Source organism: Augochlora pura, chromosome 10 (assembly GCF_028453695.1).
Source record: "Augochlora pura isolate Apur16 chromosome 10, APUR_v2.2.1, whole genome shotgun sequence".
Lineage (NCBI taxonomy): Eukaryota > Metazoa > Arthropoda > Insecta > Hymenoptera > Halictidae > Augochlora > Augochlora pura.
In genome coordinates, this window is record NC_135781.1 from 19,389,371 (window position 1) to 19,461,459 (window position 72,089).

Here is a 72,089-nt window from a genome sequence, read left to right on the forward strand (position 1 = left end):
AGTAATTCTTGTAATTAAGTCTGAATAACTTCGTTCAAATAAAACAGCAGGAAACCTGTACAGTTCCTTACGCTTGACTGTTTCTTGCCTTATTTGAACAATTTAATTACCTCAAGTAAGAATTCATACGAAATTGACTTACGCAAACTTCATGGGAAGCGAGTTATTTTATCCGTGCTATTTCTGAAACAGAAACACTCAATTAGTCTTTGGACTAACTATTTAAATAATTCCTTATCAATTATTTTATTTCAAATAGAATACGCACAAACCTAGTTTATGGATACGATAGTGCTGTGCATAATTTAAGATGCTTTTACTGAGGTGTCTCATAATTTCTACTTCCGGGAACTATTTGTTTATGTTGAACATCTTCAATCAATGACGTCGACGGTGCAGGCACATCCCTTCGCCAATGTGTACCGGAAATAGACATAGTTTGTTGTTAGACAAGTAGGCGCGCCAAATACTTAATCTATGGTTTGGTTATTTTTATTTTAACGTTTCAATTACAATATTCTTTGTAAATATTCTAGTATTCTGAACTCGAACGAGGTCAAACTGATCACTTAGAATTTCAAATATAGCGACTGCCGCTACGATAGTCGAAATATATAGAAAGTGATAAAAATGGTTGTTTCTCCAATGTCGGTCGTGCTCTGATGACCCAGGTGTTCAATACTTGTATATCCAAGCAATCGGATAAGCTGATATTAACTTATGAATTACGAGAATGCATTTATTAAGATCTTAATCAACTCTTATCGCGATGTGCAGATAAATCAGTATATTGTATAAATTGCTGCAAAATCATTTTTATAGATTATAAAACGGCTGAAATTTACATTTTGTTCAGGTCTTCTTGGTTCTACTAACAGTAATTTGTTCAACACAGATGATACCAAGAATTACAAGCTAATTATCTTGTGTAGAAGTAAAAAATATCAGGTTTACCAAGCACACCCCGATCAAATTTAATATCGCCAACATAAATCACTTGTTGTCATCATCCCAGGAAATTTCCACTCCCTAAGCTCGAATGTCAGCTGAAAAAAAACCTACTCGTTAGCCTAAGCTAAGTCTCCCAGAGACGGAAATTATCAATTGATTGATACCAGTCCCTACCCGTAGCTTGAGTCAGCAGGGGAAACTGCGAAGACTTGATACGTAGAGAGGTCTGATACCATTTTACGTCTCCCACTTTATGAATAAGAAAGAACTCTACGTTACGGTGTAGAGTGCTTTCGACAGGATATGATATGTCATAATCGTTTTAACCGAGGACCGACAAAATTTTTTTATAGGCTCCATTTAAAGGGTGTGCATTATTTTTTGAAAACATTTTCACGTTACAAGGTTGAGAACAGATGAAGAAAAATTCTTCAAAATGTATCGACTTTCTTCAGTCTTCCCCTGTCAGCGGAACCTATTTAAGAGGGGAGCTATGTATCTACGCCATCAACACCTTCTACACATCTAATACTATCGACTCCAACCACGGCTCGGTTTAGAAAATTTGCATACTTTTATTCCAAGATTGTGAAACGTCCGTTTTTTAAATTTTTAGAATGATTTACATTCAAGGTATAACTAGCCTTTTTCGTTAAAAAATATTTCATGAAAATAAATGATGTACATGTAAATATTTATAAAGTGCCTCATAATAGAAGCTGTACATCGGTTATGATTCTGCAATTTTTCATTTTTATCAGAAATAAAAAAAGGAATATTATTTTACGATTTTATAAAAAAATAATAATACAGAATTTTGGTCAGTCATTTCACTGTTGTTTTTGTAACAAAAATTGTTCGATTTACCTTTGCTATATGGATGTAGATTCATTGATGACGGCTAGTCGCCTATTATCGAGCTGCATTCATCGGGGCATTTCAATTGATCGGACGGTTTTTCTCCTATCGTCATCGCCAATTACAAATAAGTGGTTTCGAGAAGAACGGATATCAAATTTTCAGCGGGTATATTCCTCGAACCGCCCTAATATTGTTTTATAAATGATGTAATTCCTACGAATTTCTGCGCGACACGTCAAGAATATAATATCTATGTATGTTATTATTTATTAAAGCTCGATCTGTTGAAAACAGAAAAATGGATTTTAAAAGAAAATTTCTTCGAAGTTTGATTGTCATTGATACGGTCAGACGAATTTATAATCGTACATATTTTACGATTAATTGTCGACGCAGCCATGGTTAATTTAAAGAAATGAAATTGTGAGAATGCTGAAAATTGTAGAAGTTATGGAACGATAAAAATAATCCTGCGGAACGCGCAGCTACAGTCGGTATGCATAGTTCCAGGGGGGCAATTGTCTGAAAGTAAAATGCTTTCGGGGTGAGTAATCTCTATGTATATTCAAAGCTGGAGAGCGGAACTCGGTTGGTAAATTCAGACAAACATTGTCGGAATTTTAGGAAAAATATTTTTCTTGAATTTTGTAATGTTTGTTTCATAATAAATTATTTTGTAATGATTCGAAGTTAATGCCAGAGTTCCACTCCGCGGAGAAAATATGAATTGTCTGTTCGAGAGTCTGCGATGCATTCCGCGCTTAACAGTGGAGTTTCGAGATAAACTACTTTAAAATTCGAAGCGATGTTTCAACCGAAGTATGAATTAAAAAACAACCTACCAAACCGTTTTTGTTTTTCTTCTTTTTCATCTGACTTATTAACGTAACAATCATGGCACGTATTGTACTGTCGTAGTATTGAACTGTCTATTTTTTTATTTTAGTTTTTCTAGTAGGATATTAAAACATTTGAATCTTTATACACTGCACTATATAAATACAACTATACTCTCTTCGTCTGCGCGTGTTGGTTTCATTGAAAAACCCAAAGTCCAACGGTGGAAAGAGCCGTAAAAACATTCAAAATGTTTCACTAGATTGCAATTTCCAATTAACCAACAATAAACTGTAGCGATAGCTTTAGACTTCTTAAGGAGTGTGCGATTATATCTGTTTTTATGTGTACGGAGTTAACGTGATTAAACATTTTATTTATACAATTTTGGGATCCACATGTTGTGCGATAATCTACGGAATAAAATTTGAAACGAAGTACAAGTTCGTTTATTTCACTATGAAGTTAGCAGTGCGGTTTTCATTCCAAGCCCAATGAAATTACCAAAAAACATCATATACAACGTTTCAGGAAATCCTCCAATAAGGGAAACTCTGGTCTTCAAACCCACGGTAGATTCGTTTATGAACAAAATTTTCCAATGTTTCCGACGATGTTTCAATTTGTAGCATTTCCGAATAAACTTGAATCTTTTATAATGAATTATGAAGTTAGAGGCTTCAAGTTTTAACACTAATCTATTGTTATAGGAAAAATTATCACAAAGACATTTTTGTAAAAAATGAATGAATTCAAACGTGCATCACAATGAAAATGGCGAAAAGTTTTAAAATTGTGTTCTACCGTTCTAATAAAATAACACAGATTAATCATTTTAGTGATCGATAGGTTTAGAGTCCAAAATGTTTTCACATCACTGCAATTTCTGATTAAAGTAATTAGGAGAAAAAGTATTTAATTCTGTATTCCACTTGTAATAAAAGTCTTATCATTCTTATATAGTAACACAGATTAATCACTCTTACTGCCTGGTAAGTTTAGTATTGATCAAATTATTAATAAAATAAATAAATGTAAAATAAAACATGACGCAAAAATATTGTTTTTCGCTTACAACAAAACTGGCGCAATATCTAACTAAATACATAGAGCCCTGTTATTCTCGTAAAGCAACACACAGTAGACAAAAATAATTGGCAAGTTTAGTGTTAAATTGCGCGTTAACGTATGATCCCAGTATCAACGATTTTTCAGAAATACGAAATTGATCGAAGGAATCACTTTCTTGTGATGCGTGCCAAAGTCGAGGACAATAATTTGGCGATCGCTGAATTAAAAGGACGATTACCGGCGCCGAAAAGAAAATGCAAAATGCTCGATTAATTGGTCGCAGGTTGTATCGAGGAGGGTTGTAGGGTAGTTCGAAGGAAAGCCCGAAAAGACAAGGGGGTGAGCGTGGTTGCGCATGTGCGTGCTCGTCCTGAGCACTTGTTACGGGTGCCTCAGTCTCGGCTTGTCTGGGCTGAGGGCAACACGGCCGCGCGTACCACCCTCGCGAACAATCCAGATCCCCGGGAGACGTTCTAAAGATAGAAAACACACAGAGAGAGAGACAGGGTCCCGAGTCGATCGCGTCCGAAAATCCTGGCTGGTCCACGGGAACGGTCGTGGCCGCGGATGAACGGTCTGTACGAAGCGGATCGTGGCGAATCGCGGGGCAGCAGTTACGTGAAAACACGCGGAGGATCGTCGTCGAGCGAGCGGATGTGCCTGTCCGAGGATATGTGCGCGCCAACGACGGTGTCCTCGGCCGTTTTCCTTGGTCCGAGATGATGAGCGAGGACCACGGTGCTACTAGCTCCTCGATAGCTGGGATCTGGGAACAGGGAAACGTGGCCGGAGTTTGTTAATCGTGTGCGGATCGATTTATTAGGCGATTCCGCGACCAGACAACAGAAATCGCGGCTTGATGCACCAGGTGATTTTCCCAGCTTTATTCCTCTTCTCTCGTTTCCCCATCTGTGTCTCTCTCTTTTTCTGTTGACCCCCCCCCCCCCCCCACTCCTCCCCTTAAAGAAAACAGATGGAACGGTGAACAGCGTCGTCCGAAAACTACCCTCATTATTCCCCACATGCTCTCACCGTATTCTGATACTCGCATTTTCTATGCTCGGTTCTCCCATTCCTTTCGTCAATTTTTCATCGTACACCGATCAATGATTGTGTAGTAATACCTACTATTTATACCGAGCACACCGATATCGATGTCGAATATATTATGTAGCAGTGTTATGTTATACATTATATTCTCTTAAAATATACATGTTCTTTCACCTTCGTAATGCGTTCCATCCTTTAACCTGTGTCGTTCGTTTTTTGTTGTCGCCAATCTAAAAACAGTATGTTTCAGCTATTGATTCGGTTATTTCCACGCGTTTATTGGTTATTGAGGCTCTAGTTCTTATTCTTATTTCCGAACGCATTCGATGGACGATGGAATAGCGTGCAGAGAGCTGGATCTAATGGTGTGTCGAGTTTCCTTGCCGTTAATGGGCTTAAACGGATTTTCAATACTGCGAACGAGGCTCTCTTTGTTCATTACGGTTCTCCCGCATTTATCAAAACCGTAGGAAGTTTCTATCGTAAAATCGGACATTATCTTCATGCCTTCAACTTCGAACAATTTTCAGAGCCCGTAATCTCCTTCCCCGATCTACTTTCTGTAATTAATTGTGCCCTTAAATCTGTAGGCATAATTACACTGTTCCCAGAATCGGGGACACTTTCGCAGCACCGTGTGCGGCGATCTAAATAATTTTTTTGAATATCCGTCACCCGGCTTGTAAAAAGCATGCTCCTGAGAAGATCAAATGGTTCTTCAAATTGTTAGTGTTCAAGCGATGTAGGTCACTGGCTGCACGTGTTCACAAAGCTCTGACAGCAGGAACGTCTTCTGCACTGTTACGAAAAATTAAAGAACCATTAAATTGTGACCGAATGATTGTCATTCTTTGAACTGCTCTAATTATCTGAAATACCGTCCTATCACGTTTTACATAAGGTCGTTATAAAAGGTAGACTTCTCTCTAGAAACCGTCTCAAGCCGAACTCTGAGAAAAAATTTCGCAAAACTCTATAGACTTGTTTAAATTTCTAATATTCGTTATGGAACCGAAATTTGAAACTGCATCAACTTCTTGGAGGAGAATCGTATGAGAGAATCCCTAGGGTCGTCGAAAGGGAAGACTTGGCTCTACAAGTCCATCTCAAGATGAATCGGGAGAAAAATTTACCGAACCCAACAAAACTACTCCAATTCACAAAATATTCTACCAGTCGCTACCAGTTCTAAATTTTCCTCGGTTTTTTAATATGAAGAAATCTTCGACAAAATTGAATCCATAAATGTTAAATTAAAGGACATCGCCTTTTAAAATGAGTCCAACCAGGCTATCATACGATTGTTCTTCAGGAAGTTACAGCTGTTCAAATATTAACAATTTTCCGGTCAAAATTTACTGATCCTTTAATTTGGTGGAGTGGATATCTGTTCCGGACGTTCGAGACGTCGGATAATACACCACGAGCGAGTTAAGCACGTCTTTCAAACGTTTGATGTAGGAAAATTGGAAAATCCTTGAGGCATCTCATTTTGGTCGGAAAACGGACATTTAGGAGACATTCAGCTGTTTTACAAGAGAATCGCTGTTGGAACCTACGCAAAAATTAATGCGTGTTTAAAAATTGTAACACATATTGAAATGAAGTGCACTCAAAACACCAAAACGGTCTCAAATTGGTTAAATTACACCGAAAGCAAATCAATTTTGCAAGAGGATAACGACCCGAAACATCGAAGCCACGTTTGCACAGATTGATTGGATTGACATCCCAGTCACCCGATGCAAATCTCATAGGAAATGTTTGATGTAGTATGAAGCACACATTTCGAATAAACTGCGTGTTACAGTTACTATTTTTATCTGATTCTACTCCGAACACATACAAATCACCAGATGCTTCGTTTAAAGGAAAATGTGTGTTCAATTTAACAATTCTATTCGCCCGTATTCGAAGAATATAGAGGTCAGAACATGCCTCGGTAGAAAGCATGCTGAACCGTTGCCAAACTATAATTGATAATTAAGCTGGTTAAACTTACCGTTACGTAGGAGTGTGTTAATGTGTTAGATGTACTTTCGATGCATACTAAATTTCCACAAATATGGTAATGTTTGCAGACATAGCATCAGCACGTTCTCGTGGGACACACTGTAAGACGTCTTGCAGACGTCTTATTTAGATTGTGTTTTAATCTACAGGGTGGTATCTTCGTATCGCTTCGAGGAATAGCTGGCTTTTTGGTAGATAAAACATAACTGACAGTCATAATAGCTGTCAACCCCACCGTAGCACCCCAGACTGATGGTGTTTGGGTGCTCGAAATGGGGTGGACAGCTACGATGGCTGTCGATGCATCCACGCTATCTTCTTCAAATACCCAACTTGATTTAATATATCATAGTCATATCTAGATAAATTGACTTGCGGTACTATCACTCGATGTTCTATTTTATTTGATCGGGTTCGAAAATTCATTTTTATTGTGACACATATCGAAGAAAACTTTATTTTGATTTTGTTTAACATTCGCTACTACCGTGACACGCATGCGATTTAATAGTTTTTTTTTACGATTAGAATAGTTAATTTTACGATTTCATAGTGTTCATAAACATTATTAACTTCATTTTACGTACGTTGTTATGTAAGATCACTTCGTACAGCGTTATATTCAGGAAATCCATTATTTTTCTTTTTTAAATTGTTCTAATATTTCGTAAACGAAGAGAGCGGCATTTAATAAAATATTTAAATAATAAAGAAAGCATCAAAAAGGTAACGATAATAACTATACTATCTGCTTTTGTTTACTTGAGAAATTAATTATTAAACTAATAATTATATTTATCCGTAGCTTATAAAATTATACATTACTATTAGGAACTAGTGAAATTATACTTATTTGTATTATAAATAGACGTAGCATAAGTCAATGATATATTTTCAAATGATTTAAAATTAGCATTCTGACTTAAATGTTTATTCAGTGTAAATCGTTGTACATTCTAGTCAAAAATGCAATACGTATTCATCATAAATTAAAAAATGTACTTACAGAAAATGCTCTGGAACGTATTTAAATTTTTGGCTTTTAATTCCGTAACTTAAAATTCGAAGCCATCGATCATCTATCAGTATTTTCACTATCAAAAATTAATACAATGCAATTCACTATTAAAATTAGATCGATACAATTCACTATAAAAATCTTTCCATTTTGAGGTTTACAGCGAATCGTTTTGATTCCTTTTACACATTTGTACCGTTCACGTTCTTCCATTCTTTTCTGTCAGTCACGTTAACCAAGTATTCCGGTGACTCAGTACTTTAAAAGCTACTTTGTAGATTTCACTTTACTTTCAGCTTTTCGTGTCCATGCCGTTTTTTAACATTCGTTTATTTCACCGAGTTGAATTAATGTCGTCATACTCTGGTTATGTATCTTAGGCTTCCCTCTAATTAGTTCACCTATTTATTCCTTTACCGGCAATTCCAGTATCGCAATAGGAACTGAACATAATAATTCTATCAGAATTTTCTTTTTCCTCTCGTTTTTAATGCTTCATATTTTCTTAACGATCCGTTTCAGTTATTCTGTATATTTTTGTTAATTTATTTGGGTATTTTAATCGTTGGATTCGTAAATCTCTCGCGTTTCTCTTCAATAAAATGACGTAACTGTGCCCATTATTATTTCCCGGAGAGATCCGTTCACGTGTCAATTTTACATAAATGATCCTGGTTTGTTCATAACCGTATGATTGAATCATTCTATTCCAGTAATCCTTTACTCCGTCCATTAATTCAACATTGTATTGTTTATGAAATTTCTGGTATTATATTCCTTGTTACTGTCGCTATATGGTTACCTGCCATTTGCGCGCATATACTTTTATGGCGTCTGTGACTTTATTCTTGCTGGAGAGAAATCAAAAGGCGTCGGAAAATACGTGCTTTGTTACATGTGACATGTCCCAGAGGTAAACATAAATTTGTTGGGTAAATTCAAGCAAAGATTATTTATTCGCTGGTTACCTCAACATGGTCCATAAATTGTGAATTTATAATTTATTGAAGAATTGCTGAAGTGAAAAAGAGATCGTGGAATATTTTATTACGAATCATTGTACACGTTAGGGTCTATTGTGTTACAATGTCAGTGTGTCAAGTTTGGAATTGAATCATTGACAAAGCGTAAAATCGTAACATACACTTTTCTTGTTGCGGTTCTATGTAGTTCACCAGTTGACCGTTGCAGTTAGGTAGAGTACGCTATTGTAATAAGACGTTTCCAACGCTGTCGGTAATTCAGGATCGTGGGCAAATAATTACGTGGCACGGGAGCCTTAATTTCGCACTAGCGATAGCACTAATCAGTACGAAAAATAGATAAAAACATTAAACAGGTGGAATAGAAAATTGAAATAGACCAACCGGAATCTTCTCTCCATTTGTGGTAAATACAATAAACATTAAAAAATCAAGCTCATGAAATCGAAATTACACTAATTTTAAAATAATAAACGCGACAATGTGTAAAATATCTTTTCGAAGTAATGTTTTACTGGAACTTTAAGGTTATCTCGCGCGATTTTTCACGAACGAAATGCATAGTTTTAATTGCATCAAACGCTGCACTTCGATGCAATTTCTCACTAAAAATAATATGGGAGAGGGAAAAGCCCGGGCAGCTTTTTAATTTGAATATTGTAATTCAATAACAGCAGTGCAACGCTCACCTTTTTAAAGTTGATATTCAAAAGTACGTCCTTCATGCTGAATGCAGCGAATCAATCGATATCAGAATTAAAATATCTTCTAGATTAATTACTTCTTGGCATAGATAGCTTAATACTTTTTTATAGGGAATGACGAGCTGCATCGATTAATGTCTTAAAATATATCGTTAGCTCCAGAATACGTCGCTCGGAGCTACGGTTATACAGGGTGAGGCACTTAAAACAGGCCACTTGAATAACTGGGCTGCTGTCGGCAATAGAAAAAGTGCGTCAGACCAAACTTGCTTCATGTTAAGTGGAGCATGATCTGCAGTTTAGAGTTTTTCGTGGCCGAATATGTGAAAAATTGTCCAATACGTCTTTTCCATAGTTCTTTTTCATCGAAGCACATATTTTCTCCAATCATTTTCTAATAAAGCGCTTCGAGACGCGTACATTGACCCATGATTAAAGGTCATTCGAGGTTGTTAAAGGTCAACCATGATGGAAAACAATTTACCCCAAGGATTTAAACGAATTTATGTGATCGATTTATTGCTCCCATATATTTTCCAACGAGGCGCTAGAACATTAGCAAAATTCTCTGTACACTGATTTTAGTTATTAAATTTGCAAATATGAGACATGATTAGATTTTTTTGTGAAGATGAACTCTGCAAATATCATTCTAAGAACGCATCGAATTTCTGGGGCTGTAAACAAATGCTTTAATTATCCGTACAAGTTTATAGTTTTCTTTTTCCTTAACATATGTGACTTTGGTATTTAGCATTTAGGACTTTGATTAACAATTTTGTTCTTCATATTTTAAAATCGTCGGCCTGGAAAACTGAAATCACATATCTGAGAAGCCTTTCAAAAAATTTGTTCATAATTTCTGCGGCATTGTAGGATTCGTATCGTATCGAAATCTTCAGGAGCATCGATGCATGATTGCTTATTTGGATCAATCTCTTCTCGTCCATTTCTTCTTTCAACTCATGCAAGTGGTATTATTGGTATTCCTGTATATTTACGAAGCACACAAAAATATTGAGATACGTGCACTAAAATAGGATACTCTTCGTGTGTGCACAAACGCATTTCGTGCTATAGATAGCGCCATTGTGTGGATACAAATGTTTGCAAATCCTTGATCACAGCTTTTTACATTGCCGCAACGTTCGATCCAAGAAAGTCACTACGCCCGAGAATGTCTTATACGAGCGAAAATACGGAAACTTAGCACCATAAATATCTTTTATGGCTTCGGCAAACTTGAAACTGCGTCGCAAAGCAATTGAAACTTAAGCATTCTATTAGGAGAAAACAAAATTAAAGACGTTCGTTATTGTTTGCGTGAATTGAGTAAAAACAGTTTCCGTGGTTAAATTATTAAGTAGACTGAAAACCCGAAGAGAAACATATTTTTTAAAACGCTAGAAATATTTTCTTCGGAAACTGGATATATGGAAGCATTAAGTAGTAAAAAAGGTACAAAAATTGAAAGTCGTCGAGTCTTAGAAAGTTATTTGCATTTATTTTTCGTAATTAACGCGTCGAGTGTCGAAAATCAACTCCTAAAATTTCCAGAAAATCAAAGTAATTTAAACCTTCGCGGTCATATGTCTACTCTTAACCACCAAAGCTATTTATTTAATATATTACTGTGTTATATATATTTAAATTTTAAAAAAGAATTAATAAATTTCATATTTCCTTCTTAATCTTGCATATCATATACAACTATACGTTAAACGGAAATTAATTCCGACCAGCACGACACCTATGTATAAACTTAATACGACTACAAAGGGTTGAAAATAAAAAATTGAAACTTATCGCAGGAAACATAAATTTGACTCCTTAGTATTCTAAAAGTCAAAGTAAAATTCATTTTGTGCGAATGTATTACGAGAAAACTGAATTTCGAAAGCCCATCAAAAAGTTAAGTGTCACTCATATGCGACCGACGTGGCTCTCGCGATGCGTTAATTCACATATTTCAAATACTACAACATCCAATTTCCTAGAATTTTACATCATCTGTTACGATCAAAGACAATTCACCCCCACCCTGTCTACCGTTCCCATCTCCGCGAAAAGCGCACCGTTCTAACCAGAGATCTTCTGCGTTTTTTCCAGTAGGAAACACCGGCATCGCTTCTCCTTGGAAAAGTCGAGTCCAGGAAGCGCAGGAAGACGTCGATGGACCTGCGATACGACTGATCATCAAACCGAAACCCGGTTTTGGACATGGCTCGCAGAACTTTGCCGTATCTCGAATCCTCCGAAATAAAGTAAATGATTAAGGAACAAGGGAACACCGGAGAATGGGCGAGCCGGAAGTTTTTGTGTGAACGCGGAAACTTCGACGACCACAGGACTAAACTACCAACGATTTAACGCTACCGGACAACGTAATGGCAGCCGTGACTTTTGCAGATTAGCGATTAAAGACGCTGTTCCGAAAGAACGATTACCATTCCGAGAGAAAGCTGCGAAGGAAAATTTCGAAGGAACGTTTCGCGAGAGGCTTGAATATTAGTGACCCGGTTGTTCCGTTGCTTCGGCAGTGATCGTGCGCAGCCATTGCTTGATTAAACTCGGCCGGGCGTTTTTCGATCGAATTGGTCCCCGTCAGGTGACGATTTATCTTTGATGCGCGTCGGAGATTAATGAGGCTCAATTGGGGAGACCGGGTTTGGATTAGGTCCGGAAAGCGTGGTAATTGCTCGGTTCCACGGGGTGCCGTGGCGAGTGTGTCGGCGGTTCTTTATTTTCGCGAACGAAGGGATCGAGCTGCTGCAACATGGGCTGCGAGCTTAGCAAATTGGCGACCGCGAAGTCGCAGAACCAAACTCCCACGGATCCACGGCTTCCGCTCACGGCGAAACAGAAATTTACGGTTATGGCCAGCTGGAAAGCTGTATCCAGGGCACTGGAGCAGACTGGTGTCTACATGCTCATAAGGTTCGTAACGGCGATAAGCTCCTCTGCGGAGACACAGTTTTCAAAAGTTTGTGCGTCTTGCACTCAGTCCCGGCAACCAAGTTTCACGGAACTTGTGTCCTCGGATTTTAATTATTGTCGGTTTTCTAGCTATGTTTACTTCGTCGCTTGAGGGGGTCTTCTGGTCGACGCGGTCATTTCGTTTGCTTTCTTAGCGAATATTCTTCGTTAAATCACTCGATCGTATGATTCGATGGTTTTGTACATATGCTTGACAATGTTCCAAGAATAGACGATCATTTTTTCACGCAAAAATGAATTTAAAGCTACTTCACAAATATCTTCCATTAGTAGGTTAAATATAAACTGAAACCATGAACATGAATATATAATAGCTTCTTTCCTTGACCATTTATTTTTTTTTATAACATTGAAATAGGAAATCAAATTTCAAATGATATTAGAAATATGGTAAACAAAATATCATTGGCAACCAATAAACATGAAAATGTAACTAATACGATAATATTAATAATATCAATCAAAAATAATATTATTTCCACCGTTCAATTTGTATGATATCAGAGCAGAATTTTAGTAGCATTGTCAATCGTGCACAATTTTATTTCCTCATATACTTTATGTATGTCATATGTCCTATAAAATACCTGAATATCTCACAAATTACCCGGGTACCCGAGTATCTCATAAGTAAGAACTCAAATGGTTACTATTACTTTCCATACTTAAAGTACGAAAAGAAATTTAGAAACTTGTAAACGTAGAGTGCCAATTTTTTTGTTTATCAAAATTTTTGCTTTTACTTAGTAGCATTTGTTTTCAGTTGAAATCGTAGATCACACATTGACGCACATGTTTCCTGCTACCTTTCATTGTTTAAACAAGTGTTTCTCTAGGTTATGTTGATCTAAAGACGATCATTATAAGAACGTAGAAGTCTCATAACGATATTCCAATTGCAAATATCTTTTATCAACATTAAAAAGAAAACATTAAAACTTCTACACCTGATATATGTATGTACGGAACCATGGAACTATACAATCCACTAAATTAATGAAAAAAAGGATTGGCTAATAAAGTAAGGAAAATAACCCTCAGGGCTAGAAGTCTCTCTGAAGAAACTACATTTTTGTGGTACCGGTCACAAGATTGGGCTCTTTCGATTTGCTGACCTTCTCGTGTTTATTCGCTGTCTAATGATTTCAAACGATTGTTTCTGGCATATCTTCTTAAGTAGAATTTTCGTTTGACATGTTCAAGGTAACTTGGAGGTAGCTTGACAGTTTTTAAATGCGATTTTTACTTGCATATTATGACCGGGAAATGCGAACTTCGAAAGCTTCTTTCAAGAACTCTTGAATCAGTGCGAGGTCACGACAGAGAAAAGATCGTGGGACGGAAAATTATTTCACGTGTGTAAAATCTTCTGAACAGTTCGTTCTTTCGCTTAAAATAAATGGTTTTTCATGTGAAGAACTATGTGCATATAGTTTTTTATTGCAAGGTTTAATTGATCCAAAGTCACCAGTAAATAGGATCTTAAATCTGTATTTTTTCGCTCAAATAACCTACAAAATTTTCAATGAACGATTTTTATTAGCACCCCTATAATCTATTTTTATCATTATTCACATCTTTTACCATTTGGATATTATTCAAAAAAGGGATGAAAATCTGTGAACACTCTGTATATTGTAAATTGCTTTTATTATATGCTTATCATTTTAAAAAGGCATATACAGGGTGTTTGGAAACTCGTAAAAAAAGCGTTGAGGGAGTAATTTATCACATAAAATTTAGTCGAAAATGTAGAATAATATTTTCTCATACTGTTTCGTTCTCGAGAAAATCTGGTTTGAAAATTCGTTACATATTCCTGCACATGGACACAGTTTGGTTCATCTTTCCAGTCCGCCAGACCCCATCGTAATTAAGCGCACGCGTATCTAACCAATTTTCAAACTCGATTTTCTCGAAAATATATGAACAAATTATATTTTACATTTTCTGCTCAGTTTCATCTGGGGAATTCCTCCCTTGCCGATTTTACTGCGATTTTCCGAACACCTCGTATAAAGTAACGAAAGATTAGACCTAAACTAATATGCTATAACTGCATTTGACTCGTAATTGTTCCACACATACATAGGCTGCAGGCATTAATACATCCAACGTATTTGCAGTTCTATCACTCACTAAGAAACGTGTCCAATGTTTTCATTTTGTTCTAACCGTTAGAAATTGTTCAGTTAATAAAATTAAATATTTCATTGCTCCGCCAGTTATTAAACACTCTACGGAAATGAGAAACTGTAGTATGCTAATTGTATAGCTATATTATTTTCACTGATTATCGGCTAACGTTTTACATGTTATTGATATGAAAAGTAATCAAACGTTAATCTTTTAACATAATATATGCAGGATATGGATACAAATGTACTCAGGACTCGATAATTACTAGATAACCAACTGCTTCAGATTTAAAGATCCCTATGCTCAGCTTATCTTGCGAGGAAGAGTATTTTTCTTCCATTCGTTCTTGATTAGTGCAGTTCCTTACGTGTTGGTTACTTTCATCGTATGACATGCGATCAGGTTTTCGTTCAGAATCTGCAAGGACATCATCAACGTCCGGAACAGAAGCAGTCTTACATCCGTCGATTTTGCCTTCATTGCTATGTGTTACGTCTGTGCAGTTTATATCGAAACTTGAAAATTTAGGAGATCGATATTCCTTCGTATCTGTAATACTCTGTTTTTCGAATTTTTCATCTACAGTAAATTCTTTTCAATTGTCCCACAGTTTGTAAACAAAAGTGACTCCTTTTTATGGTCGTTGATTGCAAAAAAATATAAAAATGTGTGGTAAGGCTCGAACAATCCTATCTCTTCTCCCTCAAATTATCTATTTTTGTTTACAAGCTGAGGAACAATTGAAGAGAATTTATTGTACTTACTTAACTCCTTGTCCTACTAATTTTTTAGAGGAAATAGGAGTTTTGTATTTTCTGTTGAAATATTAGTGACAAAAGAATCAAATTTAATTCCTACTTAAAGGAAAGGATAAACAATCATATTTAGCAGCTTATTAAGTACGGCAAGGGGTTAATACCGATTAGAAAGATGCTTTTTTCCCCATGCCTGTAACAATATAATTTATAAAATATATAATGTCTGCAATCGCCAGTATTTTTGGTGAAGAATTATTGGGAATGATTGTAAAGGCTATCTCTCTTATTTTATGATATTTTATTCTAAATATTTTTATTCACGGTTCGATGCGCGATAATATTATCGATAAACTTTACGACGCAGACCAGCGTGACGATAATTAACCTGGACTGTCACTTTCAGTGCCTACTCCTTTTTTTTATCTGTTGGCAGATACTAGAGAATCTATCCCCAATTTTTGTCTGTCAGATACACGCCGTTCCTCTTTATCTGTCGGCTCTCCTTTGTTCATAGTAGAACAATAGGTTTCTTGATATTGGCGTATAATAACCGAGCGTAATTGACGTACTTATGTAAGTTCGCTAAAAACCATGTTTTAAGTATTTTAATTCGGGAAGCCGATTATTAGGACGTCTCGAGAATGTCTGACAATCGAAGAGATGGATTGTGTAGACTGGTTGCGACGTTTTAATTAGATAATTACGGATTGAAATTATTTGCCGAAAGCAATTGCTGACGTATTTATACCTTTCAGGTATTTTTTGACTGAAATAAAAATTGGTACAACTTGCAGACAGTGTTCATATAAAGCATATGCAATCGAAAAGAAGAAAACTTCAAGCGCAAATATTTTGGAAGGAGAATGAAAGAATGTCAATCAATTTAATGAAATGAGATAGTTTTCGCTAACAGTGAAAAACAGTTTGTTGGAACCTTTTAGTGCCAAAACGGATAAAAAAATCTGTAGAAGCTGTTCAGCAACAGGTGGCTGAAAGTTAGAGCGATTTTCCAAGGCAAATAAAGATCACTATCTAATCACTTATGTTGGTTTAACTATTAATTTAAAATCATCTGGACGCATAGAATTACATTAATTTCGATGAAATTAAATTTCAATGAAACAGATATAGAAAACACAAAATTTATTACAACAATTACTTTCATAACTTTCTTACACTTCACAGATCAGAATAAAATTTGGCTTACGTAATAGATTGTAGTAAAAATCAACTTTCTAGTTCGGCAAAAAATTGTTTCAATAATGTATGAATTATGTGACATTCGAAGTGTTGAATGAACTATCACTGAAAGCGTAGTTCTCTTCTAATACCGCTCTTCCGGGATAATTTCATGATCATTAAAAATTCAAATCACGATGTAACAAACTTGCTAACAGTATAGGCTATGGCGGAGCTGGCAATAGACGTCAGCCAACTCGTATGCATCACTTGTTACAGAACTTTGCACCTAAGTGGAGCATCGAAAAATATTCGACATGTATTTTTTTATAGCCGCCTGTGTTCACATTTATGGGGTGAAACTAGCTGGCGCAAACACGAGTCGAGAGAAGATTCTATCATCCATAGCGTAAACTATCGAAACCCATGTTGTACACAACATTTTCGATGATCCAAACGTGACAGTCCAGTGATCTTCGAATTTTGTCATTTTCCAAATGACACGTTTGTAATTTTCAACAAATGATTTCCAAGTTGTAATTATCGAGGGTCAAGCGACCGATCCCGAAACTTTTGCTTGATTCGAAACATTCCATTCATACGTCCCACCCCGTATATTTGTGGCAACGTTGTTTCACCTGGCCATTGTGCACTCATGCATTCGTCTATAAAATCAATAATAATATAGTAAGGGTTAGACCCAAATATCCATCAACATTTCATCTAATATTAGACTCCACGTACACTCGGTTTTCTACGGTGTCGTTCAATCAATGTGGCGCTCTGTAGAAAGTTTTCAAGCTTGCATGAAATAACGTGCAGTGACAGAACTTGCCTTGCAGTGCTCACAATGCAGCCTGGTTCTACCAGAATGGGTCAGCCGGGCGTCTGTTCCAACAATAACCAGGAGTTCTTCTACGACCGATTTTTCCCCGCAAATGAATTCCGTCTGAAATCAATTTTTGGAAGCATACTCCCCTCTACAACTGTTATCTTCGTTCTATATTCTGGCAGGTTGTAGATGAATCCGAACAGATCCATTGCAACAACAACATCGTTTTTTTCTTGATAGATTGCAACGAAATATCATAACAACATGATAACCTTTAGATGAGTAAAAAAAAAGTAACGCAAAAGGCTAATATGCGTGCTGAACAGCGTTTTAGTTGTAATAATGGAGCATAGTCGATATCGTAGGTCATCGAAAGGTCATGCGAAGGTCAACGTGTAACACATCGATGAATTTGTCGATGCAGTTACAGTGGTAACGCAGTACAGTAACGAAAATATGGGAATCGTTAATTCTCGTTGATAGGAGTTTGAAAATGGTCTTTTGAAGCAATAAATTGCGGTAAAAGCGCGCCACTATCGCGTTTTTCAACCACGTAGAACAATGATAGCTACCTTAAAATCGATAAAGAGTCAAACGAATGACAAGGGAATTTATTCAAGTTATACAACAGAATGAAAATGCGAGAGATAGTTCTTTGAAATGGTTTAGAAGGCATCAGATGTGTATCCTTTTTCTTGGCTACCGTCCACACTGCATTGATAATAACGACCCTCAAAGTCGTTAGGTCAGGGTTAGGTTCCTTCATAAAGGCGTAGGAAATAAATTTTGTCCTTGATTGCGTGTTTTTTAGTAATATTTTTTTAATTCTTACACAATTTCTCTTATTAATTGTATATCTATTTGTATGAAATCTTACGTCTGTCTGTGATTTATGCATCGATCTATATATACTGTTAAATCTACCTTCATTATTTCATTCAGAAAAGCCCACAAACTAACACGAAAGTTAAACATGCGTGTACTCATTTTCCCAAATTATTTTTCTTGAAAATTGTACACGAGAATTAAAAAAAATTTATAGATTTCTACTTAGATCATACAAATCTATCGAAGACGTTTATGAGTCCCAGAAAGTGTTGCGAAAATGTTATTAATTCATTACTAGGTGCTACTGATTGTTTATCATATAAAGTAGCTTAAAAGAGTATACTTTGTTATATCGATGTTCTTTATCTAGATAGTTGGAATTTCTGAAACTAGTTTCGTGTATTAAAATCGACAGACCTATACGCAACATGGATAGATCAAATTTCGGACTTTTTATTAATTTCCATGTGACATGACGTATTGAATTATAGAAATCAGCGATAGACAAGTTCATTTTTATGCGGAATCCCCACTTCTTATGTAATTTTCGAAATTGGCTAAATACGCTGCATTAATTAAAACCCAATGAAATAAATTATACGTCAGACATTAAGCAAACAGGTTGCGTACGCAAATCGTTCGAATTCGAGGTTGGTTCGCAATCAGTTGCACAGAGATTCCATTATCCAGTGCCGGTTCAGACCACGCTTCCCTTCTTCTATATGCGTTGAGGTCGCTCTCCCTTTATTTTCTATCTTTATCTATCCACTTGTTACTGAATCATTGGATTCCTGTATTGATGCACTCTGAACGTAACTAGAGCGTATAGGATAAGTTAACAAAGGGATGCCCTGAAATAATTTACTGTGGTCAGAAAACTGCTCTCACTCGACCCTATCCAAGCCAACAACTAACTATAGAAAGATCTCCGAGTTGCGCTAACACGAATGAGAAAGAATTTAGGGAAACCCGTCCATATTATTTCATCGACTTTTGTCGATAAACCAAAACGCTTAGAAAAAGAAGTGAATACCATTCTTTTTGCATAGATAATATTAAAATTTCTTGCCAAGGTTGATGATTTTCATTCAAAATCTTAGCAACTTGTTAATTTTGTTCTTTACAATGGAAGAATTTTAGAATTAAGAATATTACTGGCTTTCTTGTTTCTCGCAACAATTAAGAACTAAAAAATACTCGTCAGTTTGCACTTTCAACGACGAGATGTATGTAAATGTTTATACGTATATTTTTCAACGCGAAGAGGTTGGTACACATTTCTGTGTATGAATTGAAAATGAGACGGATTACCGCAAAGGTTTCAAAAAGACCGGCATCGCAGGCTCCTCAAAAAGGAATCGCAAAAATCTTCTTTCGCGTTCTAAGCTTGGATCCTCCTTTAATAATTTAAAAAAAAATTATGCAGGTCTTAGTTGGACACCCTGTGCAGCAAACTGGCAGCATATGTTTCTGTGACCGCGAAGAACTTTTCACATCTTGCGCCGACCCACTTCACAGTTTCAGATGAGGAGGACTCGAGCTCACTTAGGGCTATAAGCAAACGCCACCACCAGTATGCGATCCTCGTTAGGGTCGTTGCGTTTTCTGTTCTTTCGCACTGGACCATAAAATAGCATGTGTGCGGGCCTGGTCCAGGCTCTGTTACATCATCGATGGTGTCCGTGGGGGCTTGATCTCAATTTAGTTCCATCCAAGGATTACGTTTCTGTGAAAATTGCAAAGTGATATTAACATTTTGCACTGCCATTGCTTCGCCAAGTTACTCTGCATTAGAATTAGTTTCTTTTAGAGTTTCATACAAGAATGTAATATTGTCACATTATAGAAGTGAGTTTTCAAGATGAATTCTATCCTATTCCAAAGTGTAATTTTTTTCACTCGCTTTTAAGGTTGTTATAAAGAAATCAAAAAACGTTTGCAAACGTATATATAGTTAATAAAAGTACACAATGCGTTATTTTTAACCGAAAGTACAGAACATTGTATAAACTATACTTTCTTAAATAAGGCCTCTAAAAAAGAGTAATCACATTGCCACGTTTTTGGTAATTTATAACTTAGATATAAACAATTTTTTTCATTAATAAAAACAAATAAAAAATACCTCAGCATTTAAAAGTAGAAGATCGAATTTTGAAATTTTAACTTAAATTTGTTAGGCTCTTTTGTAAGCAAAAATTCACAAAATGTTGTTTGAATATTTTGATTTGTGCTATCGAAGGTATGAAAATAATTGTACAGCTTCCTTTTTTGTACGAACTACAAAGGCATGTAATTGAAAAGTCGGCTTTGACCAAATTCTAAATCAGAACACTGTCACGAATAATGAAATCCGTTTGTATCAATGGAATTTTCTTTTCCAACGTGAACGAGTCGATTATACTTTTATGCTGGCTTGATTGAAGCGTCATAGCGAAACGTTTAATACCTGAAACACCGTATATTTATTCATCGTTCACGAACGTTCGAGCTTCGAAAGTTAAGCGTGTAACACACGCGCTCCTTGTTTTTCATTTTCGCTTCCACCCATTGCTGAACAATGGGCTTCCTCGTATTGGCATTTTCAGACTATTCGCGTGACCGAACGCAGAAATAGTACGCTCAGGGTTGTTCCTGGACGAGTCGACGTGCACATCAGTCTATCATCTCGCTTCTTCATGTCCCCTATCTATGCCCTGCTATTTTTTTCCTCATGATTTTGCGAATCGGACCTCTGCGCGTTAAATTTCGAGGCTGAAAGCTCCGATCCGCAGTAATCTCGTCTTTAGAGTTTTCGAAACTGTTCAACGCATTGGCGACCGACTTGGCAACCATGAAAATTAGATGAGACCAAAGCAATTTAATCAATATTGCATACACACGTTTTCCATATCCTTTGGTAAACGCATTTTCTGCCTGAACGAAAATTCGAGGCGGACCGAATTTTACGATTGGCGTTGTTCGCACCGAATTACAGATATTTATGTCAGTTCTGGTATTAATATTTAAATTGATGAAATATTCTTGTAATTGATTCAAACATGCCTTTTGTAAAATATGTTATAAACTGAAAATATTCTTCATTTTCATTTCCTTTGCCATTCCAAGTAATAGGATAATTCGAACAGAAACATTTTACTGATTGTACAACAAACTAGTCCTTCTAACATCACCAAACAAACTCAAGTCATTTAATTCAGTTTTTCCATGGATTGTGTATTTGATCAAATATTATATGGAGATTCAAGTATAAATGCAAGAAATAGGTGTAACACGACTTTATGGATATGATACTAAGAGAACTAACTATATGCTTTTAAATGTATCTAGTGCCTTGCATGGATCTAAGTAAATCATTTCAAACTAAATCACTCAATTCATGATATTCATTTCTAAATCTGATCAAATAATTCCGTCACTCAAATGCGAGCAGTCAAAACGTTGTTACATTTAAAATAATTGTATTGTCAGTGGCCTTTTGTGACAGCGTCTGCATTTGAATCCACACTTTTGAAGATTCGTTTGACCTTTCATGTGCGAACGATTGTTGATAGAAATGTGGGTCAAATACTTGCTACCAGGTGGTGGTGCACCGTTCTGCCCTATGCACGTATTCTCCACTTGCCATTCGGTAAAGAGACCAAGAAGGCCATGGGTAGGTGGCTCTCACAGGCTTTTTGGGTCTCCTTGCGACGTCGTTGTACCGGTATTCCACATAGGGTGGGTAAATTAAATTGCGTTATATTTTTCGAAATATTGAGTAGAAGCAAAGTAATTTAATTAAAATACGATGTAGTTTTATCTGTGTTCGTGAACTAGCACCGATTTTTATAATCAAACTTGGAATTGATAAGTGGTTAAACTATGAAAATATAACAAAAATATCCTGGATGTTTGTTAACGTGGACATTTTCTCACATTTTTCAAATCTATAAAGATAATCACTATTTTATGTACTTTGGTTTTGAAAGTTTTGCCAGGTTATGCGAATAACGTGAATAAAAATATGTTCTGTCTTCAATGTTTGCTAATAAAAAGCTTTTCTAGTATTTATCGCATCTGAAAATACAATAACAATTTAGATTTGCAATAGCAATGAACAAATCTTATTTTATTCAATTAACTAATAGAACGCAAAATTAAAATAAAAATGTTCTAATATCTGTAAATTGCAAATCCCAATCCCATTGTTTAAATTTCTTAGCTAATTCTGAATCGCGTAATCAAACTTAGTTTGATGAATTAATGGATAGAATATAACAATAACATAAAAATATTTCTGATATCTTCAGGGTGTGTCGTCTGACTAAGTACAATAAAATATCTGTATAATTGGTTCAAGCTAAAAAAACAATGTTTTTGCAAAAGCTGTTCAGTATAAAAAGATTCCTTACGTAGCATTAACAATTTTTCGTTCATGTAATAGTGGAGAATATTTCAAGGTCAACTTGATTTTTTCAAATCAGATCATATATTTTGTTATTCGTATTACGACTATACACGGTTGAACAAAACGCCCTGTATAATCTGACGAATTTTCTATTCACATAAATGCGTTTGTGTATACAGAAAGCTTTAATTCGTAACTGAAACAAATACTGTTTGAATACTAATTTTTTCTTTCATGACGTTATTAGATATCGCAAACGATAAATCCGTGATTTGGAGCGCAAAATCAATCGTTACATGGTTGACTGCACGAGTCGCTAACCACGTTCACGACGTGCTAACCACGAAGGTCTCGTAAATTTGAAACTTTGATTCTAACCCTTTAAAATGTACGAGTAAGAATTTTTAGGCTTCGTACATTCGAAAAATTACGAAAAATAAAGACGTTCTTGTTTCTATTCCGAAAAAATTCTTGACTAATAATCGTTTCGTGAAACTGTTACGCGATTTCAAGTCTGTTAGTAAATAACACCTAAACGAGGAATGAGATCACGCTACAAACTGCTGGCGAATTACGGCAAGATTGAAATCCCGATTAGGGTTAGAGTAGATTCCATCTACTCTCGGAAAAATCTGTTTAAAATTAACATTTCAATTTTCGTGCTCACCGATCGAGCGTGTCTGAAACTTTCGACAAATTGATGTTCTTAATTGCACGCGATGATTGATTTACCTAGCTGTGTGTTTACAAATAGGGACACGCGAGTACGAAGACGTGTAGCAAGCGTTTTGTTCCGCTAGATAATCTTTGAATACTAAATGCAATCAAGCGAAAGATAATTGAGCAGATATCTACAAGGCCGGCACACTTCTTCCTCGCCACATTAAAGTAGGCGCCTAATTAGTTGGCCGCTTGGAGCCACTTCCCCAACTGTGAGTGACGTCACAAATTACTTCCCCTTCTGCAATATAGCTGCGATCATCATACTTCTACAACCCCTCGCACTCGATGCCGTTTTAGCACCGAAATTACGGGAACTTTGTCCCAAAGATAGAACGAACAATCGAACGGAAAAATTGTTTTTGCAAGGAAGTCGATTAAAAAACGATATTATGATTAAAAAGCCCTTAAAACCTGACTAATTGTTTCGGGGCATTTATAATCTATGTTTTACTCAGCAGATATAAATGCAATGATAAATGAGCAGTTTGAAACGATAATGGTGCAAGTCAATTTTTTGCTACGTTGATTTAATATTACTAAATCTTATTTAATTTAATATTTGATTTGATTTTTTTTATTATTTTAAGTTGAAGTTTGAAAGGGATTTCATTTATCGCAGCTATTCTAATATATTATAATACTTTTAATTTACCTTTCATTATCTACAAATTAAACTTTTCGACTTGCACTCCCTCCGCTTTAAACGGTTTAAATAAACTTTTTTGATATTTTCATTAGAAGCATCAATTATTTCTTATTTGAAGGATAGATTTAATCATTCTGGTACATTTTTTACAAGTGGATCATATTGAAAGGCATAAATAAACTGAACTGAAATTAGTGAAGCATTTTTAGACCACAAATTAATGAAAACTGTTTAATGTCATAAGAGCCATACTATGGACATACCATAATATTTTGAAATCTATTTCTATTATGCGAAGGGAATAATAATGATCAAATGTTTTACTAGAAAACAATTTCTCTAGTAAATCCTATTATTGCTCTGTCGAGCATTATTTTTGTACGAATTCATTATCACACGTCGGACACTTACTCTTCCGCTAACTGATTCTGGACGTCCATTGAATTAGTCTGTCTTTTGAAGCACTCGGTATGTCCGGTATCCATGACACATTTTCCCATTTTCATCTTCCACGATAGCAAAAGTGAACACAAGAGTAGAATGCGGGAAGAAGTCCCGATCCACAGAGTGTCTCCTTCAAAGGAACCCTCAGCCTTATGTCTCTGTTTCTTTTTTTACTCGTTTTAAAGCAAACAATAAGGTCGAGCGGAGGCGAGTAGAAGCAAAGCGCAAAGGTGAGAGATAGTATGATGGAATTTATCCCTCAGAGTCCTTGACCGGCCAACTAATTTGGTACCTACTTTGCCAAGTAGTTGCACGCGACCAGCGAGACTGATAGAGACAAATACTGCACGCCAGTATCTCTCATTTTTCTCCTAACTCTGTCAGGAAGTGGGAGGGGGCATGCCGCGAATCTAACGAATAAACATCATTAGCCGACTCTCAGCTACCTCATTCTGTACACGTTATAAATGTATATGTAGTTATTGCATATGGTTGTTCGTCTTCTTAATTTATTTTCTAAATGCAATTTTGTAAACACAGAAACTTAACAGATATATAGAATGAAATATTTTTTATTTGTTATAAATATAGTTATTGTATATGGGACTGTGCGTTTTCTTAATTTATTTTCTAAATGCAATTTTATAAATACAGAACCTTAATCAATACAAAGAATGAAACCATTTATTCTTTATTGTAAATGGATATATAAATATTGCAAATAATTGTTCGTCTTTTTAATTTCTTTTCTAACTGCAATTCTATAACCACAGAGTCTTATTCAATATAAAGAATGGAACTTTTTCTTATTTGTTGTAAATAAGTATACAATTATTACAAGTGTCTGTTTTTCTTCTTAATTTCTTTTCTAAATGCAATTTTATAATCACAGAATTTTAATCAATATAAAGAATGCAGTGTTCAGTATATGATTGAGTAATCATAAGAACTGTTTATTTATTAAAATTTATTTGAGACAATGCCATTAAAAAACATAATACTATTATTACACAATTAATATTAATTAATATTAAAACGCAATACTATTATATAACTAAAACATCTTATGCCACGGCGAAAAAACCTATTTCATCCCGGGAAAATCTTAGGGGATGAAATTGACTTTTGAAAAGAATGCAAGATCTTCTGTTTGCATCCTCAAAGGAGAGTTGCACAAGAACTTGTATAAGAAAACATTCGGTGCTTTAAATCGCCGACACGATCAGAATGATCTTTATGAGATGCTACACATTAGATTTCGAGCTAAAACTCCTGTTTTTAAAGAAGGGAACGATTATCATTGCTTCGCAAAACATGGTCGAGTCCTCTTATCCCACTCAACTCTCGAAAGAAGCTCAATCAGCTCCTCAACCAGTGTAATCTTCTCTTGAGTTTTCTTCACGGAGCTTAATTAATTCGTCAACCCTTCGCCGTTTGATATAACATATTTAATAGTCTACATCATTCACATTACATTTCCAATCGTTAGTAAACGGGAATTATCATTGATACATATGTCAGTAGACTGTAGATTTTTGTATTTACAGTAAAATCAAGTACGTCGAATGTAAAGCTGTACAAACATTTCAAGAATATTAAAATATCATTGTATCGTTCTTAATCCGACGAAATTATTAAAAGGAAAAGTAGACTTGTACATACGTTTTGTATCTTGCAAATTTCTTATGCCAAATATGAAATAAACATATCATTTTCGTTAATACGTACACATGTTATTATATACATTGTACACATTATTAACGTTCGTTTGAAAAACAATTTTCTCCAAATTTCATGGACTCGAGGAAGCCTAAGCTATTATGTAAGCAATATCGACGTAACTGCGCTACTTTTAAAAAATTAGGGTTTTCGTGACAATAGCATGTAATCTGCTGAAATCACTCTAATAGCATACAGTGCGAATAACAAGAAAAAAGGTGCGGTATTTTATTTAAGCATCGTAGATATCGTTTTAATATTCTCTAAACCCCCATGCGTTCCTCACAAATACTTCCACGCAAGATCTCAAGTTAATAATTCACCAAATCGTACTTTGTGCATTAAATTAGCATATTATAGTTTATTTGTGACTCCACAGGTTGAACGAATGAATTTTATAAGACAAACAGGATGAAATCAATGTGCGGTATCTAAAAACAGAAAACGTGCGAGTTCTCAACCCGAGGAACGTATGGGGGCTAAAGTAACGCGGTTGAGAGAAAAGCAAACTTACTTTGAACGATTTCGCCCATTTGTAGGTTGTTCGAGGAGAACGAGGAGTTGTTAAATATGTTCACGCAATTTCGCGAATTGAAGACGAAAGAGCAGCAAACTAACAGCATGGAATTGGCGCAGCACGCGGAGAAAGTGATGTCGGCCCTCGACGAAGGTATCAAAGGGCTCGACGACATGGACACTTTCTTGACCTGTCTCCAGCAAGTTGGAGCCACGCACACGAAGATTCCTGGCTTCAATCCGCAATATTTTTGGGTAAGCGTCCACCGACGGGCAAACATATTATTTATTAATCCTGTTATATTTTACTGGCCGCCTGTCCGCGTTCAGAAACGCGAATTACTTCGCCCTTTAGAAAGTTGCCTCACAATCGGTGCTCAAGAAACAATTTACTCTTTGTTACCAAACTAAAGTACCATAGCTCCAAGCACTACGGCTCAGAGACGTTCTGGATAAAATTCCCCCTCTTCCTTGACTTCCACGTAAACGCTTTTTTGTCCGCGCCGGCACAAAAGATCCGTTCATTTTTGTCACTCGCATTTTCGCCTTTTAAATGTCATCTTTAGAACCCTTTTGTGACCCGCTGTAGACGATTGCAGACGGAGGAATAATAACACATTCTGCCGTTAGTGGAACTGGACTGTCCTTAAACTTCAAAGGGAGAGATCGAAAACCCTTGTCTCCCCCCCCCCCCCCCTCCCCTCTCACTCCCTCTCTCGCTCTCTCTTTTCATGCAGAAAATAAAACATTCCTGCTTTTTGTTGTAGATTGAGACAATTCACTATGAAACACTAGGAAAACGTTCCAAGTTACTATTTTTTACGTTCGATTAGCGAGACTATTCGTTGAGCACACCTTACGAATTACAATCTATTCCAATAAACCGAATTTTAAAGCATTTTGTAGGACGATGAAATGTTAATACAGCTATCGTTAAAATTTATGGGCCTTTTAGAGATTATAAAAACATTTTTTTATTCATTTTTGACAATAATATTTAATTTTACGTAGTAAAAAATGTGTATTGATCTTTTCATTTTGTTAATTGAACTGTTCACTAATTGAATACGTTTCTCGGTGTCGCAGTTATATAAAATTACAAAATCGAACAGTACCTTTATTAACGCACTGATAAGTACGGTCAGAAATACAACACTCCCAAGCAAAAAAATTCCTCTCCATTCAAATTGCAGGAGAATTTTCAATTTACCATACTGTAATAATTCGTTGTATGCGTTGTAAAATGCTGCGAGATTGGAAATGATTTTGAACAGCCGACTTTTACATTTCCTTCGTAGGTTCTCGTTAATTTGATAGTTTCTTCCGGAAAAGAAAGCTGAAAGTAAAACAATTCCATTGTAAAGAATTCTTTGACATTTAGGCGTGACAAGTACGCACTTAAAGGCTTTATTGCGTCGTCGATAAAACACTTTCGAATTGGAAAGGATTCAGAAACATTGACTTTTAGATTTTACTAACTACAATTCAGTAACTGAAGACCTCAGTAATCTGAAACTGTAAAATCGATACGCGAGAATGGGTCGGTCATTCTTACGTAAAAAATTCCTTTCCATTTAAATTGGAAAACCATTTCCAATTTCACGTACTGAACTAATTCATTATACGAACTACGAAAAAGCGTTAAAATGAGAAGCCATCAACATACTGTTCCTCGTATTTCATTTAGCTACTGTCCAATTTTTAACATTTAACTTAATGGAAGTCTACTACCCGATATTTAATTGTTTCGCTCTATCAAAAATGTAATTTATGTAATTTACTTTAAAATAATGTATCTAGAAGAATCTAAAAATCATACTATTAAAAGTATTAAAAGTATCTTGTTGATTTTCGGTAGTAAATCTCTGGTTTCTATGATACTATTAACCCTTTTGCACTCAAAGCTATTTGAACACCTTGCCATACTTTAACGAGTCACACTCGGAATGGAGATTTCTAGTAATAAGCTGTTAGGTATGGACGTTCATCTGTTCTTTTCAGTAGACATTAAATTTTATTCTCTTGTCTCCAATATTTAAACATTCGAGTAGATGTAAGCCTACAATAAATATAAAATTACTTTTCCTTCTAAGAAATTAGTGCGATCATAAGGATTCTAATCATAGTAATTGTAAAGAAAATGGTACGACAAGGGTTTAATTCCGAAACATGTTTTCTGCCTTACAATATTTCCATTTTACATAATTTTTTACAAACTATAAATAGACTGCGGATTTTTATGCAAAATACATAGAGATTTCTTTCTTTTATCGATTATTTTATTCGCTTGAAAGTAATGCAACAATATTTTTAAATTCCTTAACTGTTTCCACTGATTTGTATTTGATCCATTCATTTCCGTCAGAAATGCGTAAAGTTTGTGTTCTAGTTATAAATATAAAATTGAAGCTTCAAATACAATGCTTGCGCCCTCAACAGTTTTTTAAATATTAAATTATTTCATAACGTGGATTGGCAAATTTTTAATGATGCCTCGGAGCCGCCATTCCCGTGCAAAAAGTGAACCGATCAATTATAGATGAGGTCAACATTTCTTGTGGCCCTCCGCTAGTCTAAAGTTCCAAGAGTTTTAACTATCCCCGTTATTCCTCGAAATTCCGTTATTAATCTTTCGTAGCGTGAAATCGTAAGCCACATATTTACACGAGCTTGGTTTCCAGAAAATCGAGAATCCGTTCCTGGAGGCCGTGGAGCGGACGCTGGAGGATCGATACTCAGAGAACGTGGAGAACATCTACAAACTAACAATCAAATTCATAATCGAGACTCTGATCGACGGTTTTAACAAGGCCCAGAAGGACAAAGCACAAACCGACAGCACGAAATCCTAGTCATCTCGGTCATAAGGAACCAAATACCACAAACTTTTAACGCTCGATCGAGACAGTTCCTGATCGCCAATTCGTTCAGGGGTTCGTTCTCGAGTGGGAGGCAATCGATCCCACGGGAACGACTCGATCGCTCGATCGCGCGAGATTGTTCATTCATTGAAAAGAAAATGGAAAACGTATCCTCGTTATCGTGAAAATGGAACGACTTAACAGATCAAGAGAAAGACGAATTATATAATGTATTCACGTCGAATAACGTTCTTTTTTACAGAAGTTCGGAACGATGCTTCGTCGGTGGTTAGATTTGAAATGATTTCCCCTTCGAGCGGGTCTCGGTTGCGTGAAATCATGCAGGAGAAATAACGATGACGAGGCGAGTCGTGAAACTCTGTTGACGGTCAAAGACGATTGATAGCGCGACCATCCGAGTACAGTATTCCTTCGAAAAATCTCTAATCATTCCGTCCGGATCTGTCGACGATTTTGGGGACGGGCAACAATTTCAGATCAAAAGAGAACTTTTTTATAGCGATCCTGGCCCCATTACGATAGGATACCAAGAGACGACGGACACGTCGGTCAGTTCCTGAAACTTCAAAGCGACGCGAATCGACGTATCCGGCTGCTTTCGATCGTTCGCGATTATATTTCGCTAGGTGTCACGCCCCCGAATAAACTAAACTTTTCCTGGTGAAAACGATGCTGTAATGCATACTTTGTTGATAATCCTCTACAAGACGGTATAACTTTAACGTCACGCGTTTGTTATTCGAATCTTTCGAGTCTTGTTATAGTTTATCGTTAGGATTTAAGATAATATTTTATTGTTCCGCTACCTCTTTGTAACCAAATAATTTCTAAATTGCGACAGTTTTATGAATTATAGTCGCATTGTATATTTTTCTAATCTTTGTTTCATTTAGATTTGAACGCGAGGGTTTGTTGCGGGTTAAGGTCGTAGTTTTTAAACCAGTGTCTTCAGTGTAATATTTGCTAATTAATTTTAAACAAACGAGAACATATAGTATGGTAAAAGTTTTCATGTGGATTTGTATATGTTTTAAGTAATAACGAAAATTTTTATAAGCTGTTTTACTAAGTACTGTGTGGGTTATTACACGATTTCAACGGACGGAATCATACCAATTGAAAGTTCTCTTGCACTTGTTAATAACTTTCACAGTTTTTAATGAAATATCTTGTAAAAATTTGAACTGTTATTTCGATTTTTTGAATTTGAGCATAAAAACACATGATAAATTTCAGCTTATTAAGCGTTGTTATTCTGCTAGCATAGTGGCTACTATGTATAAAGTTAGATAGACCTTAATTTGATGAAATTTTTAAAAAATCATTTAAATATAATAATTTACTATTAATTTATACACACATCTATTATTAATAGAATACATGTGATAATTTAACTGTTATTATAGGATTATGTTAGGTTGATCATACAATCGTAAAAACTGTTACTTCTCTTTAATCTCTCTGTTCCGTTTGCATGTCGGTATTACTAATTTTCATAAAACTCATCGAGAATACTTTCTTTGCGACTCAAATGCTTGAAAATATGGTATTTTTATTTGATTTCGAAATCTCCAAAACTGTATGCAAGGATAGCGAAAAACGAGAGTGGAGGTAAGATGATAATATAAATTTGAGATTTTCGAAGGCAGAAAGTTAGAGATTTTTTAGAGAATACTGTATGTTCATCGATGAACTTCTTTGTAAACTAACGTCTATCGATCACCATGATCTTGCATAACGTTCTAAATATTTTTCTCCGAACGAGAAATGTTTATCACAGATATAGAGTGGCGATTTGACACTTAATTTGCTGTTTCCTTTATCATAATACCGACCGTGATGTCCAAACAATATAATCGCAATGTGTGGATACTGTGAATTGTTTCAAACAACTGCCAATAATTATTTACTATAATTATTACGATACTTTTCTTCGAACGTTGTTTATATTTCACGTTGATCATTCGCACCGTGACCGCTGTCAAATGTGTAAGATAAGTAAGAGAAAATTAACCAAAGTTTTCGTTAGCTTTAGTCGTAAACGTAAGCTATGTGAACCTAGTTTGTAACGAGAGAAAAACACGGAAATTACAGGCTTTTGTTACTTTACGATAACAAAGTACACTTGGAAATCAGGGATGTAACGATTGACAGAATTTTGCTAAGTTTCTCTAATAAAAACTGTACACAAATAGCCTTTCAAGAACTACTTGCTGTTTCTTCAGTTTACCATTCTCAACAAACAAAAAAAAACAACTATCTGAATCACTTGCACACATTAACGTAATTTCAACCGTTCGAATACACCACGACAAATTGCACTATCCAGTAAAACCCATGGAGCTAATCTTTCTCACTGCACATTTAGACAGATCGAAAGTTCCTACACCGTACGATACGTTGATAAAAAGTGTTGTTCACACCACGTAAATGTTCCCCTCCATGCCAAACTACTTTCATACTAACTCTGTACGTTTCACGGTTTACGAGACATTCCAGGGTTTCCAGCTGGCGAATTTTCGCCTCAGAAAAATCTGCGGCACAAGTGTAGCAGTATCTGCCACGACCATACTCACACTCGACGTTAATTCGTGTGTCACGGGGTGTTTTAAAGTCGCTCCTTCGTTGCAAGGGTGCGATATTGGAAAGTGCCGCGGCGACCGACAAAGAAATCGATAACCTGTATTCTCACAAAGTACAGAACCCATTAGGCCGGCTACAAGCGCGGCAGGATGCAACGGCATGCGAAGAAGATTATTAATAAGGAACACCTTGTTGTCTCCGGCGAACGATCGTCGTGTCGCTGGAAGCGAATTTTAGTCGAAAACCGACCAATTAAGAATGACGAAGAGTACCATGGAGAAGGTCTAAAAATGAATCACCATGATTCGAAATACTGTTTTACGTACACAAAATATGCTTGGATTATTCTCGGAAATATAGAGGGACGATCTCTTTCGAACCCGTTCCTTTCATCGTTGTTTTGGATGTGTTAAGTTTTCGCATCGAACCAAAAGATGTATCAAAGCGCTCAAAAGACAGTATGAAATACATGAAATAATAATCAACTGATAAGGGCTTCATGGCATTGTTGTGGAGGAAGAATGGAGCATGGAATAGGAACGATGTTAAACAAGAGAGAAGCGACAGAAGTAATCTAAATGGAAGAATATGGCGGTAAAGAAGAAGGTCGGTTACATACAGCGGAGCAGAAAAGAAAGAGGTAAAGGAGAAATAGTTATATAAACAAAGCAGAACAATATATTAAAGATACAAATAGTTCTGCGTGCAGAATAACTGTTGCATCTTTCAAGTAAACAATCATGTTTAGAGTGTCTATCGAAGAGATGGGAATGATGGAAAATAAAAAGTAGAAGAAGAAAAATGGAGGAAGTGAGGAGATAGCTTAAGTTTAGAAATAAGTAGGCTAACATGAAGTAAAGAACAATTGTATATACTATACCATTCGGTGCTGTAAATAGAAATGTATGCGAGCGGTATGCAAGAAATGAGTGAAGTGCAATATAGTTAAAAAGAATTATTGTAACCCAGTAAAAAATAATAAAGTGTCGTTGCTTTCGTTTTATTATTGCTATTATTAAGAAATATTGTCGTGTGGATTTCGGCAAGTGAATAATGTCGCGAACTTGCGAGCGAATTCTTTGATTATCAATCATTTCCTCAGTGAATTTCTCTTTTGGTTGCACTGTAACAATTCAGAGTAAGGTTTTGTGAAGAAAACTGTCAGATTTTGTCGAAATATTATTTTTGCGAGATCTCCGAGTACCAAGTGATAAACGCATCGCGTTCGCAGGGATCATTAAGCGATATACTTTTCGATCGACATTTGTATAGTGTATAATCAAAATGATGTTAGGAATGCACGTCGTCTTTGACCGTCAGGAGATGATAATATAGATTTTTACTCGTAACTAAGAAAGAAAATATGCGATCGTTAGGGTGTATCCCCTTGCGCAATGTCAATTTCCTAGGCGGTTCTTACAATGTAGAACCCCTTTGTTTCTGTATCTTCCTCGACGTATGTATCTACCTTCGTTTCTCCCTGAGGTAATCTTAATTAGTTCGCTCGTCGACGAGGATATCGAATCGCTGTCGTACGAAGACGAAAACTGCAAGCGCCGCCTGCAAACGATCACAATGGACTTGTTAGGATCACGTGTTCACCCCTGCAAAATGCAAATTGAACAACTGTCCTTACGTATCATTTCGTACGCGTTACTGCAGATTACAACGGACGTACGTTACAATACTGTTTCTTAAACTATTGTTTGAAGTGTCTCTAATTGATGTAAATCGAAAACTTTCATCTTCTTACACGAAACGGAAGATAGATGAAAATTTATTTTTTCCTTGGATAATTTCAGTAAGCTGGAAATGACAAATTCTTGTAATATCTTTATAATCATCTATTTCAATTGCTTATTTTTTCTCATAAACGCATAAAATTCACAGTCTAATTATAACTATTCGAAATTCGAACGCATTGCGTTCATTTTCTTTATTAACACGAGTGTTTCGTAATTTTTATCTAGTTTCCAGGACTGACATTTGTTACTCAGAAAGAAGTTAGAATACCATCGACTGCGATACCTATTAACTTCCTAGTTTCAGTGGCGTTAGTTAAATTATTGTGTTGTATTATGCTTGATTTTCGGCGCTTGACGTATTAATCAAAACATATAGGTTCGTTACAAATATTGAGACATCTTCATTATACTATACTAGCAATAGTACCAATGAATCAGACAGGCCTACTTTTCCGATTAAAAGTGTAAGGACGCTACAATAACGCATAACAAGGTTCGCTGTGAGACGAAAGCTGTTCATCCTCGATCAGCGAGCAGATAACGTCAAGAACATTTACCTCAGAGGGAAAGTACGTGTTCAATGATAAGAGGGAAAATGAATATGTATCTGTCGCATTATACACGATCGTCACACCGCAAACTTGTAGACCATTTATAGTTAGCGTAGTAATTGGCAAATGGGAAAATGGTCGACGAAGCATCTAGAGGAAATCTCTCATATTTTTAATATGATCGCGTTTGTATGAAGCTCGCCAAAGCTCCTAGACATCAAAGATCGACTGTAGACGATTAACGACGAATTTAGAATCGTGTAAAATGTGAACAGACTCTTCTTTACCAGAAGTAAGAAACGATCGACGAGTTAGATAAAAAATACAGCGCCTTCGCAGTTCGGTTGAATTGAGAAATATTTCAGTAATTGGATGTTATATGTACCCATTAAGATGCGAATACAGTAGATAGAAACACAAAAGACACCGATGTAAAGTAATTGAAGCTTCATTTGATTCGATTTTACCTGAAAGAAAAACGAAACGATATTTAAAAAGAAAGATATGCCCAAACATCAGTACAACAGAAGACATACGTGACGAATTTAAAACCTCCTCCTCTTTTGATTAAAAAGCAAATATGTTTTGTATGTTCCTGTAAAATATAATTAAAATAACAATACTTTGGAGCGTTATAGAAATATTGACGTAATTTGTACCTATTAAGATAACATTAGACATTGAGTTAGCCAATAAATAATGCCGGATTTTTCGTTAAGAGATCGTTCTTGCCGTTGTCCAAACAAAGGACTATTCTTATAAGAATACTCTAAGAAATGAGAATTTCATGTGTAATTTAATAAAAGTCGATTGTATTTGCTGAAATTTTTTAAATACTTATATTAATTTGAAGATCGTGTATTTCAGGCTCTTTGATATTTGCAAAGATACAAATAACAAGAAAAGTTATTAATGTGCACAGCAGTAAATTTTAGTGTTAACGATGATAAACATTTTGGTAAATCTATCGAGAACGATAACGATCATCTTCAGACATTCATTTATTGTCGGAAATTCGAATATTACTTCTTGGCCTACTCAATAAAGCTGTGAAAGACAAGAAAGCAAAGAGATTGAAGCTTTGTACAATTTGATTTTAATCTAACAGAGAAGAAACGGTGGAATTGTTTGCAAAGGAAATATGTTTTGTATGAATTGTTTTTGGTAATGTTCCTTTCAGATGCAATTGAGGGCGCAACACTGTATTATCGGAATTTCGATTGAATAACGAATCACGATGGCGCTGCGATAAATGTTGCATGAACTGAGTATTAACAAAACTTGTATGAAAATCGTTGTTATACAGAACGATCGCGGATTTTTACAAGATTTCGAAAGAAAGTCCGCGAGAATCGCGAAACCGTGCACACGGCACATTGGATGTGTATGGTAAGGAACCATTTTGCTCGACACACAGTAGTTGAAAAAACCTCCTCGGAAACGTTTTTCTTCCGAACTAAACACTTCCCTCCTAAATCACTATGAAATTTTTATACATTAATACACCACCATGGCGTCGCGAAGTTGAAATTACGTGCGAAGGATGATCGAGTGCCTACATCATTTTCAATTCACGTTTGATTTTAGAAGACTCTTGTTGAACTCCTTCATAGATCGTTTACTTCGTGCACGAATTTACAGAGTAAAAGAATTCTTACCGTAACCGTCTCGTGTGAGACAGACCTTTAGTCACAATGGAGAAGAACAAGAAAACAAAACGATGAAGAAGAAGACGAAGAAAAAGAAAAAAAAGAGTTTCGTATAAGAGAAAACAAAATGCACAAAAAACGTGTCGTACCTTCCTTTTCGCGCAAAAAATGATACCTATTTAATCGAAAGTTTTCACCAGAGAACACAAAAAAGCACACGAGAAATCTATGTATATTGTATACATTAATTTATAGTATACTTTACAATTATGCGAACGTTGCATTATCTGTCTGTTTGTTCTACACAGGCCAAATGTATTATTATATCCGATGGAATATTACATTCGAAAATATGTATGCATATGTATATGTATATATTAAGAAGAGAAATATATATGTATACATATAGAATGATTACACGAGCGTTTTTATTTCCCTGTCATATTTGCTCGATATTTTCTGGCGAATGAAATAAATCGTAAGTATACACACTTTTACACGATCAGGTGTTGCCACAGACACGTGAGCTACTAATCAATCTAAAAATTATAGACTAACACGTCTATCTTGTTCTGATCTTAGACAATTTTTTAGAGAAAGCTATATTTTGAGGGTAAAACAATACATATACAGATTGGTCCATGCAACTTGTGCTCTTCTTGCAACATCCTTATGTATGTTATACAAAAGTTGCGAGGTTTAAAGGGGCATAGTACGTAATGCATTAATTTTTATTACAGTAGAGCCGATCCAGATATTTGAAAGTCAACTTTTCTTCTTAAATAAGATACCATATTTTCTCTATAAAAATATATAAAAATATGAAAGATATTGGCCTTTATTATCTATAAAACTAATAGCTAACGAGTAATTTCGCTTTACTTTTTGAACATATTCTTTACGCAATATCAAGTTGGAGAATAAACACTATCATGGATTTCTGCAGGCCAGTGGAAAGTGAAGAGAATTTTTCAAAATATAAAACGAAATTACTCGTTAGCTGTTAGGTTTTGGGCTCACAAACGTCAATATCTTTTTACTCAGAGTTAGAAATTTTTCCATATTTTGATATATAAAATATAGTATTCCATTTAAGAAAAAAAAGTGACTTCCAGATCTCCGAAACAGTTTCATCTATAAAATAAATAAATGTACTAGATACTATGCCAATTTAAATTGAAAAATTTGTTGTTCTACGCTCATTTCAAAAGTTACAGGAGGTGTACAAGTTGCGTGTGTAAACTAACTTTTGCGCATATTTTATCGTGCCCTTATGTTAATCTAACAGAAACGTGTTTCGGACAATTTTACCAAATTGTTACTTTTTTAATAGAAAAAATCGGGGTGATGATGACCTTCGATTCACCTTGAGCTAAGAAGTTTAATAAACAGAAATCATACACGTAATCAAATGTTGCATGACACCGAATTTATCATACGTAACTTATTTTATTATTTGCACAAGATAGGATGACGTTTAGGGGAATAAAATTCAGGGGAATAAAAAAAGAATATTTTTATTCTGTACTCAGCTCGAAGCCAGAATTCCTTCTGGTTTCTTTTGTTACTACAACGCTTTACAATCTTTGCAACAACAATCAGGGTTGTGTCAAGAAATTATTGCAGAGAAAATTGCGAAATAGAAAAAGAGTCTTTGTTTCGACAAAAGAGATGACGCGACAAGTACTATGTCTGTAAGTCTTTGGAGCTAACGAACTCCTGTACCCCTTACTTCACCGCGAAAGAAAGTGGCTAGAGACAACGACTCTATGCATAATCCTAATACTTCAGGAGAAAATTCTCCCTGCACTCTCCCCCGAGAGAGAGTAGACCGAGTACCTAGGGAGAGGTGCCAGAATGAAGACGCTATGAATCGTCACCCCCTTCATAAATCTCCACCCTATTTATGAATATCGAAGCTACTAGCCTGAAACATACTCGCAGGGCAGGTTGTTCTGCAAAATCAGCTAGTCAAAAGTAAGGCAATTATTGAGAATGTTACACCATAATGATTTACAATACTTAATAACTTAAAACTAGTTTATGATAATACTTTGTCATTGACTGATTCTTCCTGGAGGGATCGATATTATTCGATAATAATTTGATGCTAAAGTCGAGAGGAAAGTTACTAATTAGGACTAGACACAATACAAGTAATATTAAAATAAAAGAAAATGACTATGATCAGAATATGAGTGAAATTTTTGGTAAATTAACAGGACGACGTAAAATATGAGAGAACAAAGACAACAAATTTTCCATTTATATTCTAAACCAGAAATAGAAAAGTTAAACAGAATATGTTAAAGGAACACATGAGAAAAGGACGTTTTTTAAAATACATAATGAAATTTTAATTCGGAATGGATAATTAAAAATGGACGATATTCATTAATTGCGTAAATATGTATACTGAAACGAAAACTTTGTATTGTTTGAATACTTGACAAAAATCTATTTAGTTGTAGACAGATATGTTATCAATAAATAAACTCAAATAATAAATGAAGAATTAAGAAAGGCAGATATAGTCTTTTGGAAAATTTTGGATTTTCATGGATTATTTGATTAAAATTGGAATTTAAATCATATTGAAATAATGTTCTGCTGGTCAAGACTTCTTTCCAGACGTTTTTATTCCAAAAATACATTAGCTAACTCTACGTAATTAGAAAATTAATTATTTATAACAATTAAAATATTTACAGAAATAGAGGAACAGTTTTAATTCTTCTTAACAACTATTCGAAACACAATGTGGTAACGAAGTTACAGGCGTAAATCGCTACGTATATCCATTTCTTTTTCTATATGGACTTGTATTACTTGATGCACTATTCTGTTGTCTCATCCTTTTGATAATATTTAAAATTTCAATACGAAACTCCAATTTTTGATCTTCGCTAAATCCACTCAATGACGGAATAAGACTATCGAAAAATGATTTGTCTGCGTTATATTCTAGTTGATCGGATTCAGATTGAGATGGTATTGTAGTTTTCGTAAGTTCAGTTATTGTCGATTCGGTATCATGCTTCCGTTTTCGGGTATTATGTTTGTATGGTAGATCTGGTCTTGCTTTAATCTCGGTTTCATCTTGAAACTGCTGTTCGTCCGGATCTTCTAAACTACATTGTTTTATAGCGATACCAGCTTGTTGAAGAAACGTCAATTGACGAGCGTAAATGTACCGTCTGCCTCGCTCAGCCGTATGTCCCGATCTAGTCCTCTTTTTAACGCTTTTAAGGAAATTGTCCTTGACGTTCCTCCATTTCTTAATTAATTTATTACCTGAAGCCAAATATATTTATGTAAATTTATATCGAAGATACTTGGATAGTGTGAGCGATCAAATTGGTCGTTTAACGTTAACGTAAAGAATTGGTCATTTAGAAGTCGAACATATTTGATACAGGTTTATCAATTTCTGCAAAGGATTTTGGCAGTACAATATTTCAAAAATTGTTGGGAAACATTACACTCAATATTCCAAAAACGAGCAAATGTCAGAAACTGACAGTCCCAATGTAGTTTGACGCTTGTTGCCAATAAAGTGTTACCGCTTCCGCAAAACGTTAATATAAAGGAAAAGTTCCGTCGAATGACAAAGAATTTTTTAATTATATTATAGATTGGTCCGAATTCAAGAAAACTTAAACCTGACAATGAAATTAATAAGAATATGTTCTCAACCATTACAATAGATCCTGAAATGGAATCACTAACTCCACGTTTTGAATTTGTTTAAATTTAAATATCGAATCGTACTTCTTTATATTTAAAACATAACATTTTTAATGTTTAGCTTAACACTATGAAATAACAAGAATTTTGTGAATTTAGAGTAGTAGATAAGTTTATTATTTTACATGTATTTCACGCATGTAATGTTATAATACATATCGTTAGAATAGTTAAATATTATGTCATAATACCATATTCTATAATGTTTATTTTCCCATTGTAGTTTAAAAAGTTTTTTAAAAAGAGATCTACACTATGCTATAATTTTCTTATATTTTTAATATTAGCATTATAGCATGGGAAAGAAATTATCTCTAAGTTTAAGCTCGAAATAATTACTGTTAATAAATACGTTATTAATGAAAAGTAAACTAATATACCTACTTACATATTTCATTTTTATCCCGCTCATGTCTTTCGTCAAACTTATCGTAAAAAATGCGACAGATTTCAAGCCAGGCGCTTCTTTTCTTTGTTCTATCGTGATATTCTTCCGCTGCCACATTCCATATTTCAGGAAATTTTTTCACTTCTTCAATGAAGAGTTCTATATCTAATGCAGAATCTTCAATGCTTGACTCAGTCATGTCGCAGCAAACTAACGTACATGTGCACCGACCGATATATGAATGCGTACTGCGCGACCGTATATGCGTTTGCGTCGACCGTACGTTCACCTAGGAAACTGCGGTAAACAGTGCACGTAACATGGACGCTCGGTACTGCAATCATCTTTTGAAACAAATCTATGTAGTTAGATTTTTCAATTTAATCTATAGTATTTAGGACTACAAAATTGCGTTACCGCACCGTCGCCGCACGGTAGAAAACCGGATGTGTGGTCGAACACAAGTAGGTGATGCACATTTGTTGAGTGACGTATGACATCGTAATTGCGGTATCGGACGTCCATGTTGCGTGCATTTTTACTATAGTTCCCTAGGAGAACGTACGAACGACGCAATCGCATATACGGTTGTTAGTACCGAATTATACAGGATCCTCAAAATGTCCAGGGCCGATCAATTATCTAAGAAAGAACACATTTTTAAGAAAAAATAGTTTTATTTAATCTTCAGGGAACAGATCAAAATCACGTCAAAGCTAATATAGTTTTTATTAAACAGAACACATCCCATTTTGTATTATGGAGTCTTAGTGCTGATAATAAAATAAAAGTCTGCGGCGTACCTTGTTTTATATTTTACGACTACGAATATTTGGAAATTATTAAATGAAAGGGAATTGTTAATTAATTTTCCGTGGATTAGATTGATAACTGTAGATCCAAATAAAAATTAATTAGCAACAGTTTGAAATATTTATTAATTAGCAACAATGAAATATTTATTTCTTCAATCTAACGATTTTTCACGATAAAAATAAAGTAAAAATATTTCTTATTGCTGTTCGTTAATTTGAATTTCAATTCAAATACACCGCCACACCACTATCTGTGGCGCCGTCTCTGAAAGTTCCCTTTAATTTAGAAGGACGCCAGAACAGCATGTGGAAGATCGTGTTGAGAAGTTTGACAGCAGCATGTGTTGTAAATATCTTGATACCAATGCAGCAAAAATCTAAACAATATTGTAACGATTAGTATTAATAGCTCGTAAACAATCACAATGGAAGACCAAAGCGTTTTAACGTCGGCAGCATATAAACGTGCTGAAACGAACTTAAGGAGTAGATTGAAACCATCCTTTTTGAAAAATTATCCACATTACCTGGTACCAGGATATAATTTACATAGCAATTTCTCTGTGGATGATGTTGATTTAGAGGACACTGTTGAAAAATACCAAGATTATCCTTACCACTGTGATTTACCACGACCTTTATTACCACCTGCTAAAATACCAAGAACTGGTAAGCAATTCGTTTAAACAAGACCAGGTAATGTTAATATTTTTAATATCTAATTGTTTATATAGTAATCAATAAAGAGGACCCTGTGTTAGAATTACTTACACTTAAGAATTATATCACTGACGATATACAGAGGCTGCAGCATTACTATCTTAAACACGAGAAGGGTATGTATGTAACAGTTAATATATATATTTGATATTATCGATTCTATGGATTTATAATTACACCTTTCTATAGAATTAGGACAAACAAATAAAAAAGATATAAAATGGAAACACACAGACAAAGTTCTTACTGCTAAAATACCTAGATATGTGGCCGATTTAGCAGAAATTATGGCTCTCGATCCAGATCCACATTTTGAAGGTGTATGTTGAATTAAAGATATAGGAATAATTTTAAGGCAATGAATTTAACTGAATTGATGGCTTATAATTTTATTTTTAGTCTTACAATTGGTATTTCACTGGAGGAACTATCAATCAATTGATGATACATAACAAAAATATATTACTGTTTCCTTTTAAAGATGAATTAGGTATTATCATTATGATAGAATTTGTTTTCTCCTACTTAATTAATTTATAAACCTATTTTAATACATTTATAGTTGCCACACCTATTGTTAATGTTGATCAATTCTTTTGGAAACCATTCTTTCCAAAAGCAGCTAAATGTGAATTAGATGGTTCACTATTTGAATTGAAATACAATATTAATCCTGATTCATGTAAGTTTGTATAACATTAAGGGTAACTGGGTAATTGAAACAATTTTCAAACTTTATCAATATTTTAGGTACAATTTTGGGTAGATACAAGGATCACTGTAATTTTTATATACTATCTGAATATAACGAGAAATGGAATATCACTGAAATTCATAAACAATCATCAAGTATCCCATTAGTTAGTGCAGATTTAAGTTTATACAATACTAATCAGTATTGCACAGTAAATTCAGAGAGAACTGTTACTCTTTGGGACTTAACAAAAATGTAAATATTAATTATGATCGTAAATATTGAATAAGGGTGTGTCACTTCTCCAAATTACAGCCAAGCCAATACTTAACCATCCCAATATTTTTATACTTTTAGGAAACATATATGTAGCAACACTGTAATGCAAACCACTGTGGCAAGTGATTTATGGGGAAGAGTAAATTTTGAAACAATGGACCCAAATATTATTTTATTTGTAGACAGATGTTGCCTTCATTATCTCGACGTTAGAGTAAGTCTAAAATTGCTTTAATTATATATTTATTTCATAGGAATCAATATAAGGATTATCCATTTCAATATTTATAGATTCCTTTTGATCGTCCAACGTTATCATTGTGTCCAAAGTCATTCCTAGAAAAATGCGAAAGTATTACATTAGATATCGAAAGTAGACATAGTTCTTGTAGATACATAGCAACTAATCACAGTGTCTTAATGTGCGATAAACGTTCACCTAAACAATGTGTGCAACAAAAATGGACTCATCAGTTTAAGAATCCACCAGTAATTGGCCAAGTTGCAAACAGGTATTAAACATTAAATTTAAATTATGGGCAACTTCAAAATTAGTTTATATTAAAATATAAACAAATATATAAGAACTAAAATTATATGTGTCTGCTTCCAGAGAAGATAAAGAATTCGTTGTTCTATCTAGTCAAGTGCCTAGTGAAAGCATAGTAGTTTTAAACACTTGGACAGGCGATGAAATTTCGCATTCTTTTAATTTTCCATTTATGCCTCCCCATATTAAGGAGACTCTAGATGAATCTCAATTGCAAGGAATGTGTCTGAATCCATATTTAAGAAACAGGTTCGAATTGTGCAATGTTGGTTCTGCACTTATACAAAACGAAGCTAACGATATATTCTTATTTCTTCAAAATTCGATCGGTATGTTTACCATTAATTCTCTTGAAATACACGTCTTTTTAATTTTTAACTTCACAGAAATTTATTATTTAGGTGACATATATTATCAGTGCATAACACATGACACTCCGATAGACAAATATTCAGCTACTAACTGTAGGTCATATTGCATATTGGATGCCTGGGAAAAGGCAGCATCTTCTCAAGGAGACACAATTGTACCTTTAACTATTTCTGAAAAATCGGATATGCAGTACATTTACGATTGTAGGTATATGAAATGACCTTAAATAACGAATTGTTTCGAGGATACTAATGTTTGACGTTTATAGGTTTTACAAATAAAAAATTGCGATTAAAATACAGCGACTGCGAGTCGAATGATTACTTCAGTTCGAGCTGGAAACAGCCGCTTGAGAAATTAAATAGTTATATGGACATATTGGCACCGGAACTACTGGCTGTATGGGAAATATGTGAAGATGTTCGATTGCCGTTAACAACAGCACCTCATCAAAAGGTCTTAAGCTGGTTAGAATCTGCAGACACTAAACCTCCAGTATTCTCTCAAGAAGAATTAGAAAATGTCGCTACACCAATTAATTCACAAGAATTAATAAGCGTTTCACAAGAAGTAGATATAACGGCATTAGAAGATAGTAATGTGTTGCAAGAGTTGCTTCTACCGAAAGTGAAATCGCGTCCTAAGAAGGGGCATACTCGTAAGAAGCCGAAGTTGTGATTCGTACTTTACTTGGAATAATTATTTTTCTATGAAAGTGTGCAATAAAACCAACTATTTGGGCATATGAATTACTTGTTTATTTATTTATAACAAAAATTGTACAATAATTACATGCAATGTGCATTAGCAGGATGAAAAGACATGTTAATGATGGTTTACAAATTTTTCATATTTTACACAATTTTTTTCTATCGCGACTTAACGATTTCGGAGGAAAGACGGTTTCCACTTTGAAGTAAGTACTCTACTGTTTTCTTGCTGCGCTTTGCTTTCTTCTTCTTCCATTTGCATCTGCAATCATTTCGATTAGTTGATACGTGTTAAAACGCATTCAATGCGAAAATGAATACGAGTTGCTTACAAGTAATTTTCTCTGGTTTTCCCTGAAAACTTCTAATGGATTATCAAACTGACTGTAATAATTGAGGACTTCTCGTACATCTTGCACATTTGTCGCTAATATAGCTGAAAAAGATTCATCGAATGAGATTGAAGTAACACAAACAATTGTAAGTTGGTATATATATATCGTAGCCAAACCCACTTTTCAGGAATGCAGCTAGATCATACAGTGTTGTATCATTATCGTTACCCGTCCATTGTGGTAGCCTTAAAGTATTTTCAGGATGGAATTTTGTACTTTTTGGATTCCAATCAACAACTATAACCTGTTGAAGCATCCAGCAAACCATGTTTTACAAAACGGTTATTTGCATATGCAAATATATTCGAGATTTCAAAGTCATCAATGTTTTTTTTTTAAACGAAACTATTAGTATCACGTAATAACCAAATTGAAGAAAAATCCAACAATCTATAATATTGACTTCCATATGATATTACTAGACACTTACCTTACTGAGATCACGGTTAAGAGCATCCAAATCTTTAACATGATGCCCATCTACAAAACGGGTAGTATCTCTTACCAATCTGTACATGATATATCCATTAGGATCCAAGACATCCAATATAGGAAAAACAGTCTAAAATAATATTTAGAAAATGAGATGAAATTCAAATTTTAACAGAAAATCTATACCTACCAGACCTTGTTCTGCTGTGTATACTACAATTTCAAACTGTGGCGGAGCAACAGCTTCTAAAAATTGATCCACGCCAGGTCTCTTTTTAAACCTCCAGCCAGTTTCATACTTGTAACCAATTAAATAATATAAATAACTGATTTAACTATAGCTGAAGAAGACTATTGAAATAACTACTTTGTTTTTAATAACAAAACCAAAGGAGATATCTAGTCTGAAGGCTACCTTCAGCCAAGACAACCTGTTGTTCATGAATATTTAACATACCGTCCAATCAGGGTGTACAAGCACATCTGTTAACTCCAGGATCAAAGTGTAAGGGGGTTGAATGTAGGGATATTTGAGTGGATCTGGAAGAAGCTTGTCCCTGCTGGGTTCTTGGATCATCTAAAAATCAAGGATATACGTACTTATGATCAGATCTAGAAAACTACTCTTATCCTGAAGAATTCACACACCTTAGTGTAGTAAGTATATTCCCTTCTAAACCTTCTGTATACCCTTTGGTACACTGGTAAATTGGAGTATTCATCATCTAAGGCATTACCCTGCTCATCATACTTTGTTCTTGCCAATTCATAAATCATATATGACAACCCAAGGGTAAAGACAACACCAAAAAATCTGAAACTATGTTTAATCCATCTGTCGGACCGTTCACGTATTTCCTTTCGCTCCGCTTCTTCTCTTGCTTCTTCTTCTGTCTTTTTGATGTCTAAGACATCTGGTGCTAGTGACTGAACAGTGCCAACGCTTGATTGTATATTTGTTAAACTACCTGTTATTTTTGGTCGATCAGCTGCAGAAAGAAAATATAGTTAGTATACAAGTATAATAGCTTTATAGTTTATTGAAGGTACATTCCATTAGTCTCAACATTAAGTTAAATAAAGCGGTAAATATTCATTATAACTGTGAAGGACTCAAAATATTTCCTTTACAAAATTTGATCATAATAGTACAAGAAAGTTGAATGATTGAGACACTATTAATTAGAAAAATAAGGAAGTACGTTATCGTAGGTTTTTAAGGCTAAGGATAATCTATGGTAATGTGTTGTAATCATGGTAGTTTCTAGTAAATATCAAGCATGTGGGTACACGCTTTGGGTGTTCGAGGTTATGTTCGTAAGGTTATACTTACATGTTGTGCTGTAATTATACAATTGCACTGTCTGACAAATTGATACCCGAGAAATCGGTTGACGTAGCGAACAATATATCGCTCCCGAATTTCCATTGTATACTTTATAGAAATGCCGCAGACTCCTTGTCACGAATGCCATTACTTCTAGCAGGTCATGGGCTTTCTGGCAAACGTACACGAAAAACTTGTGCTCCGGTTTCCCGGTGTATTTATGTTCAGTCGGTGTTTCAGAGAATTAACTTGCCAGCGTTCCTTAAGGTAGTTTCTAACGTTCCTTACCACATAAAAATATAAATTATAATTTATATAAATATCCATTACTGTTAAAAACTTCTAAAGTAGCAAGGTTCATAGTGATTTAAACGGTGGGAAGAGAAATGGATGAACAGCAAAAAGCTCTATACAGACTGATCTTCTGCAGGTAACTACAATCACATTTTATGCAAATTAACTTTTGGCTTATCTAGTAATTTTAAATTATATTATAGCATATCGATGTTCTTAAATACTATCAATTTTTATATTTCTTAGCATGTGTTAATACATTAAAATATTATGCCAAGGATTTAAGTAATTAATAACCTGGACCTATATTTTAGATCCGAAACTGGAAAATATTTTTAAAAACATGTTCATGTTCTTTAAGTCGTATTTAAAAAGTTAATTCAGTTACCATATACTTAAGCTCTTTGACACGGTTTCTATTTCTCCTTCTTTAAAGTAACGGAAATTTAAGGATATTTATTGCAAGTTCTCTGACGATCAATAATTCATTTTACTAGGGCATTTGAATATTTCAATTGTATTAATAATAATGTAATAATTAACGAAGTTGTATTATTAAACGGCTGTAATTGATTAACAAATTGGAATATGTTTATTGAAGTTGCTGATACAATTGAATCAACAATGTGTAAGCATGTGAAGCTCGAGGATTAATAAAGGATGACCAGTTGAGTCTGTTCGCCATTCGAACGCAGATATACCTGTACATCGTACAGCCAATTAATGAGTATGTATTAAGCTGTTGATTAATTCTATTTATTCTTCGTAATGTTTTGTATTCGAAAAAGAAGCTGAAAGTCACTGAAAACGTAAAAATACAAAAAAGATTTCACGCGGAAATTTTGCAAGTAAACTTGGCTTTCTCGTTGCAAAACTACGGATTACATCGCATTGTTTTCTCTCAAGTTCGTAAAATTTGTTTCAATGCATTTTTGTGCCTGTTTTCTGCGTTGTTGTATAAATTGTCTCAATTTCGGGCTCAAGTATTTCTAATTTCTTTATTTATAATTTAACTTTTCAATATCCATTAAGCACACAATTACATTTACCCTCAATAATCGAAAGTAAATTTGAAGAAATTGCTGCGATTCGAGAAAGATTATTCCATCTTGTTTACTTTGAATTCACCGTTGGAAATTTTTGGAACAGAAGCATTGCCTTAAAATATGAATTCGAAGGAAACTCTAGGTGCTTTATTCTCTGTACGTTAACTCTGGCTTTCTAAAATTGAAAAGCTATGTACACAATTGCAGTTGAAAATTTTTGGAATAGAAATAATTTCTTCTAATGGGGGTGTTCAGCAAAAAGAAATTCGAAGGAGACTTTAGTTGCTTTTACATTCATACAGGTATTCCAAAATTTAGAAGTTATACACACAATTACCATTGGAAATGTTGCAAATGTAATTTACCTGTAGGATATTAAGGAAAATGATTTTGTAAAGGGAAAAGTGTGTTACAAGAAGATCATGAAACCATAATTCCAACTGGAGACGTCCATCTAGATCCTTGTTAAGTAATAATCGTTGAATCGAGGGAAACGTGGGCGCGACTGCGAGCCGTCGAAGCTCTTTCCGGTTTAATCAACTTCAGGAAGTTTGCTAGTAGCGGCAGTTGTCGGGGTCAGTATATGCATTCTATACTAGCCAGGGGAATTTTGTGGACGTCGCGCGGTCAGCCGCTATAATATTAATAGCTTGGGTATGAAATTTGCTTAATCATGACTAACGGGATGACCCAATGGAATGACAATAATTTGCCGGTGTTCACTGGCCGCGTCAATCTCGAGTAACGATCGCAACGAAATTGGGACCACTGTGGCGAAATGACGTTGAACCGTCACGGCTCCGCGTTATCAGCCGAAATATTAACCGTCGAAACAATTTCTCTCCTTGATTCTTCGTAAATTTCGTTCCCCGTACTTCCGTCCTCCATATTTCCTCCGAACGCGTTGCAGTTAAAGTTTCAAGTTTTAATAGCACCCACCCGGTCGACAGAGATATACCATTATGCGCGCGCGTCCATAAAAATTGCAATTCCAAAGCAAATGAAACCAAACCTGGTCAAACAGTTTCCAGCATACGGCGACTGATAAAGTTATTTTGATAAGTGTAAAAATATTTCTAGAATATTGGTCCGGGTTACGGTGGAGTGACCAATTATTATATAATACCGGTAATTTTAGACTGATAATTTTGTATTTATCGAATAAAACATATTAAATTTTTTATTACGAAATGAAGGAAATAAAAGAATAAAAAGATTCAATTCATTCTAAGAATAACAAATCAAATGTTTGTATTGAAAAATAAACAACAGAGAAAAATACAAAAATTTAATATGGTTTCTTCGATAAATATAGATTTCATGCTGCTTGAAAACGAATCAAAAGCACAGCAATTGATCACGCCACAGTAGCCGAAACCATCGCCTTATGCAATTTCCGCGTCCTGAATTAAAGCGGAAATATTGCTTGTCGGCATGAAGCGTTTAAGAAGAGAAACAACCCCTTAAAAGTGACATCCCCTACAGCAACCCCTTTTTATTTCACCTTGTACCATTCTTTCTCGCGAGACACGCGAGTTTTCGAGGAGAGAAGGTCCGCCGCGAAGGGAGGCTGTTTCGCCGTTGAATTTTTCTGGAATCCGCCAAGGGAACGCTTAAATTTTTGCGTCGACGATCCGTAAACCGTGCACGAGGGATGAACCTGTCCGTCGCTTGTGTCAGCTGCTGTTAGGGCCGTAATGAGAGGTGCCATAACGTTAACGGGCGAACGCATACGTTCGAGCAATTACGTCGCTCCGACTAATTTCTGTCCCTGGGCAAACTTGAGGAATTCCGGGCTGCGAGTACACGCGCGGCGGGGGTTGCGAGGGATGGTCGCGAGGCTGGGTTGGGGGTTGACCATTTCGCCGACCACCCCCGCAGACATCCCTACGGCACGGTGTGTACGCGCGCGCGAAAAACCTACAAACACGACGGCCACGCGCCCTTTACTGCGCCCGGGGTGCGAACGCGGCCGAGAGGGTTGTTTGTCAAGAGAATTTTCACCGGTGAACACGCTCGGCAACGAGTATTACGGGCTGGATTAATTCCTAACAAAAATATGTGAAATATTTTCGCGGACCGGATGGCCCGGCACACGCACACCAGCAAAAAGCCCGCAACACGTCGTTTGTCCGACGGCCGGACGGTATGTTTTGCTTTCGGATTGCGCGCCAAGGTTTTCGCGACAAATTGCCTTCGGGGAAAGACCTGCCCACCCTACTGCTGCTCCACCCGCGGACGTTCTTTCGAAAGAATTTTTATCGCTGACCCTCTAAACGAGACCAGCCCTACGCTGTTAGGGAAAGGTGCAGCGAGATGGGAACACTAAGGAAAAATTGCTCTAGAATACTACAGCTCTGAATAATTGAACACGTTCTTGCTGTCTTCGTAATGTCCATGTTCTCATTTAAAACGTGTTTCGCATTCATTCATTTATGTCCTGAAGGGGAAAGTTTATTAACTGGAAAAAAAACACAAAAACTGAGGAAATTATAAGGAAATCGTCTGCTACGATCCTCGATTGTGAAGAAGCGTGAAGTTGTGATTAGGCTGCGAATTTTATGTATGCAAAGGGATTGGAGGAATTTCTATTAAAAGTATTAATACATTCGTTGCCGCGTCACCCATATTGTACAGGTGATAGGTATCTGTGGGGGCTCCGTCACTCAAATATGGGTGATGCTCCTCTTGTTCAAATTAAGTAGGATTTTATTTATTTAATTTATGAAAATCGCATTTGTGGCACAGAAATTGAATGGAATAAGCAGCAGTAAATATAGAATATAAAAAATAATAATATTAAAAATTCACATACTATTATATTTATTATACATTTATTTATATTTAATATATAATATATCGTTACGATTCGGACACTGTAAGAAACTCGATCATTTCACGCTGGGCGACTAACGTGTTAAAGGAGAACATAAATTTTTATCTGACTTAAGTTTCCTACAGTTAACTTAGATAGTTTTTATGTTGTATAAAAATTCGCTGTCAGGTTATGACTCTTTTATTTTATTTTTATTTGTTCAATAATTAGTACTTCATCCTCCGATCTGTGTTATATCTAATGTTGAATTAGTAACACGATTGAGAGAGTTAATGTTTGGTTGCGAAGTTCTGTGAAGTCTCCAAAAATATGGATATGTAACAAAGTTATTTAATTCTTGACACACGCAGTAGGATCATCAAAAGATCTCAATACATTCATTCTTTCCTGATCTAGTTATCCATCAATATAAAATGATTTTCTCAAGAAGATGCATAAAGGATACATGGTTCTATTGTAAACACTGTTTAAGTGTAAATCATTGAATGAAAAAGAATGTATAGAAAAGATATGATCTGAGATACGATAGTTGTTGTTGCATTGTTGATTGAAATGTCATGTGGCATTTCAAATTTATATATAATTTACTAAATATTTGTTTCAAGAGGAGATCTGATCAGTTTCCTCTGCCCAAAGTTCAACAATCTTAAATATTGATTGCATTAGAAGTGTCAATAAAGAAGTGACAGTAAACGCATGGAAAACTGTATCGCCATGCCTGCAAGTACATAAAATACAGTTTACTTTCACGTGGTATGGAATGTGATGTTCAAATGGTCTTCTTCATTTGCGAGACGCGTTGGCAGTCGATTTTTGAAGCTTTGTGTCGGCCGTCGTGTTGTCTCTCGCTGTTAGCGACCGCGTCTATAAATGTCCCGTAGCTAGTAAATGGAAAAACCGTGATTCCAGACGATACTTGTGTCTCGGGGCCGGCTGCGCTATTTGCACGGGTTTGTACACACCCGTCGCGTTGAAAGATTTCAGAGCGGAATTCCTTCTCGAGCCCGGAATAGTCGAGTCATTCAAGTTCCTGGCGACGTTCTATTCATGGGACAGCCGGGTTCCTCTTCCCGATTCATTTCTCGAGAAGTGAATCGACGACGATTTACATTTCGAAGCGGTCGATCGCCCGTTTAAGACCGGGCTTTTAACCGACGCATTTACATTGTACATTCGCATGCTGCGCGTTTCCTTTCGCCGATTTCTTTCTACGTCTTTAATCCTCCTCGAGCGATCTTCATACTTACTTAACCCATTTGCGCCTTGATACAGAATATTCACCCGCGACGAGTTCCATCCCCTTTATATTAATTCTATTAACTGGTTGTAGTGCGGGGAACCTGTTTCACTATTTTCGAGTTTCTTCGCTTTGCCATTTCTATGATACTTATTGTTAAACTATGTAACTCGGTGCATTTATGCCATCTAATAGAAAATGATTTTTAGTTAATTTTTATAATTTTTATTGTAAAGAATATTTTAGTTATTGACTAAATTTCATAAAAAATCACAATCTACTGCTAATTTCCTCCGCTAATCTTCGTTAATCGCTATTCAAGTCTCAGAATTTGAATCAACTATTCTGCTTCACCCAATTTTTAACCTCCAAGGACTGCCCAAATATTTATCTAAGATCTACTCACACAATAAAAATTGTACTTATATAACTAGCCTGAATTTCAAGTTAATCACTTTTCAATGAATGTAGCATATTTCTTAACTTCTTACTCTTAAACATAATCTTTTATACTTCCGTAACAATTTCTTAATATTAAAATGATTCTAAAATGTACGATATTTATAAACGCGTAAAATATTAATTGGTATATTGAGATGAACATATTTGTCGTAAGAGAAAAGTCGAGTATGCTCGTCATTCACAGCTAAGAGGTTCGACGTTTCTGTTCACTTCGATTTGCTCATTGCTAGTCAAATTGGCTCAGAGCACAATAAAAATTCGATCAGGGTGCGCCGGGGTCGAGGATCGGCGACGATCTAGCCCGAGAGTTTCTGGGTAGAACTTCGGATTACAGGCGTCGAAAATAAACGACTTCGGTCAGGGGGTGGAGCAAGAAAACGTCGACGGGGGTGGAAGTCCGGGCAGCCGCGAAACGGAGCATTTGGCGTAATCGAAGTATCGCGTGCGCCGGTTCCCGCGAAACGATAATTCCATTACGCGAGAGAACAAACGTAGCAACATACGTACCGCGAAGGCAGGACATTTTTATCGGGAACGATCTGATATTTTCGTCGATCACCGGCCGGCCGCGCCGCTGTGAAAGCGTGTGCGTGAGATACGCGAGTAAATTCAGCTCGCGTGGGAAAGCAACGTTCCGAGCCGCATAAATATAAAGCCGGAGTCTTGCGACGAGGCTCCGTGTAATGGAAGCTACGCGATCGTCGCCGTTTGTAAACTATTAATTCGGCCTGTCGCTGCCGAAACTTTCCGCCGCGACGCGCCGGGGTAATTCGACGCGCGAGAACCCTCTCGAGCGCGGCCACGCCGAATCCTCGGCTCGTTATTATGATTCCCGGCTTTTTGACACAAAATCCCACCCCACGGGTGAACTTTCTTAATCTGAAGTAAACCAAAGCGCGGATAATACGCCTCCTCCGGCCATTCGGCGAGTTTAATAATCTAACTTTTCACGCCCCAATTTTTCAACCTAAAAATTGCTTTTCGCCCCCGCCGACGCCGGTATATTTACACGTCCTCGCGTGTGTCTCCCGTACCGTCCTGCTTTTCATTATAATTTGCCCGGGTGCTCATCAATTGTCTCGCGAAGACAACGCAAAGTAGATTTCGACCCCCGTCTGGAGAGCTGAGGCCTCTGAAAAACTTCCGAGAATGATAGTCTGGTGAGGGTAAGTTGAGCAACGATAACCAACTTTTACTTAAATCATCCGCACTTGTGGGAATGGTTATCTGGAATGGAAAAATTTATTTGCAAAAGTAAATCCATGCGACGTTATAATTCTTATTAAAGTAATTGTAGATATTCGTAAAGAAAGGAAATTGTCATAGGCTGAATTACGTTTGTCTACACTCTTCGTTGCTTTTGTTACGATCGATGTATTTTTCTTTAATTTTTTGTCCAACGAAACTATACGGTAGATCTTCTAAATAATAATTAAAAAAAAATTCTAATGTTTGTAATGCTTATGGTTCGGTAACTATCGATTAATTCTTAAGATAATTAATGCTGTTAACACGTTGAGTGCCACGCGGTTTTATGATTTCTCTGCCAGGCCGCGCGTGCTGGTATCGTGGTACAGCAATGCGAAGCGCAATACTAACATACTAGAATTTACTCGATGCAAATGTTTAAACATATTAGATCCATTAAAGTTTTCTGAAAGAATGTTCAAGTACATTAATAATAAAATCCCCCATTAAATAAAAATTAAGTGGACTTTATATAAATTTTAGATAACAACTATGTCAATTTTTAAGTTTATTATCATATTTTATACTGTCAGTCACCGATGACTGACGTGGCACTCAACGTGTTAAGGGATATACAAATTATAGTAATTTATTTCTTCATAGTATATATTGTCATTCAAATAATATACAGGGAATTAAATTGATCGTACTTAAGAAAGATTACTCAGTGCCTCAATTGAAGTTGAACAATTAATAAATCTTCTAACCTACGCTTAGTGTGTTTCACGTGCGATTTAGAGCTACATCATTAGTAGAGTTACGTTACTTAGGATTAGAGCAGTGATACTGAATGAATAAATTTGTTTTGTTATATATTATGTATATCTAATCCATGTAATTTGAAGCTAATTAAACTAATACCACTAACAGTTAATACGTAATTATAGCAGTAATATATTTCCCTTTTTCTCGTGACGTATGAAGTACTGTTACTATTGTCTGGGTTTTTGTTCATTGCATTTGGTTCGATATTTCTTCAAGAATCATAGTAGTTAAACATGTTAAAGGTTCAACGTTGTTACTAAATTTAATAAAGAAAATTTCAAACAAATTAGACATGTTTTTGAAGATAATCTTTAGTTAAGAAGCAGGAAAATAAAAAACAAACTTCGTTAAAGAATGCACAGGAAAAAAGAATAGTAGTACAGATTTAATAAATATTACAGAATCTGGATCAGATAGAACAACTATTATTAAATGTAAAGTTAATGCGAGAAGAGGAGCAAGATGATGACGAATGATAAAATAAGAAAGAAGTTTATAAAGTAATGTAGATCGGTATCACAAAACATGCGACAGGAGAAGGTATTCCAAACTCTCTGTTTATTATATTATTAATTTTTAGCATATCTGTTAAGATAATTTTTAAAATATCTTTATCCAAAAAATGGTGTTGATTTTGTTCAGTTTCTTTTCATTGGGAGGATTATTTCTTGTCATAAACTACTAAAATATGATATTAACAAAAGATGTAAAGATTTATATAATTAAGGGTTATGTAATACTATATATACTTAGAATTAATAAGAAAACAGTAATTGTAAGATTAATGCCAAGATTATTTTGTTATACCGTCCCATTTAATTCTTTTTATTATTTTATCTTAAACGAGTATCTCATTTATCTTATCTATTGTAGTTTTCCCCTACAATATACGCGCATACTTGTTTCGTCCTCTTGGAAGTGTCGCCTGCTTCCTATTTAAGAGAAAAAATTAGGGTTGGACACTGCTCATAGTGAAGAGTTATATGTTTTCTTACAGTACGCTAGCCCTGTTGCCGCAGGAACGTTTAGATTGTCCTGTCTAGTGTGTCGCGTCGATATTGTGGAGGCTGTAACGGCGCACACCCTGTAGAACAGTCCCTTTGCAAGAATTTGCGGTAAGCTTTATGATTCGTAAAATAGCGGCCACCTAATTTACCCTTACGACCGTGTGGTTGCCTTTTGCGTCGACGGTCTAATGATTTCGCGCGAAGAGAGGCCGCGTTGCATTGTGCAACCGAAACCGCAGCCACACAATGTATGACGATGACCGTCAAACTGGGAATAAAGGTGCAGAGAGGCCGAGGCGCAAAGAGGGCTGAAAGAGGTTGCGTAACATTGATTTCGAGATTTCTCCGGAGCTAGTCTGGCGTGACCGTTTAAAAATGTCAAAAATCCTCTATTCTAGCACCTTTTCATTCGAGATACAGTTTCAAGCAAGTTTACGACGCTTGGAACTCGTAATTATTATCGACGACCAGATAAACCTCGGTTAGCATTGTAATCGACCCAGAGATTGCAGGACGGATAAAAAAATAACCGATATTTCGTTACCATTCGAGAAACATTCTGAAGCAAGTTTACTATGTGGGAACACGTAGTGCTTATCGAAAAGTAGGCTCACGAAGTTTCACTTCCAGGAGGGGATTGCACAACGATTTAATGTTGAACGTACAGATTTTTTGTTCTGATACGAATCTTCTGCAAGTTCTATTAACTTGTAGAAAAATTATAAATAGAAGGTTATTAGGATAGTTCTCTATTTAATTTGTATTTTCGGCAATTGATACACAAATTTTTATTTTGTATGAACAGTCGCAGTATAGCAATAGATTGGCAAAATTGGTTCACATGAATTCTGTTTGATTTGAAAGAAGATCAGAGCTTTAGAGTTACATTTACTAGAATGATTTACAGTACGGAAATTTTAATGCTTAGTGGCGGTACGTTTTCTATTAAATGCACAATGAAATTATGATAAAACATCGTATATCGACTACTCAGAGGTTATTGTAAAGAAGAAATGATTCATGTATCCATTTTAGTATGAGCCAAGACTAACAAAATTAATTTTCGTTGAATAAACTGTAATACATACTATGTAAGATTTAACGAGGAAAAACAAAATGTATTAATTCTTTTTTAAAGATTAAATATATGTAAAACAACAATATTTTTTAATTTTATGTAAATATAAAAAAATAGATACATAAACCTTAAATTTTATCGAAATCATTTAACGCAGAGCTACAGACGTTGAAAGACGAAAGAACCCTAGATTTAACACAGTTTTTCGTCGAAAATCGTGGGAATTGGAATTTTCGCAATTTGTAATCGTTTGCAGTTCATTAACAACGTCAATCGATTTCGACGAAATTGTCAGCAATCGTTATAGAGACCTACAAAACGCATCGTTTCAATTTTTGTTACAAACTCCGATAAAAAAATTAAAAGACGTAAGTTTCTTGTCTCTTCTCATTCCAATTGAAATTTAAAAATTTCTTAGACATTGCCCAGTACCTAAATATTTTCCCTAATATCTCAGAAAAGTGCTAGTCATTTCGACCATTCTCGAAAAAGTAATACTGCGTTAAATAGTGTCCGAATATTAATGGGTGGAAGAAATCGCGGTGCAAGTGTTTCAGGTAAATCGAAGCGCCGCAGTGCGCCGGCGGGAAAGCGAAAACGAACAATTGATATTAGCCGGGCGCGGATTAAGTAATTTCACCGGCCCGGCTGTTGTTGCGGAGCGAGAATATACGGTCCACAATTCATCCGTTTGAAAGGATAACATTTTACTAAAACCGATCCGTTAACAAGGCCGCGGCTCGCGCGCGGGCGCGCGCAGCCGATAAATTACAGCGTAATATTGGAATGCACGGCCGGGGAACAATGAGAAAGGATCACATTGCAATAACGCCCGGTTTGAATAAGTTCCCCGAGATACGTGAGCGCGCGGCAACGTTCGCAACGCGAATTCACGCAAGACTTACGCGCCAAGAGAGAGAAATATGAAAGCATCGCGAGCATGAGCGCGATCGCGAGCGTGCACCGCGAGCGCAGCTTTTGTCGGCGCTCGGAGCGAGAGCGGCTACGAAACGAAAGAATGAAATTCGCACTGGCCTGAATGGCATTGTCCGCAAGAGCACTGTAATCGATCGTTGCTCGATGAATGCCATTCGAGGAGGCTAGGCGGCGAGAGGAGGAATCGAACGGGCGGAGGAGATAGGGTGCGTGCACCGACAGATACGCGGTCCCGATTTTTATTACCAGCCCCGCGCGCTTCGACGAGCTTTGTAATTCAGACGATCTATATGAAATCTCTCGGCCACCTTTATCCGTCGCATAAAGCGCCAGACAATCGTTTAACGTCGCCGGCGAGAACTCCCCCATGATCATTTTGCACTTTCACGTTACACCGCTTATGCGGATGTTCTGATGCCACCAGCCAGGGAGATCGACGTTTTTTCAGTATTTTCTTAGATTAGGCACTTGGATTAATTTCTGCCGTTTATTAACACGTTTGTAGCCAACGTCCCATTGTATACAAGAATTGTAGAATGTCAAACTAAATATTTGGAGATGTAATTAATTAAAATTGTAAAACAACGTGATACTGGAGAATTTATAGCTTCTCTTTGATGACATTTTCATCATATTTTATAAGCTAATAGCAAACGTGTTAATGAGTCTATTATACTCTCAGTTACAATGATCCACTATTAGTTTCTTATAAGGAGCTTACTATTTCATGCCTATTTCAAAGAATTTTATTCCGAATAAAAGGAACGCAATAAAATCGATAGTTAACAAGATATTATCAGAAACCTGTCACGTAAAATAATTACATGCGTGAATACTAAACAGTTCTTTTCAACGCACTACTAACGTTAATTAAAATATTAATATCGCTCCACCACTTAAAGCATCTCGTCGTTCGATCGTTGTGAATCCATTACCTGGTCGACAATTAAAATTCAAACGGATTTAATAATTAATCGCCATTAACAACAGTAGAAATAGGAATTTAATCCTGAATCGCAATTCACGATTAAAAGATATTTAATTACAAACCGCAATTGATGATTAAAATCAAAATTCAGTAGTTATGTGCCGCTAATAATTAAAATGGGAATTTCATCGTCAATTGTTGATTAAATTGACCGACAGAATAACTACGTTACCAACAAAAAGTATCACTGTTCATCACGCTCGGTCAGTCATTATTCCCCAGTCTTCATTATAGATAAAATTATAACGCTGATATCTCGCTATAGATAAAATTACAACGCTAATCTCCCTCGAACGTCCTGTTTTTGACGTCGTTCGTTGGCTCGCCACGAGAATGAATCTGCAGTCGCCCGGGGCAGTAAAAAAGAATTTGATTACATTTTATGCTCAATAAAAGCTCGTGGAGCAGGACTGCGACACCGGTAACGAGCGTGATATAATTTCTTGCCTAAACGTGTCCCGGTGCCATAATAAATTTCGCGCGGCTCGAACAATGCCGCGCAGCCCGTTGTCAACGGGTGGGCATCTATTCTTCGATTGGGTGGCTCGCGAAACGTATCACGGTCTAACGTTTAAGTTATTGCCGCGCCGATGAGCAGAGGTATTGTTCGATCGGGATGCACAGACGTATGTCTGCCGTCCGCAAGAATAAAGTCGCATTGTCTAACCGAAACGGGAGTAAGACACCGCGTGGCCATTCGTCCTGCCACAGAACAGTGAACGATGATGGACCATTAGTCACCGTTCCTCCGCGGGAAAGCTCGGCTTAAAAATCCCGGCCGCGGTAAACCGGTAAAAACCACTCGAAAATCTGACGCCGCCCATCCCTCTTCCACCCGCGGGTTCAGTCTGTCGTCTTAGCGTCTTTTAATTAATAACAGAAGCGTTTGTTCGATCCGCTCCGCGGCGCAACAAAAGAGGACCTCCGGAAGAACCATTCGAAGAAACTATTGTAAAATCGATATCCGTGTGGCTTGGCGATTTTTTAAACGGCTTTAGGGCCAAGGGCAATAGCGATTTCGGTCACGTTCGAAACACGATCACGTACGGTGATCGGTCACACCCAATGTCATTATCCATGGAAACGTTTGAAATACATATGTGGTAATTAATTTTCGTCATGCGACGACGGAAGTGTGCTCTGAATTCCCGGTTTGATGGATAGACGAAACAGAATACACGTGGTAGAATGTTTCGACAATGGGACAATTACTTAGTTATAGTCGTAGATTCAATGTTTATTGGTTTATACCATAAATTGCTTTGTTTATACATCGCTTTAAATTAATACGTTCAAACGGTATGAATCGTATATCGAACGAAACAAATCAAATGAAAGTGAACATTACTAACTAGAACATGGTGTGGCATTTTCGAGATGTTGAATGAGTTATTAGTGAACTGTGGATTTTATGCATTTATGAGAAAAAATAGTAACGTGAGATGTAAGATAGAAAATACAACAGGAGAATGAATAAATATTTTAAATAATGAGAACTATTGAGAGAAAAGGTACGTTTTCAATCAACTCTTACTTCTTGAAGTTATTAGAGAATATTTGTATTTTACATTGGAAGTATTAAATATACTTGTGTGAAATATATCATGGCAAACATGTTTCTTAAAGAATTTTGTCTTGACTTCAGAGGTTCGGATAATCGAGGTTCTGGCGTAGTGTCAGAAAGTCGTTACGTATCCATTGTTTTAGACAATTTTTTAAAAACTGTAACATTATAACATTTTAACTATAACATAAATACAGTCATTTATCCACATGAATTTGACTTTAGTTGGATCAGATTTTATTAGCAGCGAAAGTGAAAGTCATTTCGAACGACGCAAAAATTCCACAAACGAGATCACGAGAACCATACTTCTAATCCCATTACATGGAATAGTAAGTTTCCAACTATACTTACGTGTATCTCGCGAGCGGACTACAGATTTTAAACATTTATAGCAAACCGGAATAAGTGAAATACAAAACGATGAGGCCAAGCATTTTTAAGATATTGTTATATAATTTCTGACTTATTCGAACAATTAAACGAAAAAATATTTATTTCATCCCTTAATTACTTCAATATCGTATGCCAACTGTTCTATTTCATTCGTTCGTTTTCTGTCGCGACTTATTAAAATCCGCAATCTACTCAGAAGTTACCCGGGTATCTCAGATTACGAGTGGAGCCTCTCAGCAGCGGATCTCGGAAACATATTTGCGTAACCCAGTAATTTAATAAATATCTTTTCGCCGGTCGATTACCACGGGGTCAGCCTGCTGACACAGATACGAAAGTCTCGCTAAGTACGATCCGACTGAGACATTAAGTTATCCGGAACAGCGTCGGCTCTTGTTCCTGGGTTCGCGGTCGAAAAGTAACCTCGTCGAAGAAATAGGATCATTATTTCTTCTTTATTAGCAATCATTCTTCCAAGATCCGCCACCTGACGTCCCTGACAAGGAAACGTATATCAAAGACGAAAATATGCTCGTTTCTCACCCGGGGCATTGTTAGACAGGCTTAATACGCTAGTAAAACATTCGGACGGGAACGCGCAGTGTTGGTCCATATTAAATTCTTAGCGGGTACCGCGTGTCGGCCTTGATGTCCTTCATTAATCAATGCATTGTGGCTGACTCAGTAAGTGGGATCCAAATGTTTCGACACCGGCCTCCCCTTTTTTTCTCTCCTCTTCCACCGCTTTCTTTCTCTCCTCCTCCTCCTCCTCCTTCTCCTCCTCCGCCTCCTCTCTCGCTCGTCTTCTCTTCTTTCCTCGACCTTTCGTTTCCTTTTCTTTCTTTTTTCTCCCTTTTTTCTTACCTCGGCTGGCCCACCGGCTCCGACCCATTGTGTACAATTGCGCCAACAACCATGAGCCAAGGCGGTCGTTTCGTACACACCATCGCGGTGTATTACCGCCACGGTACATTGTAACTTATGGGATCCCATTATATGTAAAGTAGGACGCGTCGGGTCAACCATATTGGCTGGACCTCCTATTTGTTTGACCTCATTGGAGAGCACGGTGTTCCGATGGGTGGTTAAGTGAATTGAGAAGCGATGCCTGACGAATTGACTTCACGCTGCAATTATGCGACCGCGAAAGAGCATTCCTGGGGCTGGCATTCTGTGATTAGTTTGCTGGTAACGCTCGGACATTGGGTCCATTTGGACCCAGTGTGTAGATATTGTTATTTCACTATTTAGTTTCTAACAATCGATTTAAATAAAATGTCTGTTTTAAGCGTTCCTAGAAACGCTATTGTATTTAGATAAAGTATCTTGAAAATGTGCTAGGAAAAATTGGTGATAGAATTATAAATTATCCCTCTTAGTTTTATTTTTGTCAAAAGAGTACACCCTGCGAGATTCGCTGAATTTCTTATGTTAGACAATAGTTTCTTTAGAATACAATGAAAAATAATGGTTATTTCGACTAAGTCATAGTTTTGGTCTAAGAAATAACGTCGAGCGAGCAATTTTCTTTCGTGTGACATTCAAGTAGGTCATATCTAGATAGTTCTTTATTTCAATGAACTGAATCGTTCAATTTAAATAGAGGATAATTAAATACGGATGGTTCTGATTATTGATTAGCTTGTTTGAACGAATTAATGTATATTTCACTGCGAGATGTATTTAAACTTATTTTTCATTTCCGAAACTTATTTTTAAGTTTTTACTTGAAACATTTTTTCAGGAAGACTATAAAGAGAAACTATCATTGGGAAATATTTCAGAAACTGTATAAGTAATAATTTAGTTGACTTTGAAGTAGCATCTGAAATAGAAACTTGTTTTATTTAGTAATCAAATACTGAAACAGCTACTAAACTAATGCACACTTACGTGAAAACCAGATTTATAGAATAAGAGAGTGCATAATTCAAAGTTTCATTTGTCGAAATTATTATTTGAAATTGTCTAAGCATGTAATAATGTAACTTGCACTTTTATTTATAAATTGAATAATATAATGCACAGTTCGATTCAGTTGAATCATATTTCTTCAAGATAAAAATAAATATTGCAATAAAAATTACAAAAAAATGTTCATTTTCCAATTTTTCCCCAAAGATTAGCTATTTTAAATTACTCAGTTGTCAGAAACAGAAACTAAGAAGAAATGTATTTTTTCTATTAATAATTGTAATAAATTGAAGAGAAAACAGCACTGTCCTTAAGTTTTTCCTCTGTGTTTATACTTTAACATTTTATCTGGTAATTATTGTCTATAAAATCACCAGTTAAATGATTACATTGTTTTATCTGCAAAATAACACCATTTTATAAATTCGTCCTCCACAATTAAAATAGAAATTGTGATAACTGTGAAAGCACAATAAAATAGCGTACCGAAATAGCACAGTGATGTAATCTGTATTGTTTTGTACTTTGCAATGATTGTTGCTTAGCTACGAATGCATAAAACAGTGCCACCAAATAAAAAGCATACTCACGTCTCTAATTGGTTACTTCGTTAATCGCATGAACCTGGTTTTGTGCTTCCAAACAAAGGAACTTTGAGATTAATTAATTAACAGAGTTACGGTTCAACTGCGAGACACTTCAAGGTAGAATTATTTGTTATTTTAGTAGAAATCTTAAAACGAAGCTCTTTAGAATCAAAGGGTTCGAGGATTGAAACAAGTTTATAAACATATTTCCTTCTCTTTACTCTAATACAGATGAAAATAGTGTCATTATTATTAAATCTTTATTATTATTAAATCCTTTACGTTGATTGATTATAAAAGGGGACATCCTGTTCTGTAGAGTAGAAACGCACAGAGCAATCGATGAAGCAGTTCAGCGTGATCCTCAGAGATGTCGGGAACAGTCCTTTTCCCGACTCCCGTTCTAGAAGACGGCCTTTGAAATATTGAAACATAATTTTCGAAAATTCTCTAGTATTATAAGGGACATTCGTGGTAGTCTTTCATCGCATATCGTCGTCGAGGCTTCGATATCGATTTCCACTCGATTGCGAATGGCAAATAGCTGCAATTTAGTGCATAGCCGATCGGCGCTAGGGCCAGACATTTTTTGTATTTCCCATCTGGTATTTGCGAACAGGGAGAAAGGTAGCCAGTGGTCGGTTGTTTCAAGAATGGGTACGCGCACAGCACGCCAACTGACCATTATGCAGATTTCTAATGATTAGATATATCGGTCGTTTGGCAGTGAAACGAATGTAATGCACCCTTGTAGGATCCACTGGCTGCCCCGATCGTTCCATCATCGCTTCCTTAATTTGTTATCTTGACTAACGACCCCTTGCCCGGCAAACCGGGCCGGGAGAGATTGCCTCTTATCGTTGGGGACGGCTAAACTATTCCTGAAACAAGTCAAACAAGTCGAATAAGTATTTAGGTTTGAGAGTGAAAAGATTTGGATCTCGCTGCGGTAGCTAAATCGGAGAGAAACAATTAAGTGGCTCCACTGTCTACTAGATTTAATTCTACCAAATATGGTGAAATTTTTATGCAATTATTATGTTTTTTAGGAAAGCGTTGAATGCAATTGTATGTGTATAATTCGAACGCGTTTGAGTTCAATTATATGCGATGCGATGATTCTTTAGTATACTATACGATCAGGAACGAAATACTTCATTAAATTTGTATTTTCATTTATGAAATAGCTGACTTAAATAACTGACTAACTAATTAATAGCGATGCATAAGAAATGGTTCAGAATTATTCATTAGGTAAGGAACGAATGCTTTTCTTTATTCAGAATAATCAGCCTTTCGACATTTTCATTTTTTCCGCGCAATCTCATTTTTGCATATATTTTCTTCAAACTGGAGTTATGTAGTTTTAAATTCATAAATCTAGCTAATTTTTACCAGCAAAATTACATCTGTTTATGTCGAAACAATCTATCGTATATTTTTCTCCATATGGTAGAATATTCCTAAATGGTAAGGAAATAATTGTTCTTTAATGTGCGTACTTTATAAATACTACAGGACACATATATTCATTTAAATATGTACTCCTTTTTAATGTAAAATATGCTTCCATTAATAAATTTATTCATTCGATGAAATGATCTTCTGAGATTGACGATGACACCACAAAATTTTTAATTTGTCTGTAAATGTGTAAATAAGTACTAAAACATTAATATTATATACTCTATATCTATTATATAAAATATTCAATAATAGTATTAAATGCACAGATGTATATCTGCCATCCGCAAGAATAAAGAAAAAAATACATATACATTATACATACATTAAAAGCGCTACTCCACAATGTTACTTACGAACGAAAAATGAAAAGATTTTAGAGTTTGAAATAGAGAATTTAAAACCGGCCATCCTGACCGGCGCAGTAACTGTCGCTTTAAGAAGACTACTACAGAACAGTGGGTAGATATAGCGTCAGCGTAATGACTATTGTTCGAAAACCTTTCGGATAAAAGATCAATCGAGTACTGGTGCGATATTTAATTCAAAGCATGTCTCCGATCCTAGATATTTTAGCCGATATGTATTCATTATTCCACTTCTAACTTTATCAAACGTTCGCCGATGGTGGAAGGCATCGGATTCGCACAATGGTGCCGCTATCACGGGATCGCGTTTGATGGTATCTATATTATTAATGTTCCCATCTGGTTTCGCGCGGAGACGAATCCGCGTCTTACGTTTCGCTTCTATTGCGATTAGATTCACTCCATCTCGGAAGAGCCGGGAAGCTGTCTAGCCGCGGAGGCACAGCCGTGGAAGATGATCAACGCCGCCGTTGAAATTATTTTATTATTTAATGTGCCCGACGCGAAACGGGGCGGCACCTCGCAGGTGTTGCAGGAGCCGCGGGGATTATTTATTAGCAACGATGGAAAACGTTCGCGACGCCTTTGCCGACGCCCCGCGAAAGAAAAAAGGAGCTCGTCGTCTGTCGAATATTAAAGCGCCCTTAAATATTCATGAATGTCTTATTTCTCGGGGGTCCCCGTATCGATATTTTACAGCGAACCGGTTGCCCGGCCGGATAGTCGTGAACAACATAACCAGCGCAAGATCAAATAATTGTACCGCATTCTTGCTCTCTAGAACCGATCCAGTGTTATGTTTCTCGCGGATGCCGGGCTCATCGCGTGTTAACCCTCTGACGACCATAGAACACGCGCGTCTCTCTTGGATTGAATTAAGGTTACTCAATGAATTAAATAAAGTAACATTTCAAATGTTCCGTTAATGCGTTCATCACGCATTCATTCATTTTTTCCACGATCGCTTCTAGTTCTAAAAAGGTCAAAATATTATAAGAAAGTACAAGAAATGTACACTTACACATACGAAAGTTACTATTTATCCTTTGAAAACGATTGTTGATATTGTGTCAATTAAACAGCGGATCTTTATACAAAATAAAAATTTTGTTCACTAATTGTACGAGACTGGCTCTAAATAAACACGTATATCTTCTTCTAATAGTTTCAATTAAATGAGTATAGTGAATTTTAGTATAAACTTTTGCAATAAATGCATGAATCTGTTGTCTAGCGATGACATTAAGTACGCATTTTTATTATGTAAATAACAAACAACCAAGATACGTTGTTCATTATATTCATATTTAAGTATTTGATACATAGTATTGTTTTCTAAGAGAAATATTTTTAGTCCTTCGAAATGCTGTCTGCATTAATTCTTTCAGTAAATTAACTATTTCATGTTTAATGTATGGTATCTATGAAAAATTTAATGTACCATCTTTGTATGATTTATATAATATGAATATAACGTAAGTAAATTCATAAAAATAGTACAAAGAATAGATATTTCTGTTATTTATACCATTTCATGAAAACAGATATAAATGAACAATATCTACATCCGATTATGTTCTTGTATACTTTTAAGAATTCGTTTCAGATAGTTGCATGTTTAAATACATGTACTTATCGTAAAGTATTAAAACAAATTTCTAGCCAAATTGAATTATCCAATTTTCATGCGTCGTTCATGAAAACGTACACCAAACGCGGACCTTCCTTATCAGCGTGGGTGACGCGAATCGCGGGCGAACTATTTACATTAATTAATTATGGGCCCCGTGATTATCGCGATGTAGGGATGATGTTATCGGTGTCCAGTGCCGAATAGGCGCAGTGATTCTTAAAGTTTCCTACCGGGACGTCGACTTTTTTATTAGATTATGTCCCTCGATATAGCAATGCCAGTTGAGCCCTGCATTAGCATATTTCAGACTGTATAATTTATGCACCCATTACATCACCAGGGGGGAGAAACCGGCGGAGTCGTCGGGAAAGGGGTTGGACGTTATATTGAGCTTGAAGGAGAAGATGGCCTCCGTGTATCCACTCGTAAAGTCCCGTTTATTGATTTTCTCTGTCAATAAAACACGCGGCGAGGAACACTTCGAACTGATTTCCCCGGGATTCAAGTTGACCCCTTCAAACGAAAATGAAAATTATATGGGGCAGGGTGGTCGAATTTCAACCTCCATACGGTATGACATTTTCGAGATGTTGCCGGACGGAATTCAGTTTTTATGGAAATCTGTGCATTCGTCAACATGAGTTATTGAAAGTTTTCAATCTACCGCCACTGGGAAAAAGTATTTGGATACCTTTTAAAAAGCTTTTTTAAAGCTGGATTAAATGACTTGATATTTTTTTAATGTCAGAGAAACTGGTTTAACGTGCAATGATTAAAATACGGTTTTTAATTCTTATTTCCTTTGAAATGCCAAAAAAAGGAATAAAAAACTCACGTGTCTCCAACTGTTTCATTTGAGCTTATAACAAAAATTTCACAAATGCGTTTCTTTAACATTAAAAAAATTCAACCCATTTTTAAGGTAGTTATTGCGTTTTAACGAATGTTTTAATACTTTCTTGTCGAGGACTGTATATTGTGTCAAACATACAAATTATAAACATGTTTCTTGTTGAATTTTTAATATTCAAATGGTTAAATATCAGCATTTATAGATTTTATTACATTAATAAAGCATCTCGAAATATACGTCGCAATTTTTCTAGTTTAATAAATTGATTTTATAACAGCATATCACTCTTCCAGAAATCTGACTTCTGTTGCATGTCATGTCAAAAATAAAAAAGAAGCGCCTAAGCGTTCCACTTTTCTAAATTTTCGAGAATAGAAAAATTGTTGTCAATCAAAATCGTGGTTTTCAAGCTTCTTTATTAATAATTGAAAAAGAAGCAATGCAATCTTGCAATACTGAGCTTTGATATTTCATTTTTCGTGTGTCGCTGCTCTATCGAACTTGTGACTGACGTAAATATTACCTCAATTAACTATTGAACAACAACTGTAGCGCAGCAGTAGCTACGCTAAAATTTTCAGAGTTCAAACCTTACTCACAATGTTATTATTCATTGCATGCTACTATACATTCGCTTTCCCAACAACGGTAGAAATAAAGAAATAAAAATATTCCAAGGGTATTAAATGAACCGTCGACTGAATATTTCAAGATGACACGTCTGTACGATCACAATATAAAATCATTAATTTTCACCACATTATGCTTTTGTCTAATGTTTTAGAATATTCGTATAGGGAAATATAAGAGAAGTCAATTTCTGCTATTTTCCTTTAACCAGTTCAAATCTCTTTGAAATGTGTGTAAGTTACTGTCATTATACTGTATATGTTTGATTTTCTTCACGTTTTGTTTAAATACAACACTTTTATAAAATATATAATTTAAAAGTATTTCTTAACTAAAATTAGTGGTTTTTAATGAGTATAATCGCCATGAAAATAATGGTTAAGTATTCTCCTTAAATATGGTGATCAGTGATTTGTTCTTGATTCTACTTTCTACACATCAAAATACAGTGACACTCTGCTTATGCAAACTCCATTTATATGAACTTCATTCGTATAAAATAAATGTTAGCTGAATCCGCTGAACTCTATCCTTTTCTGTGATCTGATTTTTGTTTGAATAAACGAAAAATCGGTCAATTGTGGAAGACAAGTGAACACGTAATACCTGAATCACTTGATTACGTGAACTAACTTGTCTTCCGACAAGTTCATAAAAATGGCATTCTAAAGTAAATTTTATTATTAAGATCAGTTCAGTTATTATCTACCTTGCAGCAAATTTGATTAATTATTCTTAATTGGCCATAAATTATGCTTTGTCTACGATCTCAGTCATTTACCTTATCGAAGATAGCCGCCCACAGTGTCATCAGCGATTCGAATTATCTATGGAGCATCTCCTCCAATCAATTCGCTACTTTTTCGAGGTGGCCGATGCAGCATTGTGTCGAGCAAGGTGCATTGTTGCAGTTAATTAGGTCCGCGGGGTGGCCGGGGAACGTCAGATTCCAGGTGTCTGCATTCCGACGATCGCATTATCGTCCCGATAATAATAGTAATTAAGCTGTTCCCAGCAGTTCGTAATAATGCTGGGCGCCTAATACGCGTTCCTAATCCTCCGGCGTTGCGCGGCATATGGTCGGACAAGCTCTCGCTGTCGCCGTGGAAACTATCGAGCTCTCCGCTCACTTACGGCCTTAAATTCGCCATCAAAGTATGTTACGCCCGTACACCATTTACAGCTCGTAGCGGATATTTCGCGAGGGCTATATTATCGATCAGTCATCCCCGGCAGCCGGGCCGAGGGGTGAACTCCAATTTATGAGGCCCCCTCCGCGTGGACGCGGGCCTACGTCCGTTTCCCGTATCATTTCGCTCGCTTCTGCCGGCTACAAAAATATCCGCGACGCCTCCGAACGCGTAATAACAGGCGAATTTATACCCTAAGGAGCATTCCGTTCGGTGATTACGTTATTTCCGATGGAAGACGGCTCCGCGGCCAAACGATATCTTCATTCCAGCTGCGATTCGCCTTTTCTCAACGGCGTGAAATAAGATTGAAATCGCGGCATCGAGGGGCACGCGATCCAAGACTTATTGATATGCCTGTGTACCTCGTGGCAGGCTCGCTTCAAGCCTCTCCCGAACATTTCCTGTGCAAGCGGCGATGTTTACAGCGTGTTTCCTCGACACTTGTCAATTGTTAACGCTTTCAGTCGTGGCCAATCATGTCAGGTTAACTGCAGTTGAGTCGTAGCCGTGAATTCGAAAACAGCTCGAGTTTACTTTTTAACTCCTTTACATAATCTATTGAATGTGAATGTTTTTCGTTTCCTCTAAATTCAAACATTTGATTCTTTCGTACCTGCTATAAAAGAGTCATTTAGAAGTTCCTTTCCTTTTCTAACAATATTAGTTGATTTCTGGTAATATGCCGGCATTGGTAAATGCTTTTAATATGTGTACTGTTTCGAATTGCATCATTTTTGTCATACATGCATGAAATCTGCAGTTTAGTTATCAAAATATAGGAATGTAAATGAAGAAAATTATTAAGGACGAAGAAATACGAATGAATATTGTATGGATCATTGACACAATTGTTTCGATGCTTATTTACTTATATATAGTGTTCCGAAAATCTCTAATAATCCGAAAATGGTGGGTACCTGAATCCATTTAAAGTAATTTTTTCATAACAGAAATTTTCCCCGAGACATAGTTAACGAGTTGTTAATGAAAAACAGTGACCAATGAGGGGCGAGATTAAATGGCGCGAGGCGGACGAGCCAATGAGCGTAACTGGGTTTCGTTCGCTCGTTGGCTCGACCATTTCGCATTAGACCAGCTCGTCTCTCATTAGTCAGTGCTTTAATAACTCGTAAACAAAGCCACGAAATGCATTTTCTTTAAATGACGTCAAGAATCTCTCATTTTTCGACTGCAATAACCTAACATAACCTAACATACACGAAAGTGAAGCAATCAACGTAATTGATTAAATGAATAAAATAAATATGGAAGATCGATTTTCTTGAAATTTCGATTGGTAGACTTCAGTTTTGAAATATATGGATTCAATGTTTTTTTATTTTATTGTCAAAGCAGTTGGAAAGCAAACGATAGGGAGGCGTACTTAATCCAAGCTAAATCAGTGTACCACAGACATTATGAAAAAAAAGGTATAAGATTTGTTATCAGAAATATCCTGGCATGGCTGATGAACTGTTAATGACAAGGTTTTGGTAAAACGCAGCAGAATTTTAATATAAATGCATGTAATGTTTCGTGTAAATTCATAATGTAGGAAAACATGCGATTACTGTATGGATGTCTTCTCTTTACGAGATCTTAAACATTTGCATTCGAAACCATTTCACTTGTAAATATAAAATAATTTTTCTGATTTATAGTATTTTTATATATTTACATTCTATTTTATATTGTTAACATTTCCATTGTATATGACAAAGTGTATATATAATATAAAACATATTTTGAGATGTGGTGCCTCAGAGTTATTAATCAAGTGCAAATGGTTAATACTATTCTAAGAACGCACTATCTTATCTTATATCTCGTTAGAGTAACGTTTGCAATAATACATATTATAATATGCATTTTACTTTCATTATAATATTATATATTGATATGATTTTTAATAAGATTCTATACTTTAAAGTGAATTTTAAGAAACAATGTAATATTATTTTATTATTTTACCCTAACTTTTGTTTCGTGTAGCCAACACAAGCTGAGACATTATCTGCTACTAAGTAAGCCAAACTTTGTTAGAATTTATGAGCTGTAACAGGGTCACCGGAACAATTACTGTAATCAATTTTGTCTCTCCTATTGTCACATTATCAATGAAGTTTTTCTGCTTTTGTGCGGTAAATTATTGCCGTAGCTAAATCGTTAATTTGATAAATTATTAAAAATTGTCGTGCCACAATTTGAAACAGTTTTTGCTGTAAATTTAATCGCAATGGATCTCATTTTCACTTCTTTATAAAATAAGCATACAGATAAGCATTCAAACAGCATATTTGGAACCCACAGTCACAATATCGTATTACCAAATTATGCGAAACTAACTGCTCGAGATACCCGTCAGAGGAAATTAGACCAGGCTTGATCCAAACTAACTCATGCGCTAACAGAATGCCAAAGTATCGGTTACGCTGTGCGGAGAAAATGCATATGGTTCTCCTTCATTAAGTGCGACCTTTAAACTTTCTCGTTCACCGAGCGAAACGCTATTCTTACCGACACGGTTCCCGGTGGCTGGCATCTTCGGGTGCCGATAGCGCAGCCCGATTGCACCCTCGTTAGCCACGAGTGGAAAGTTGTCAACTTATTTGTTATTCGAATTATGCGCATAATAAATTGCACGCGAAACCGTTTGTCACAGAGCCGCGTAGGTTTCCGCGGCGTCCTAGTGCTCGCGCGTCGCCGCTGTGCTCATCGATCGGTATAATTTTCTGACGCATACACACGGCGAACCGTAGTCCACGTGTGTGCACGCACTGTCGACGCCACGTGATGGCGGGAATTTCTGGGAAACGCGATCATTAAGGTGCCACTTTCGCAATACGAATTCGAAACGAACCACGGGGACCGTCGGATAATTAGATATCGTATCTTTGCGCTAATTAAATCACTTTTTCGCTTGATTAATTAGTAGTCAGGCCGGGTAGTCACAATCAGCTCCCTTCACCCGGGGACGGATCACGAGCACGTGGATACACCGGTCACGGGCACGCTTGGATCCATTTTAACCGACTTATGGGCGATTGCAATTACAATTGAGCCGTTTCAGCGCTCCATACAAGTTGATTACC

The 72,089-nt window shown here is 36.0% G+C and overlaps 4 protein-coding genes and 1 long non-coding RNA gene across 8 annotated transcripts; 2 read left to right on the forward strand and 3 right to left on the reverse strand.

Annotated features, from left to right (window-relative positions):
* Positions 1-4,188: 4,188 nt before the first annotated feature.
* On the forward strand, positions 4,189-31,874 carry LOC144475856 (globin-1). 2 transcript variants are annotated; one of them, XM_078192183.1, is made up of 4 exons: positions 4,189-4,588; positions 11,598-12,425; positions 26,683-26,914; positions 29,341-31,874. In XM_078192183.1, the coding sequence occupies exons 2-4, from the start codon at positions 12,265-12,267 to the stop codon at positions 29,509-29,511; spliced, it is 564 nt and encodes a 187-aa protein (XP_078048309.1). In that variant the 5' UTR covers positions 4,189-4,588; positions 11,598-12,264; the 3' UTR covers positions 29,512-31,874. The 2 variants fall into 2 exon arrangements, with proteins under 2 accessions (XP_078048309.1, XP_078048310.1); XM_078192184.1 differs by lacking the exon at positions 4,189-4,588 and adding an exon at positions 9,119-9,190.
* On the reverse strand, positions 18,729-24,477 carry LOC144475857 (uncharacterized). The gene is made up of 3 exons (XR_013494934.1): positions 24,392-24,477; positions 19,533-19,947; positions 18,729-19,072 (listed from the first exon to the last, which is right to left on the reverse strand). It is a non-coding gene; the product is annotated as an uncharacterized LOC144475857 (long non-coding RNA).
* Positions 31,875-38,704: 6,830 nt separating the features above from the next.
* Positions 38,705-40,570, reverse strand: LOC144475855 (uncharacterized). 2 transcript variants are annotated; one of them, XM_078192182.1, is made up of 2 exons: positions 40,201-40,570; positions 38,705-39,363 (listed from the first exon to the last, which is right to left on the reverse strand). In XM_078192182.1, exons 1-2 carry the CDS (start codon positions 40,319-40,321, stop codon positions 38,858-38,860), a joined length of 627 nt encoding a protein of 208 aa, XP_078048308.1. In that variant the 5' UTR covers positions 40,322-40,570; the 3' UTR covers positions 38,705-38,857. The 2 variants fall into 2 exon arrangements, with proteins under 2 accessions (XP_078048308.1, XP_078048306.1); XM_078192180.1 differs by having other exon boundaries at positions 40,205-40,563.
* Positions 40,571-40,577: 7 nt separating this feature from the next.
* Taf1c-like (TATA box-binding protein-associated factor RNA polymerase I subunit C-like) lies at positions 40,578-44,383 on the forward strand. Of its 2 annotated transcripts, none has more exons than XM_078192177.1 (12): positions 40,578-40,794; positions 41,307-41,688; positions 41,754-41,855; positions 41,929-42,059; positions 42,139-42,229; positions 42,302-42,421; positions 42,490-42,688; positions 42,791-42,926; positions 43,004-43,224; positions 43,326-43,591; positions 43,664-43,837; positions 43,903-44,383. In XM_078192177.1, exons 2-12 carry the CDS (start codon positions 41,445-41,447, stop codon positions 44,310-44,312), a joined length of 2,094 nt encoding a protein of 697 aa, XP_078048303.1. In that variant the 5' UTR covers positions 40,578-40,794; positions 41,307-41,444; the 3' UTR covers positions 44,313-44,383. The 2 variants fall into 2 exon arrangements, with proteins under 2 accessions (XP_078048303.1, XP_078048304.1); XM_078192178.1 differs by lacking the exon at positions 40,578-40,794 and having other exon boundaries at positions 41,307-41,365; positions 41,429-41,688.
* LOC144475854 (mitochondrial import inner membrane translocase subunit TIM50-C) lies at positions 44,376-46,696 on the reverse strand. The gene is made up of 8 exons (XM_078192179.1): positions 46,505-46,696; positions 45,820-46,160; positions 45,629-45,748; positions 45,362-45,469; positions 45,170-45,301; positions 44,860-44,983; positions 44,677-44,780; positions 44,376-44,606 (listed from the first exon to the last, which is right to left on the reverse strand). The coding sequence occupies exons 1-8, from the start codon at positions 46,644-46,646 to the stop codon at positions 44,514-44,516; spliced, it is 1,164 nt and encodes a 387-aa protein (XP_078048305.1). The 5' UTR covers positions 46,647-46,696; the 3' UTR covers positions 44,376-44,513.
* Positions 46,697-72,089: the final 25,393 nt, after the last annotated feature.

What these genes read in the sequence shown, in the direction of transcription:
- LOC144475856 (XM_078192183.1), top strand. Translation starts at nt 12,265, where the DNA reads ATGGGCTGCGAGCTTAGCAAATTGGCGACCGCGAAGTCGCAGAACCAA. An exon ending in GGTGTCTACATGCTCATAAG is followed by an intron (nt 12,426 to 26,682) that starts GTTCGTAACGGC and finishes GCCCATTTGTAG; the next exon opens with GTTGTTCGAGGAGAACGAGG. An exon ending in TCAATCCGCAATATTTTTGG is followed by an intron (nt 26,915 to 29,340) that starts GTAAGCGTCCAC and finishes CTTGGTTTCCAG; the next exon opens with AAAATCGAGAATCCGTTCCT.
- LOC144475855 (XM_078192180.1), bottom strand. Translation starts at nt 40,403, where the DNA reads ATGACTGAGTCAAGCATTGAAGATTCTGCATTAGATATAGAACTCTTC. An exon ending in GCGGGATAAAAATGAAATAT is followed by an intron (nt 39,364 to 40,204) that starts GTAAGTAGGTAT and finishes ATTTGGCTTCAG; the next exon opens with GTAATAAATTAATTAAGAAA.
- Taf1c-like (XM_078192177.1), top strand. Translation starts at nt 41,445, where the DNA reads ATGGAAGACCAAAGCGTTTTAACGTCGGCAGCATATAAACGTGCTGAA. An exon ending in CAGATCCACATTTTGAAGGT is followed by an intron (nt 42,060 to 42,138) that starts GTATGTTGAATT and finishes TTTTATTTTTAG; the next exon opens with TCTTACAATTGGTATTTCAC. An exon ending in TCCTTTTAAAGATGAATTAG is followed by an intron (nt 42,230 to 42,301) that starts GTATTATCATTA and finishes ATACATTTATAG; the next exon opens with TTGCCACACCTATTGTTAAT.
- LOC144475854 (XM_078192179.1), bottom strand. Translation starts at nt 46,646, where the DNA reads ATGGCATTCGTGACAAGGAGTCTGCGGCATTTCTATAAAGTATACAAT. An exon ending in TTGTACACCCTGATTGGACG is followed by an intron (nt 45,470 to 45,628) that starts GTATGTTAAATA and finishes ATTGGTTACAAG; the next exon opens with TATGAAACTGGCTGGAGGTT. An exon ending in TTAACCGTGATCTCAGTAAG is followed by an intron (nt 44,984 to 45,169) that starts GTAAGTGTCTAG and finishes ATGCTTCAACAG; the next exon opens with GTTATAGTTGTTGATTGGAA.